Raw genomic sequence first — 71,942 nt, forward strand, 5'->3', positions numbered from 1 at the left:
ATTTATTCATGTATTCAGCTATCGTCAGTAGGACACCTCAGTGAGGCAGATTTTGTGCTAGGTTCTGAGGTTAAGAGATAAACAGGGCGTGATGCCTGGTCTCAAGGGCTCACACACATTCTGAAAACACACGAGGCGAATGTTGAAGATTCAGATTCTCATCCCTGTCTGCACTGAGGTTGAGAAAGTCCCCCGAGGTCAAAGGGAGGCCCCACCTCCAAGCAAGAAGAGTCAATCCTGCTGTTAGGACCCAAATCCTTCTGAGAGAAGAGGGCAGAGGCAGAGGGATGAGACAGATGAGCTTTTCTCCTCAAGAAGCTATCAGAGATCCAAGCACGGACTCCCTGGGGCTCTTGGCTTAGGTGAATGGTTGCTTTAGAAACCTGCAGGACCACAGAGGGAGTGGCAGAGGTGATTGTGAACAGAATGATGGGCTGCAGAGTCCATGGGCTGTGCCGAGGACCAGAGAGCCAGGTTCATGTGAGTGGTACGTGGCTGAAGGCACCGTGTGTATGTCAGGGCCATTCCTCTGCCGTGGTTCCTCCTCACCTGGCAAAGTGAAGAGGGAGAGCTTTCATCTTGCTGGGAAGAGGCAGGACGGGTCCTCACCTCCCTCCGTCCCACGAGGGGGCGGAGGGAAGATGCAGGAGCGCCTCTCTCCATTACATCCAACAGCACAGTTGGTGAGCACGAGGTCCAGAGCTAAACTGCCCGGCTCCCAAGCCAGTCTTTGCCTCTTGCGGACAAGCCATTTATTGTCTTCAGTCTCCTCACATGTAAAGGTGAATTCTAGCCATTCCTCAGAAGCGGGCTGTGAAGATTTAATTAATTAATGTACACAAGCACTCAGTGCCCACACCGTGTAAGCGCTATACAAATATTAATTATTGTTACTCCACGCCACTAGACTATTTTCATTTATTGATTGCCAAGTCCTAAAAATGCTTCAAGATGGTCCCCGAGTCAAGTGGACTTGGAGGTGGAAATTTGGCCCATAAGCTTGAGCACAGGGTTGGAAGGGAAAGTGGAGCTTCCCAGCCTAAGGCAAAGATTGGAATCTCAGCTCTGCCGCAAGCCAGCTCCGTGATTTTGGCAAGAGCTCACTCTCTCTCAGGTCCTTAGTTTTCTCATCTATAAAATGGGCATACTGATAGTGTTCCCCTCTGAGGGTTGTGGTGAGGCTTAATGCAAAGCGTTCCTTTATTTTTCATTTGCTCATTCATTTATTCAATAAACAGATTTTTTTCCCCCACCAAACTAGATGTGTTTATTAAGGTAACAAACTTGTTTCTCAATTTGGGGTGGGTCTAAGGCACACATAATGATCCTTCAGAGCCTCTGAAGAGCAGGACCAGATGAAAGTTGCCACAAGGAGTTGATAGAATTCTCACTTCTTAGTTAGATGCTCCCTGTGTTTCTCACATCCAGCCTTCAAGGACTCAGATTCCCTGGACACCTCACCTCAGCAGCATCTGTGTTCCCTCAGAAACCCCTTCTGGAGAAAAAGCAGCTGTTCCCATGCTGGGGAGGAGGGGGAGAGATGGGCAGGAGTGTGCAGGAAATTGTTGCCCACAGTGGATGATTTCCCCATGTGTGGGTACCACTTGTGCCTGGACGGTGACCAGGACGGCAGGCAGCGAGTGACAGATGAGACTCAGGCTTCGTCATTTACATATGACCCCCACTCCAGATCTGCCTGTCCCCAAGGAGGTCTCAGGGCAAGTTGCCCCCAAAGTTTCCATTCAGAATGATGCATCCCCACTCATTTGGGGAAGCTTTTAAACTTCAGGGTGGACAGCGTGGCCCTTGGGAATGTGCTTTCATGCATTAAGGGTTGATCTTAAACAGCAAATATGCCGCAGTCAGTCATAGAGCGAAATACTAATACAACTTCAAAAGAGCCCAAGAGAAAGGGTATTATTAATAGGAAAAAAAAATGTTAAGTCATATTAAAGAGCCTCAAGTCTGGTGGAAAAAGCCAGGAAATGGGAACAAAATTAGCATTATTATAGATTTTCATGGTAACTTACTCTGGGTTTTTATGGTGGCTTAAAAAGGGAGAAAAGGGGCTTCCCCGGTGGCGCAGTGGTTGAGACTCCGCCTGCCGATGCAGGGGACACGGGTTCGTGCCCCGGTCTGGGAAGATCCCACATGCCGCGAAACGACTAGGCCCGTGAGCCATGGCCGCTGAGCCTGCGCGTCCGGAGCCTGTGCTCCGCAACGGGAGAGACCACAACAGTGAGAGGCCCGCGTACCGGAAAAAAAAAAAAAGGGGGGAGAAAAGAAGGGAAAACCTAGCTGATAACAATTTATACGACCAAATACATGTCCCATCCCAAACGCACCTGCGATAGTGACTGTATTTAAAATGTTTTCCTTTTAATATTTGTTTGTGGCCGTTTATACCTCACAGTGTTATTAGACAAAGCAGCATTTTGTATGGACCAGTAAATAGGAAAGTTCTTTGAGGCCTTTCAGGAAGAGGTGCCATTTAAGGGCCAGGCATTATGATCATTAATTTGCATCTTAATAATCCAAGTCTGCACAAAAGCTCACACTGCAGAGGCATCCTCCGAATCTCTGCGGAGGGTCAGCGCTGTAAATAAAATGTGGTATAGCACAGGGAGATCAGCGTGTTTAGATAGCTAGTGGGAAGCAGCCGCATAGCACAGGGAGATCAGCTCGGTGCAAGGTTCCGCGAAGGGCAAGGCCCTTCCTTTCTGTCTCTGCCATCCTCTTCTAGGGGGTCCCACCTCCCTCTACTCCAGCCCCAGAGCTCAGCTAGACAGCTGCACTCTCATGACTCCCAACACAGGAGCACTGATTCCCAGTGTCCCAAACAATTTTCCTCCATCTGGCTTTGGGGCGCTCACAACTCCACTCTCCTGAAAGCATTATGGGACGTATGTGTGTACATCCATATGGAGTGTGTGCAGATGGACATGCCTTGAACATACAGCTTTGTTCATACATATCGCTCTGCATATGTATATTAACTGGAGCCACCTGGGTTTGGAAGTAAGTGAAGTTTAAACGACTTAAAAATTTTTTTTTATTGTGATAAAAACACATAACATAAAATCTACCATCAGAAGCATTTTTAAGCATACAGTAATGTTAAATGTATTCACATTGTTGTAAAACTGATCTCCAGAACTTTGTGGGGGTGGGGAGGATTTTTAGAACTTAAGACAGTTTTCTAGAGCCAGCTTTAGGTTGGCAGTAAAATTCAGGGGAAGATACAGATATTTCCATAGACCCCTGCCCCCAGACGTACATAGCCTCCCTCATCAACATCCCTCACCAAAGTGGTACATTTGTTACAATCAATGAACCTATACTGACAAACCATGATCACCTAGAGTCTGTAGTTTACATCACTGTTCACTCTTGGTGTTGTACATTCTATGGGTTTGGACGAATGTATGATGACGTGTGTCAGTCAGTAGGGTATCGTGCAGAGTATTTTCACTACCCCCCAAATCCTCTGCCTATTCATCCCTCCCCAACCTCCCCAGAATTTTTTCATCTTGTAAAACTGAAGCTCTGTACCCATTAAACAATAACTTCTCATTTCCTCTCCCCCCAGGCCCTGGTAACCACTACTCTACTTTCTGTTGTTATAAATCTGACTACTATAGGTAACTCATACAGGTGGATTCATAGAGTATTTGTCTTTTGGTAAATGCCTTTTATAAGAAGGTTGGATTTGAGAATTTCTATTAGGAGACGGTCATGATGTCACTGGAGACATAGCTGATACTTCTGTGTGGCTCCGTGAGGTCCAGCAGACCCTCCAGTAAAGCGCTCATCTCCCAGTGACAAAGCTCGCTCCTCTTCCCGTTGTCACCCACTGGCTCTTTGCTCTGGAGCGGATGGCAAGTGGGTGACAGCTGGGAAAGGAATGAAGACCACTTCTGTCACACCTGGTGGGGACTTCATCGGAGCTGAGGCTGACAGGCATCCCTCGCTGCAACTTCCTGTCCACTGCCTGGATTAGCAAGGAGCTGCCCCAGGTTTTTGTCTGCCCTGGAAGCCCCATGTGGGCCAGGATAACTCCTTCCAGCCTGAGAGACAATAAGACCAACTTCCCCTGGTGGAAAGAAAAGGAGGAGAGTGCCATTCCTAGGTTACATTTGAAGGAGGCTTTTTTTTTTTTTTTTGTGGTACGCGGGCCTTCCACCGCTGTGGCCTCTCCCATTGCAGAGCACAGGCTCCGGATGCGCAGGCTCAGCGGCCATGGCTCACGGGCCCAGCCGCTCCGCGGCATGTGGGATTTTCCCGGACCGGGGCACGAACCCGTGTCCCCTGCATCGGCAGGCGGACTCTCAACCATTGCGCCACCAGGGAAGCCCTGAAGGAGGCTTTTTGAAGAAACAAAGATAAAATTCTTCTAGGGACTTTGGTTGGATGACACCTGCCCTCCTCCCCAAAAGAGAGGAAAACAACCTTTGCTTTAATCTTCACCCGAGAAGGTGGAAGGAAGCTTAACGCATATATTAGACTCTAGAGGTGGTTCTGAAAAAAAAATGGACACCATCGTTAGAATAGTAAGAGGCCAAACTATAAATCTCAAGGTTTTCATGTATCTTCTACCAAATTAATTGGATCTGTGCTGAGTCATTTCTCCTGGTGCTGAGGTAGAAGCAAAAGTGGTTCTTAGGAGATGACGCAAAACCTAGTTAACCCAACCTGACCCCATAACAAGGATTTCTCTGAACTTGCCCTGGGCCTGATGACCCAAACACACCCTCTTGGTGACCTTCTATTAACATATGTAAAGACTTTCAAAATGACTTCTAAAGCTGTCCTGTTTTGTTTAAAGGCTGCTGACAGGCTTCTGACTCCATCCTCCAGCCTGAACTTGTGAATTTGCTATAGGACCATCCTGTGAGGACTGAACCAGGTCTAGGCGACTTCATGCTCTCAGTGCAAATTATTTTAGTGATCAGTTACCTCAATTCTCCCCAGCACACATCCCACTCCCACACCTTCCCCCTGCTACTCCAGACCTTCACCTCCTCCTTCTGGCTCACAGAACATGGTGCTGGATGGGCAGCCAACAAGGGTAACTGTTTAAAATGGAAAATCAAGAGCTTGAAGTTGGGTGAGAAGACTGAGGTCAGCCACCTCTGTAGAAAGTCATGGCCCTCTGCCGGTTTCCAGACCTGAGCCACTTCTCAGACCCAGAACCCGCTGCCTGGAGAAAAAGTCTTGTAAGGATGGATCCTGCAGCAGCTGAGCCAGTGTCATCCTTCCTCAAGGGTCAATGTCCATCAATTCAGGTAACCGGGGGCAGGGGGATACCCAGAGATTCCAAGGGCTTTTGGTAAGGTCACTCTTAACACTGAAACTCAGAGGCGAAAAGCAACACTGTTAGTATACACATACGGGGTCAGGTGATAAATGGAGTCCTGGGGCAAGCCTGTTTCACAGTGAGACTTTGGGTCCATGAAACTACCCACTGGTAGTTTCTCTGGTTTCCAAATGTATAATGTGAATAGGTACATTCGGCAACTGACAGAGCCATCACCTTGGTTTCTTGTCTGTAAACACCAAGTGGAAGCTCCTAAAATTTCAGCATCTTCCCAGCCCTGCCAAGACATGATAGTACAAATATTTTATACAGATTTTTATAAATATGAATCTCTCTCTATATCTATCTGGTCCTTTGAGGAAGGGGTATGGAGAGATCAGTGCCACCTTCAAAGACTTAAAAGGATGCAGGGGTCCTGGTCCCCATCAGATTCCCATTTAATTTACCAGTCTGGCCCCTGCAAAAATCAGCTGGATCATGGTGGGTGGAAAGACACTAGCACAAATTTAATCAAGTAATAGCCCCAGTTTCAGCTAATGTGCCATATATGGTATCTTTACTAGAGCAAATTAATACAGCTTTGGCATCATGGTATGTGGCTATTAAGATGGTGAATGTGTTTTTCCCCACACCCATCAAGAAGGAGGATCAGAGCTTCCCTGGTGGCACAGTGGTTGAGAGTCCACCTGCCGATGCAGGGGACACGGGTTTGTGTCTCGGTCCGGGAGGATCCCACATGCCGTGGAGCGGCTGGGCCCCTGAGCCATGGCCACTGGGCCTGCGCATCCGGAGCCTGTGCTCCGTAACGGGAGAGGCCACAACAGTGAGAGGCCTGCATACCGCAAAAAAAAAAAAAATTAGCAAAGAAAAGAAGCTCTCATTTGGTTCAACTTGGAGCAAAGGATGTAAGCCTGAGGCTACTTGCAGCCATCTTGACATTATGAGGAGTAAACCTGTTTGAGAATGAAGCCAACCCAGAGGAAAACAGAACTTGAAAGAGGAAGGCCAGAAAAAGACCAGATTCTGGTGATCCATAGAGCACCTGGATCCAGCTGTGCCTGAAACCATCCCTGACATTTTTGTTTATTGAGACAACACTTGTGTGTGTGTGTGTGTGTGTGTAACTCAGTCTGAGTTGAGTTTTCTCTGCTGCAACTGAAGAGTTCCATATAACACCGTCCACAGTCAGACACAGACTGAGAGGCCCTTCTTAAGGCACGTTAGGCACCTATCTTAGGGAAGGATTCACTTTGGGATTATGGGAGTGACCAGTGCTGCCTGTCTTCAGGCAGGAAGGCCGTGCCCAGCTCCCCGGTGGTCCCTGAGTGCAGAGGCCCGAGGGGGAGGCTCCAGTGCTTGCACTCTGGGCTGTCTCACAGAGTCACAGTTGTGCATCTGATTTGGAGGAGTATTTTTAGCAGCAAGTAGGGTGGTCTGCAGATAAACAAACACCTGGAACAAATCCTGAAAAGGAGAGCATCTGTGTGCGGCCACTGTGAAACTAGGTCAGCCTCGGGAACAACTGCTTTTTTTTTTGAACTCCAGCATTCATTTATTTAAAAAATATATTTACATTTTCTGCCTGTGTTACTTCTTGTGGGGTAACTTGAGGTGGATAATTTTGCTTTTCACTGTTGGTTGAAGAATTCCTTTAAGTTGCTCTAAACTACCTCTCTCGAACTTTAAGGGGGTGCTTATCATATTCTGGGGTTTGGTGTTCACTTTTCCTACGTGAGTCATAGTGTTTTGTGGTTTTTTAAACATCTCTATTGGAGTATAATTGCTTTACAATGGTGTGTTAGTTTCTTCTTTATAACAAAGTGAATCAGCTGTACATATACATATATCCCCATATCTCTTCCCTCTTGTGTCTCCCTCCCTCCACCCTCCCTATCCCACCCCTCTAGGTGGACAACAAAACACCCAGCCCATCTCCCTGTGCTATGCGGCTGCTTCCTACTAGCTCTCTGTTTTACGTTTGGTAGTGTAAGCTGTGACAAAGTGAGAGAGTGGCATGGACATATGTACACAACTGCTTTTGACAGTTTGCTCCCGGAGGTGACCCGTAGGTGCCGGCTGCCTTTCCCACCAATCCGCCGTCTGCGGTTTGAGACGACCGGGCCTGGGAGAAACCTGGGATGTCATTGGCTCCATGCTCCCCACTTCCACGAGGGTATAACCCCACCCCAATCCAGAACCCAGAGGCCTGAAAATCCCCTGAATTCCACAAAGGGAAGCCCCACTGCTTTGTCTCGCAGCAATTCCAGGAGACGTGGTCTTGTCGAGTTGCAAACGTGTGATCACCTTGGAGCCAGGCAGACCTGACATCTACTCCCAGCTCCTCTGTGGCAACAGAAACTGCTGGAATTTCTGTGTCTTCCGGGCTGACTTATGCCAAGGATTTAATGATTTATTTCCCCAGCTCTTAGAAGTGCTCCCGCAGTGGGACTTCCCTTTTTCCTCCTTGCTGGATTCTGAGCTTCTTAAGTATCCATGTGGTGAGGGTAGGTGGGCGAGCGTGTCCCAGTCACCTCTCCACCTCCACACCAATGCCTGCACACGGTAGGTGCTCAGTAAACGTCTGCTGAACAAGCGTAGGACTGAATCGCGTCTTTCCGTTTGCACTGCCTGGCCTCAGCTGGGGCAATTCTGGTGGGCTCCAGGCACCCTGATTCTGAGGGTCTCTATTTCAACCGTCCACTCAAAGTCGGCGTGAAGCATCTCTGAATCTCCATTTGTGTTTGCTTCACTGAGGCCTGCATGGGGTCGAGGTTGAGGCCTCAGAACAGATACATCAAGAACCTCAGTCTGCAGGGCCTATGGATGTGACTCTGATCATACCACTTCCCTGTTTGGAACCTTCTGGTAGCTTTCCCTGGCATTCAGAAAAAGCCCAAACTCCTCACGTGATCACCAGAGCCATCGTGAACTTACCTCATCTTGCAGACAGTGTGGTCCCCGCGCTCCAGCAGCGCTGTTCCTCAAACACACACAGAGTTTGCTCTGCTCCCGCCATTTCCTCAGTCTGGAATATTCCCTCCCTGGCTTCGTGTGAGGCTGGCTCCTTCCCTCATTCAGGGCTCAGCTCAGCTGCTGTCAGAGAGCCCCCCCCCATCCTCCCTGCCCAAGGGGACCCTCCTTCCATCTCTGCCTCACCTGCCTCAACAGCGCAACCTCTGAAATTATCTTGTTCCCTTGTGTGTGCTCCTTGTTTGTCTCTCTTTCCCAAATGTGAATGTTTGTCCATTTTGTTCAAATCTTAGGCCCAGTGCTTAGAATAGTGCTGGCATCCAATCAAGCTTAATCATAGCTGCTGAATGAATGAATGAACCAATAGGAAGGTGACAGGAGGAAGCCCTTCAGACTTGGCACCGGTGTGGGCAGCCCGCTGGAAGGGCCCTGGCTTCCAGGGCTGGGGTGGGGACAGCGGGACCCAGCAGCAGGGGTCGGGTCTGACAGGGCTCCTGACGGATGACTGGACACAGCTTCGAGTGGAGCCTCCACAGCTGGGGAGAGAAGAGTCTGCGACGTAGGCATAGGAAGGACGTGGCTGGTTTTGCCTGCCCAGCCTCCATCCTCTCACTTTCCAGCAAATGATTCCTTGAGGAGCCAGCTCTCCTTCACTCCCAATCTATGTGGCCTCGAGAACCTTCCTTCTCCCCTCCCCCGCTCTATCCAGGTGACCATCGGACCCAGAACTGGCCATTCGGCTCATTCCACTCCCTGGCCACAGCGACTGGTTCAAGGACGGCCAAGCAAAGCCCACTCTGGGGCTTTTTCTGCGGCAACTGAATAAGAGGCAAGCAGAGGAGAGCAGAACCAGGAGAGGCCGAGTGGGGAGGGAAGGGATGTGGCAGCAGTCACTTGAGTTCTCTCTGTTTAGCTGTGTCTACCTTGGATTTTTCAGTTGCATGAGTCAATAAATTACCTTTTTCCTTAAGTCAGTTTAGTTCTTTTGAAGAGTACCTTGTACTCAAAGGGATCCTGCTCATATATCTGGGCCCCGCAGAGTCATCCCACGGCCCACTTGGCAAGAAAAGCAATGCGGGAGCAATGCAGTCCTGGCTGAGGCAGCCTGCAGTTGCCCCCTGTGCTTGGGCACGGTTTAGCCCTGGAAGTGCATCTGTGTGGGTAGAGGTGACTGGCTGGAGGGTAGAAGTGTAATCTAATAGGCGGCAGGGGAAGGTGGACATGAGAGGAGAGGTATCACCAGGACAGTTACCCACACGGAGCCATCCTCTAGCCCATGCAGGTTCCATGCCCTGGTCCAAAGGACGTCACCAGAAGCATCGTCAAGTGCTCTGTGCAGTTCATGCCGGCTGGGAGCCAAGGGGGGATCTGGAAGTGATGCTTGACTGAGGGGGACATCTGGCAGTGTCCATGGAGCACCCCAGAGCACAGTGACTGTACTTCCCAGTTTCTCCTTTCCAAGCTTGAGTCAACCCAGAGCACTGGTTAGAAAAGGCTCATCCCTAATGAGGCAAACGCTAGGCCAGACACTCAGGATCTGTGGGGGAAACATCAGTGGTTCCTGCTTGCCCGGTACCCATTATTCCCTTCTCCTTTAGGGACCCGCCCCCGACTCTGTCTTGCTTTCATGGCGCCAGAGGTGGACACTTGACTTAATCCTGGGATATAGTTATTGGGTCAGGGATGGGAACGGGCCCATGCCAGACCAATGAGATCCCTCTGCAGGCCTTTGTTGAAACTGTTGGGAAAGAGGCTTCTTTTTTTTTTTTTTTTTGCCATTGAGGATACCAAGCTGGCAGGATGGTGATCTTTGCTATCTTGTGGGGAGAGCCTGCCTGAGAATGACAATGATACTAAGCATAGACAAAAGCAGAGTTTTCCTTTATAGGCAACATATTGATTCCTAACTTGTTTCTTTCTTAACTTTGTTCCCACAACCGAGAAGACTCCCTGTGGTTTCAAAATCAGGGTTGACGGGTAAGTCATGCCGTTATTTCCTTCCTGAAACCAGAGTGCAATGGTAAGTGAATGAGGAGCTGCAGGAGGTGGGGGCCGAGTTCTTCTTGTGACCCAGCAGCCCTTCCAGTGAAGAGGACCTCACTGGGGAACCCACCCAGCTCTCTCTAAACACATTCAGCTCCATGTTCCAAACTGAATCCCATGTCCAATGCATTAGTGTTTCTTCCAGAAAACTGAATTCACATCAAAAATCTTGCTTCTAAGCACAAAGGCTTAAAACGTTTCTTTGATGCTTCAGGGATTCTTACAGAACAATAAATGGAAAATAACTAAGGAGTTATTTGTATACAATATAAAATACTTATTTCTACAAATAATTTATGAAAAATAACTAAGGAAGAAGTTAGAAAAAGAAATTTCTCTTGAAATTCACATCATTTCACAAAGATTCACAAAGATTCAGGAGGACATCTGGGCTCTAGGAAGATTTAGCATAACATCTGAGACTCCCTGAAAGCCTGCCTCTCCAGTATCCAATCCTGGATCCACCAACTTGGGGCAATTCCTCTTTTCAGTTTTGCTTTTGGGGGATGAGTGGGGAGGTGGGAAAAGAGATACAGTTCCATTCCTGATATGGCCACAAGAGGGAGCTCCCAATGATTGGCTGTACCTGAAAGGAAATTATAGTCCAGTCCACGGAAACTGACAAAGAAAACTTGATTTAAAAGGTGTCTTCTGATAAACCTCAGTGTCTTCTTGCTAACATGCCAAGAACAATCGCTGAACACTTTTAGTCTGTTCAGTGCATCCTCCTGGGATCTGAGAAGCATTGTCCTATTAAATCTAGGTCATTTGATTTTGGGCATCAGTTTATCTTAGGAGTTGCCCCTACATTTTACAAGGTGAATTCTGGAGCAACAAGATTAAATATTCAGAAAGGGTAAAGTTACCACTGAGCCCTTGGCCTGGTAAATTGACAATCGTGCCAGAATAACTATTTACCATTCTAAACCTCTGATCCTCATTTCACAATTGTTTATGAAGAATGCCACCATCACCTCCCTTCCCCACACTTGCCCGGGTCTTGTCAACTCATATTCGAATTGATTTTCTCTCTCTCTCTCTCTCTCTCTCTTTATTATTATTATCATTTTGCCAGGGACTTTGGATCATTATAAGATTGCTGGTAATGACAGACTATAATTAAGCTTAAGACAGATTTTCCTTTTAGGAAAGAGGAGAATCAGCTCTAGCTGAGACTCCAGACGGCTGGGGCTATAATTTGCGGTGCTGTCACAAAGGGGTCCTTCTCGGCAACGGCGCACACAATGATGAGCAAGGAGCTGCAGTTGGGGGGTGCGTGCCTTTCCCCCCACTCTCTCTGGAGCGAGCAGAATGGGCGCCTACGTAGCTGAGTATCGTTTGAGACTGATTACAGGCCAGAGCCTGCTATTGTACCTCATCAGTTGTCATTGTCGGGGCTGCAATTGCGCTGGGATATTTCTCTGTTGCCTGCTCCAAGCTCGTTTCTAGGACAGTAGAGAAACTGTGTGGTGAGCCTGAGGCCAGGGTGAGGAGGATTGTTCTGGTTGTCGCCCAAGGAAGGGCTTGGCAGATCACTGGAAATGAAAGATGGACTGACTTCAGCCATCATGCCTGTAGCCTTGGTCTTGGTATGGCTCCCAGGCGTATGGATTATCTCTCACAAAGACAGTTGAAGTCGTGGCTTTGCCCTCATCAGCTGTGTGTACTTAAGAAAGCAACTTAACTTCTCTGGCCTTAGTTTTCTCATCTGTACAATGGGATAAACAATATTTACTCTCCTATTCCCAAAGCAGATTTGAGGACCAATGGAAAGAAATTTGAAGAACCTACAGATAGCTAGATGTAGACAGATAGAGATGGAGATAGATAGATACACACACGTATAATTTGTACAGTAAATATAGCAACTACCCATATATATTATTATGAGCATTGTGTGTGCATGTGTGTGTAGTTTCTAGGTAATAGGGATCAGGTTATAGAGGGTTTTATATGCCGGGAGATGAAGTCCAGACTTGACTACCTAATAATAATAATGATAATGATAAACTTGCATTGGGTGCTTACTATGAGTCAGGCACTGCTCTGAGCACTTTTCATGCATTAATTAATTAATCCATCCATGCAGTAGGTCTCAGTCAGAGAACTCTCAGCACTTGGGCAGGACACTTCTTCATCCTCTTTGGGACCGTCCTGGGCATTGTGTGAATGTCAAGATTCTTGCAGGACCCTCAGTTTCTCAGCCCACCCAGCGCAGCGAGTGCATTTTCAGTCATATGACATTCCAACCCCCTGCACTTCTTAAAATATCCAGCTGAGTGCCTGTCTGCTACAGTGTAGGCATGTACCGTCCAGTATGGAAGCTCCCAGCCACATGTGACTATGGGGCTGTTGAAATGAAGCTAGTTTGAATTGAGATGTGCCGTGAGTATAAAATAATACGCATTGGATTTTGAAGACTTGGCATGGAAAAAACCCTGAAGCATCTCACGAATGTTTTGTAATATTGGTTACATGATGAAATAATAATACCTTGGAAATATTGTATTAAATAAGATACATGAATTCAATTTCACCTGATTCTTTTTTACTTTTAAAAATGTGGCTATGAGATAATGTTAAAGTAGCCCATAACTTGCATTTGCAGTTTGTGTTATATTTTTACTGGGCATTGCCAATATGGACTGGGATGTTGTAGAGGGTTTTGGAGCCACAATGGTGCCCAGAGCTGCTGAGGCACACTGCTGGGCCAGCCCAGCAAATATCTGTATTCTGTTTCCTCTGTGCCAACAATATCCTAATTGAGTTTGGAATGGCCTTGTGTTAAAAATACTCTTTTCCTTAGCTTCCCATGTAACCTAGTTCTTGCCCAAAAGGTACAAATGGAAGTCTACTGGATGGGGCATCTGGGAAAGCTATCATTAACCTGAGAAAAGGGGGATTTGGCTGACACGTGACTTTTGACCATTGCTCTTCACCCCTTTTCCAGCCTGGAATGCAGACACAATGTCTAGAGGTAAGGCAGCCTTCTTGGAACCATGAGGTTCACAGTCACACTCTAAGAATGGTGGGAGGAGGAAAGAGACTGGTTCCCTGTGCAGCATCACCAGCCCAGCACTCACTACCCCTGGACTCTTCGTGATGTAAGCAGAACAGACACCTCTTTTGGTTAGGCCCCTGAAGCTGGGTTTCTGTTACATGAGCTGAACGCGAGACTAACCAATTATCATCTTTACCTTTTGGAGTCAATACAGGGGATATTTATCCCATTTTCAGTTTTTCCCAAACATTGGAGCATCCTCGGTATGTCTGGGGAAATTCTGACATTAAGACTTGGGCTTCCCCACAGCAGAACTCAGAAAACAAAAATGCTCGGGCCCCTCCCAGCATGAGACTCTGGCGATCAAACTGATGTAAGGGAGGCTTCAATTCAGAGAAACTGGAGAAGGGGATCTATGGGTTATGCCCCAGTAGCCTTTTAGTAAGCTCCTTTTTGGCTTAGTCATCCCAAGTCAGCACCTACGACCTGCGACCTAGAGGCCCAATATACGCAGCTGTGACTTGGTGAAAGCCCTGCTCCTCCAAAGTCTCTATTAAACTCCAATTCCTCAAGAAAGGACACAAGAGCCCTGGACTCCTCAGCAGGAATGGCTGATCTGAGATCAGGCACTTCCTTTGGACTTCTGTGACACAGACAAAATGCAAGACAGTTCTTAGTGTCTCCACCCATCTCATTCCCAGAGGCTACCACGATGCTGGGCTTTTTGAGTTGAAGTTACTGATGTGGAAACTAAGGCAAAAACCAGACCTTTGTAGGGAAACCTAACAAGTGAGGAGTTGCTCAAACCTCAGCCTTCTGACTCCAAATGAAGTGTACTTTTCAGCTCAGCCCTCTGCCTTCAACCTAAGGAAATGTATATAGAGTTAGACAGCATGGATTCAAATTGTTGCAGCAACACTTAAACCGCTGTGTGACTGTAGGCAGGACACGTAACCTCTCTGAACTTTGGTTTCCTCTTCTACAGAACCATCTTCTGGATCGTGCAAGCTGTGGTCACACAGGGCCCACTCTGCTTAGAAGGGTCCCCACTTTGTTTCCTGTTTTGTTATCACCATCTTGAAATTCTTAAATTTTTGAACAAGGAGCCCAGCCTTTTCATTTTGCACTGGGCCTTGCAAATGATGTAGGTAGTCCTGCTACTTTATAAAATGTGAATGATATGTACCTCAAAAGTTTGCCATGAGAATTAAATGAGAAAACAGCTCTTATGTGCTTAGCCTGGTGCCTGGAAATAGCATCATCTCAGCAAATGATAACTGCCCCATGTCGATGCAGGTTAATTTTCATGTGGCATCTTCTCTGGCAGGATAAGTCCCCACTCGCTTGCTAACCTCCGTATAGTCAGGGCCCATCTGGGGACAACTATGACACCCACTGCAGCATCAAGGAAGTGGGAAACCTTAGGCAACTCAAAATTCCCAGAGGTGAGATTTTATTTCAGTTCTTTCCCAATGTAAGGGCACATTGAACTTCTATGAGTTTGAGGCTGCAGATGGAATTTCCTAGAGAACTCCACGATGAGAAACCCAGGCCATGTAATTAGCCGGAAACGCCACAGGCTCATAGTCACCTTCCTCTTCTGAACGCCGACATCCATCTGCGCGGGAAAGAACTGAGGTTTAGGGATCAGACCCCTCCTGAATGCTCCTTAAAACTCTCTGGGGGCTTCCCTGGTGGCACAGTGGGTGAGAGTCCGCCTGCCGATGCAGGGGACACGGGTTCGTGCCCCGGTCCGGGAAGATCCCACATGCCGCAGAGCAGCTGGGCCCGTGAGCCATGGCCGCTGAGCCTGCGCGTCCGGAGCCTGTGCTCCGCAATGGGAGAGGCCACAACATTGAGAGGCCTGCGTACCACAAAAAACAAAACAAAAGCTCTCTGGACCTTGCCTCTTGTTTCAGCTGCTTCTGCAGTGACCAGTTCCAGGCAGACCCTGACCAGCTTTGCCCAGGGGGCAACAGGAAACATCGCGTGGAATCCTCCTTGGGAGGACATATATATCTTGATGCCATCGTACGGGGCACCCCCAGAGGCTGCCCAACCCAGAAGTGGGCAACAGTGAATGCCTGCAAGGCAACGCTTGGCCAATGGGGAGTGACAGCTGATGGATAAGTACTTCCATCCCCTCAGCAGGCAGCTCTGAAATTCAGGTCACACGGCCACTTAGATGTCCCTGGTAGGATCGGATAGCAGCCCCCAGAGCACCGGCCAACCTGTCTCTTCCTTCTCCCGAGGGTCACAATGCCCTTGCAACCAAAGCTTTTGTCTCAGGCCCTGCTTTCTGGGGACCCAGGCTGAGACGATCCCCATGGCTCTCCTGAAATGAAATTCATTCATAATAACCTACCTCCACACGTATTTCTTTTAAAAAATCAATATGGAGTTCTAACTGGATTTCAATGGAGAAATAAAAGGAAGTAATAAAAAAATACACCTTTCAATTCGTACATGTTCAGACCAAACGCTACTAGAAGACCAGATGAGCAGGCTGAATACCAGCACCTTCTTGTGGAGTCACCTTGAATGTGACCTGGTGGGAAGAACCTGGAAGGAGGATCGGGGACCTGGCTTTAGGAGTCAGCTCTGCCGTTAACCTCCTGTGTCATTTGAGTCCTTTTCTCCGGGCATCCGTCTCCTCAAGGATAAAGTGTGGCATTGAACTCTGTGCTCATTAAGGACCAGTTCTGCTCTATTTCTATATGGTTTTCTGATCTTCTGACCTTTTCTGAACATTTGTTTTCTTGCCTGGCCTTCCTCCAGCTGTTAGATCAGCCATTGAGAGTTGAAATAATAAAGTTTGCACTGAGCATCCATACCTGCCAGGCTTTGACAGATGAGACAAAGTTTGCCATTATGAAATTTACATTTTGGGAGGAGCTAGGGGTGGGGGTGGGTGAATAGACAGCAAGAAAACAACTAAACATCGAGTGTGCCAGATAGTAAAGGGTTAAGGAACGTGGAGGTTAGGAGGCAAGGGAGGTTTGCCAAATCGATAAATTCCTTATAATACTCATCCCAGAATCGTCTATGAGGGGCAGGTTCTCATTTGGAATGCCCGCTGTTCTAGTCACTAGTGCTACATAGAGAAAGGCCCCAAATTGTAGTGGCTTAAAACAATAATTATTTCATCATCTCACATTGTTTCTGTTGTCTAGGAATTTGGGAAGTGCACAGCCAGGTGGTTTGGGCTCGGAGTCTCTCCTGCAGTGCAGTCAGATGGGGGCTGGAGCAGCTGGGAGCCTCCTGGACATCTGTCTCTCTTCACGGAAGCTTCGAGTTTCTCCAGAAGGTCTGTCTACGTGAGGTAGTTTGAGCTTCCTCACGGCATGGAGGCCGCAGTGCGATCAGACCCCTCATATGGTGGCACAGAGTTCCAGGTGAGCATCCCAGCAAACCAGACGGACATTGTAACACCTTTTAGGGTGCACATGGTGGACATCCCCTAGGGAGGCCCCCATGATTGTTGTGCCCTAATGTCTACACCCTGTGTAATCCCCAGGCCTTGAAGTAGCAGGAATTGTGCCCTGATTCTAAGAATGTGGCCAAGGCAACAGACTGTCGCCCCCATGATTAGGTTACGTTATATGAGAAAAGTGTAAGGATTCTTCAGATGCAATTAAGGTTACTAATCAGTTGACTCTGAGTTAATAAAAAAGGAGATGATCCTGACTGGGCCTGACCTAATCACATGTACCCTCTAAAAGAAGGCCTAGACCTTTCCAGAAGTGAGGGACTCCGAGAAGCAGAGACTGTCTCTGTCCATTGCTTGCTGTTATGGGCTGAACTGTGTTCTCTCTAAATTCATATGTTGAAGTCCTAACCCACCCCACCATATCTCTGAATGTGACTGTTTGGAGATAGGGCCTTCAAAGAGGTGATTAAGTTAAAATGAGACCACGAGAGTGGTCCCTAATCCAACCCAACTGGTGTCTTTATAAGAAAAGGAAGTTAGGACACACAAAGAGACACCCAGGATGCACACACACAGAGAAAGGACCATGTGAGGACCCAGCGCGAAGGCAACTACCCGCAAGCCAAAGAGAGGGAAACCTCAGAAGAATCCAAACTTGCCAACACCTTGATCTCAGACTTCCAGCCTCCAGAACTGTGAGGAAATAAATTTGCGTTCTTTAAGCCACCTGATGCTGTGGTGTTTCGTTATGGCAGCCCCAGCAAGCTAGGACCTTGCCTTGAACAAGTCAGCTGCCACGAATTGGACAGTCACAAGGACATAAATTCTGCCAGAATGCCAAGGGAGCTGGAAAGTGGCTCCTTCCCTAGTTGAGCTTCCAGACAAGAGCACAGTCCAGCCAAATGCCTTGATTTCATCCTTGGGAGACCCTGAGCAGAGAAGCCAGCTAAGCTGTGCCTGGACTTTTGACCCACAGGGAGTGTGCAATCATAATGAGTGTTGCGGTTAGCTGCTGTATTTGTGGTAATTGACTACACAGCATAGACACTGAACCCATCTTTTCTGATCCGGCCTTGGAAGTCACAGCATCATTTCTGCTGCACTTCACTGGGGACAAGTGAGCCATAAGCCCACCCAGATTCAAACACTGAAATGGGAGTTATTGCTGGGACCAAATTTGGAAAATACAGCCTGTAGCACCTGTATAATTAAACTTTAATTTGTGGCTCGTGGTTGAAACGGTAGCCTGTTCTTTATCTACATCATCCTAGTTTACACTGCATGCTTTCTCCAAGAGGTCTTCACATGGGCCTCTACTGAGGCCTGTTTGAGTCCCTCTGGAGGATGTTTGTCTGTTCCTTTGAGGACACCCCCCAACTTACATAATACCAGCATGGCTTGTAAAATAGGCTTTTCCAAACATACCACCCACATTTTATGACTCTTCAGTCAGACATTTTCTCATGGTGCCTTGATAGAAACATTGATTTATTTTCATAGATTTTCCTTCATCCCACCTTTGCTGTTTCCAGTGGCTGATTCCATCTGTCAAGGCTGGGAAAGCATGAATGTGGTGAGTGATGGGAAGCGTGTGTCTCAACACCCTGTCAAGTGGTCCCTGACATAGGTTCTCGGGGGGTGGGAGGCGGTATCTGCTGTGAGAAGCCCCCAGTCTGGGCTTGCACAGTACCTGAGGGCGTAACAAAAAGCCTGGCTCAGGTGGCCCCAGCTAGGAAGGCCCCTGGAGACCTCTAGGCCAACCAGACATCTGGGCTCTGTTCCCTTCTACAACATCCCCATCTAGTGGGTCTGCTGGAGTGCTTCTCCAGTGGGGATAATAATAAACCCCAGTTGTCCCAAGGAAGGAAAAGAACAGGTTCTATCTGGAAGAAAGAGGCCATTCATCAGCTTGAGTCTCTAAGCTCCCTTCCTTGACCTCCTTGGCAAGTCAACAGTCTTCACGGCCAGGCACTGTCAAAAGGCACTGTCTAAATTCCTCTAGTTTGATTACATGTTAGAGCTTGGCTGACTAGAACAGAGAGTTTTACCTTAAGACAGAGGAGAAAGAAGCCATGGTATGAGGCAGAGAAGATGGGCAGTCCATTTCTTCTACTTTGGGAGATTATGGAAAAGGGGAAAGATGCAGGGGAAGCCAAGGACCAGTCAAGGTCCTGGCTGTGCAGGATGTGTTGCAAAGGTCAAGGTGAGGGCCAACAACTCAGCAGAGCCAGTGACCCACTTCTCTACACGTCCCAGTGGTGGCTGCAGGGTCTAAGAGAAGCTCACCTAGTGGCTTCTTCCAATATGGCGCGAGGGGAGGGATGGTGACCCTGACGGAGAAGCTTCTGGCCCCGTGGACTCTCAACGTCTATGCACCTTGGGGAGCAGAGTTGCAGAGGCTGAGGGGGCTGGCAGGGAGGCCTGCGAGGGGGACAAAGAAGCCATTGATCTTTTATTATGATCACAATTTTGTAGATGAGGGAATCTGTGCAATGTCACTCAGAGAGAAGAGATGGGATCAGTCAGACCTTAGTGGTCCCAGGGCCAGAGACCGGACCAGGGCAGGGCAGAGGCCAGAAAATTCTACATGTACGTGAGGACCACTCCCTACCCCAATCCCACTGCCTTGAGGACCTTGAAAGCTCTCCTGAAGGAGAAGTCGAGAGGGTGGAAATCTGTAAAACTGTGTGTTTGACTCACCACAGCCTGAATGATCTAATGAGACTATTTAAATTGTTGGATTAGACTGAGTTTACTAGATTGGCCTGCACTTAGTTTACTCATTACCCTTGGGGTGGGATCCATTAAAAATATATTAAGTCAATTAGAGGAAAAATACAGAAGCTTAATTTTTTGCATGTTTAACTGCAGTGCAAGTCAACTTACAACTTAACATCAACACTAGCCTGGCTTATCAAAGGCACTATTTGGTCTAAACTTGCGATTCAGACAGTTCTGGGTTGGAATTGCAGCTGAGCTACTACTCACTAGCTATTTGACTTTGAACAACTTATTTAACCCTGGAGGGCTTTAGTTTCTTCACATGTAAAATGATGATCACGAGTGTATGTTCTTTAGATCAGAGGCCAGCAAACATTTTCTATAAAGGTCCAGAGAGTAAATATTTTAGGCTTTGCTGGTCATGGAATCTCTGTCACAACTATTCAGCTCTGTGGTTGAAGCACAAAAGCAGCCACAGGTGATACATAAATGGTGAGCATGGCTGTGTTCTAATAAAACTTTATTTACAAAATCAGACAGAGCTGATCAGGGGAGTCCTTGCCGTGGTGAGGACTGGGGACAAGGATGACGTCTCCAGCTTTTCATGTTCCCCACGCAGCACTCTTTGCGTTCCTCGATCCAATACTACACACACAGGCTTTACTTAGAATGGAGTCAAACACATGTGGACCAGCAGTCAGCACTTACAAAGCTACAGCCTTTTTTTGTATTTGTGAAATAAAGCGTGAATGTAGGACAGTGGATGAGAGTATACTCTTTGATGCCAGATTTTCCTGGGTTCAAAGCCAGGCTCTTCCACCTGCTGGCTGTGTGACTCCAGACAAGTTCCTTAACCTCTCTGTGATGCTATTGCTCCATCTATGAAAAGGGTATAATGATTGGAACTGTCTTGCAGGACTTGTGAGGACTAAGTGAGAAAATAGGTATAAAGCTCTTAAAAGAGCACCCAGCACTGGGCAAGTGCAATGTAAGGGATAGATGTAATTAGCATTTTCTGTGTGATTTTAAGGCAAAAGACATGAGCTCTTTGGGCCTCAGATTCCTCTTAGTATTGACCCTGCACATTGGTTTTGAAGATGAGATGCAAAAATTTACATATGACGTAAACTATCCAGACATACAAACTAAAATGACAGGGGGGATCCTTCTCCCCAGCTGCAGGAAGCTGAGCATCTTGAAGAGAGTGCAGTGCAGTGGTTAAAAGTGTGGGTTCTGGATTAGGGTTGCCAGATTTAGCAAATAAAAGTACAGGACAGGGCTTCCCTGGTGGCGCATTTGTTGGGAGTCCACCTGCCGATGCGGGGGACATAGGTTCGTGCCCCGGTCCGGGAAGATCCCACATGCCGCGGAGCGGCTGGGCCCGTGAGCCATGGCCACTGAGCCTGCGCGTCCAGAGCCTGTGCTCTGCAACAGGAGAGGCCACAACAGTGAGAGGCCCACATACAGCAAAAAAAAAAGTACAGTACACTGTACCTGTGAAATTTGAATTTCAGAAAAACAAAGAAGAATTTTTTAGCATAAGTATATCCCATGCAATATTTGGGATATCCTTATGCTTAAAAACACTGTTGCTATCTGAAAGTCAAATCTAACTGGGCAGCCTGAATTTTTAACCCTAGTCTGGAGGTGAACTATGTAATTGTGTTCTCAACCCAGGTCTTAATCGCTGAAGAAACGTGAACAAGTCACCTGACTTTGCCACTCTGTAACAGTGTGACCCAGAGAAGCCCTCAAACTATTTGTGACTCCATTCTCTTGTCTGTGAAGTGAGGATACGAGAGTGTCTGCTTCACAGGCTCGTGACATACTGGGTGCTGGGGAAACAGTGGTGACCCACAGACACAGCCCGTGGAATGAGAGCTTCCTCCTGCCATGGCCTCCTTCCCCACCCACGACTTTAATGGTTATAGAAGTTCCACGCCTTTCATTTCCTAACAGCCATTGAGCTTTTGTTTGAATTCACTTATTTTTCCTTTACAAATGTCCACTTATCCCTTCCTCTGGGCCATCACGACTATAAATCATTGTCTGTGATTCCATGCTTAGAAAGAGCCAGGGCTAGAACCTACTCATTGGAGGGTTTTACTGGGTTATTTATTGTGACAGAAAATGCAAATGCATTGGCAGTAAACATCAGGGCAAAAAGCTACCTCAGCAGTACGCACAGAACGTAAATGCAGATGGAAACGGTGGGGAAAGATTGTCATTTTTAGTAAGTAGAGCAGATACTCCACTTTGCTGAAAATATGGAATGCCAGAAAATTCTCCTGAATTTCTATGTTACTGAAAGACAATTAAAGTTGCCCTGCTTCTTCTTTCAGGACCCTGGAATGACATTATATTTCACTATATTTGGTGCTATGCAATGTGAAAAGCTGATAAAATAGCAAATAAAACTTAGAAAGGGATTATGGGGAGAACAGAGCTTTACTGAGTCTTATCTACTCCCATCACCTGCAGGGAGGATCCTCCCTCAGTGCTGGCAAATTTCCCTTTTCTTCTGGTCTATCTTATACCAAAAGATCTTTTCCAAATGGTTAAGAATATGTTCCCCTGGTCTCTGTGGACGACTTGCAGAGTTAAGAAACAGGGAGCTGAGCTCCCCAGATCCACTCAAGGATCAAGAAACATTGCCTTATCCTGAGCTGTCGATGGTGGCAGGGAAAAGGCTGCTTTCCTTCTCCTGAGGTTGCCCTCCACGTGGAGGAAGCCCAGGACCATTTATTCCTGGCACCAGCGTGTTGGCTTTCTCTCTCCACCCTGGAAACGGGGGTGAGATGTCTGAATGCAATTGGTGACTTAGGATGAGAAATTGGACGTGCTAAACCCAGTCACACCCTCTCCCTCCTGGTCTGCCTGCAGAGAGCAAGCGTGTCCCTTGCTCCTCCAAACTGTAAGTCTGTGGCCAGGTATGGCAGTCTGTTTCGGGGTTCAGTGTTAAGAAGCCCACTTGCCCGCAGATAAGTCACAGTCTCTGAAGTGACCCTTATCAGCTATAGAGGTGCTATTCTGGCATTTTCGTATTTCTCAATGGGAACAGCTTTCAGACAGAGAACAGGGGCTTGTGTCTTAGTCTGTTCAGGCTGCTAGGACAGAATACCATAGACCGGGTGGCTTAAACCACATTTATTTCTTGCAGTTCTGGAGGAGGGAAGTCTACGATCAAGGTGCTGACAGATTTGTGTCTGGTGAGGACCCGCTTCCTGGCTTGCAGACGGCTGTCTTCTTGTTATATCCTCATGTGGCAGAGGGAGAGATCCCGTGTCTCCTCCTCTTTTATAAGGGCACTAATGCCATTTTTGTTGTTGTTGTTTTGTTGGTTTTCTTTTTGCGGTATGCGGGCCTCTCACTGTTGTGGCCTCTCCCGTTGTGGAGCACAGGCTCCGGACGCGCAGGCCCAGCGGCCATGGCTCACGGACCCAGCCGCTCCGTGGCACGTGGGATCTTCCCGGACCGGGGCACGAACCCGTGTCCCCTGCATCGGCAGGCGGACTCTCAGCCACTGCGCCACCATGGAAGCCCACTAATGCCATTCTTAAGGGCTCCGCCCTCATGAGCTAATCACCCCCCAAAAGCCCCACCTCCAAATATCATCCCATTGGGGATTAGGCTTCAACATATGAATTTTAGGGGAAAACGTTCAGTCCATAGCAGCTGATGACAGGCTTACCTCAAAGCCCAAGAGCTGACAAAAATATCTCTGAGGTATCCTGGATGGTCTTCAGAGCATCGCTATCTTTCTCTAGGTCAGCCACAACCCACAAGCCTCACTGTCACTAAGAATTCTTCTTGGGAGTGGTTAAGGAAGTTAAGACAATTGCATTCCTCCTCCACACTCAATTCCCAGTCAAGATTCTGATCATATGTCTTCAGGTAACCTCTCCTGATTTTTCTAGGTAAACTGAATATTTTCTCCTTTTAATTTTAATAAAGCTGTTTACTCAGGAGGCATATACCAACCTAGGAATGAACTATTTGTGGAAATGGCACCTGTCCCTTAAACAATGTGTGTGTGTGTGTGTGTGTGTGTGTCTGACGTGGCATGGCGTGTGGTGGAGTGTGGTATAGCGTGGTGTGTGTGCATGTAGTGTGTGTGTGTGTGATGTGGTATGTATGTGTGGGGCTGTGTGGCGTGTGTATATGTTGACTATTAAACTTCCTCAAATTAATGGATTCACTTGGCAACAATCTCATTCCTATAAGCCAATAAAAACATTATATAGTTATCCATTACTGCACAACAAATTACTCCCAAACTCAGCAGCTTAAAATAATAACACTTATTATCTCAGTTTCTGTGAGTCAGAAATGCAGGAGTGGCTCAGGGGCACAGGGCCTCTCATGAGGCTGGAGTCAAGATGTTGGCCGGGTCTGCAGTCATCTGAAGTCTTGACTGAGGTCGACAGATCCACCTCCAAGGTGGTTCACTCACATGGTGCTACTGTTGGCGGGAAGCCGCAGTTCCTCCCCCATGGGCCTCTCAACAGGCTCCTTAAGTGTCCTCGCAACATGGCAGCTGGCTTCCCAGAGGGAGCGGTCCAAGAACAAGAAGGAAGCCACAGTGCCTTTTAAGACCTATTCTCAGAAGCTACACACTGACACTTCCACTACATTCTGTTCCTTAGAAGTGAGTCACCAACTACAACTTGCACTCAGAGAGTGAAATCAGGCTCCAGCTCCTGGGAGGGGGGAGGGAAATCAAAGAATTCGTACACATATTTTAAAACCACCATGAGTAACACGGTGCAGAAAGAGAGAAGCAAAGTAAGAAGAATCTTAAAATTTTCGGAATTTACTACGGCAGCAATAAAATATATTAATGTTTGAGCATTCGTGCTTCTTTCCCTCTCCTGTTGTCCCAGAAGAACTGAGGTGAAGAAATGGGAAAGAGGGCCAGGCAGCAGATGACAAAGTGATGGAGGGGAGGTTTTGGGAACAGTGGAGACTCAGGACTGGGGCTGCTTCTGGGGGTAAGCTGTTGGAGAGTGAAGGGCTTGAGGGAGGCTGGATTTAGGAAGCAGTGTGTAGAAGGTTATGAACAGGCTTTCCTCTCCTTTCAGGGACACAAGTAGAGATCAGAATCACTCGTGTTAACTCTTTGGTTTGGGGCTGTTTCATTAAGTGCTACACTGTGGTGAGACTGGATCACATGGGCCTCATTATTTACTCGGGTTACATTCACACTTCCTGAGAATTTTCACCATGAACGTAAAATGGCAAGGAAATACTATTTTTAAAGCTTCTTAAATGCTTCTGCCTCTTACTAAAGACTTTTGTATTCTTGGTATCTAGCACAGCACTGTTCACATAGTGGGTACTCAATATTATGAGAAAAGAATCAAGTGAAAAAGTTCATTTGGATTTTCACATAATTGATGAACCAAGATGCTATAATCCAAAGGAACAGAGGAACAAGGTAAACTTGAAATGAAAATATTTTGGAGTTGCAATGTGTCAGAATTCTTAGGTGGGTCAGCAAAAACAAAGGCAGGAGATTAGGAGCGAATCACCCCAGGGGTGAGCAGAGTTGCGCTTGGGGCCAGGCAAAATGTCAAGACTGCTATTTTTTCCCGAGGCCACAACCTTACTTTCAGATGCTCTTCAGGCCTACTGCCCTTGAGAGCAAATAGGGAGACGACAGAGCTCACTGGGCTGCCGACACAACCTGGAATCTCACAGCCCTACTGCTGGAGATGCTGACTGGGGCTCTGGATCATTTCTGGGGATGCTGGATGCGGGGAGGTGGAGTCTGGAGGGCGCGGCCGGTTTCTAGTAGACTTTCTGGAGCAGAACCTGGAGATATATGCAGGAGAATGTTCTCCAGGGCTCACACGTAATTTCGGAAAGGCCTGGGGATTCTGGCGTGGTTCCTCCATTACTGTGGACCTCTCTGCCTGTGTTGTTTCGGTTTGTTGTCTGGGTGAAGGAGAATCTCAGGTTTACCAACAGGCTGCCTGGAGCAGAGGCCAAGAGGTGGGCTTCGCCAAAGGCCTTCAGTCTCAGCTCTGCTACCAATTTGTTGGAAGAAGTCATTTGTGCCAATTAGACACGGTTAGTAAAGGGCTGTAGTGTCTAGGAGATAGGTAGAGAAGCCAATTGCAAGAATAGGTGATCAATGCAAGTAACACATTACTTATGCCTCCAGTTCTTTTTAGACAGTTAGTCCCCCTCAATCAGCTCTCTGAGAAACAGAGAAAATAAGTGCGCTTGCCTTGCTAATGGGCACATGGTCAGGACCGGGCAACTTGCACAGAGCATTTTAGCTCCAAGATGAAATGCGCTGAGAGACTGAGATGAATGAGCTTCTGACTTGCAGGTGCGGAAAAATTCAGTTCTTTCCTGCACGTCTCCAGTAACACAAAACAATCATGAAAAGGAATGAGGCCCTTCTCCCCTCTATCCTGGTCAAGGGTTCTTGCCCTGGCATGAAGTGACCTTCTCTCCTACAAATTTATTATCTGTATTTATAGCTCATGTTCCACTGGAATGCACTGGTCAAGGTTGTTCATGACTAGTATCTACTCTGATCAGCAAGGCATCCATTCTATTTGGCTGGTGCCTGTTTTGGACACAGTCTAAGGTGATCTGTCTCCAGGAGTCATGCTCTTTATAATTCCCTCCCTATGAGTGAGGGTGGGACCTGTTTCAAATCAGTAACAGGGCAAAGGTGATGGAATGTCATGCCCAAGATTCCTGATGACCATGAAGAAACCAACAGTTCATGTTGTGAAGACAGCTATGGTGAAGGTCAGTGGCATGGAGCCATGAGGGGCCTCAAGGAGCTGGAAGTGTCCCCCCAACCACAGCCAGCAAGAAATGGGCCCTCAGTCCTATAATCACAAGGAAATGAATGAGCTTGAAATCAGATCTTTTCCTAGCTGAGCCTCCAAATGAGAATGTGGTCTGGCTGACACCTGATTGTAGCCTCGTGACGCCCTGAGCAGAGGACCTGGGCAGGCCAGGACTCCTGACCCACGGGGACTGGAAGCTGATGGATGTGCCTCTGTTTAAGCCGCTACATGTGTGGTCATTTATTAAACTAATTCAGGGCACACGCCATACCAAGAGTTAAATATCTGGTTGTCACCCTTACTTGTCCCATTCATTGCACGGTTAGTCACACACTGTTTTGCAGAATATTCCTTAAACCTCATATTATAACTATAGCTTCGTGCAATTATGACTTTTCCTCTTCGCTGGATTGTAAATCCAATGAGGGCAAGAACTCTGGTCTTGTATTTTTTAAAAAGCCCCACAGCATATCAAAGTACCCGACACACAGTAGGGACACAGTCATACGTGACTTGAGGTTCTGACCCTTCATTTGTTCAACTAAACCAAGTGGGTCTTAGATTAAAGGCAGGTGGCCGACTTTGACTGCATGACTACTGGGTACCAGGTTAGACCTCAGACATGCAGAGAACAAATCAGAAGTCCTGACCTGAAGTTGATCATGGCTCAACCCAGCCAATGGGATCTTATAATCTCATCTCCTTCTCACCAGCAGAATCAGAAAATACCCAAAGATCCCTAGAGTTCTTTGTCAATCTGTCAAGATTGCGATTCTGCTGATCTGGCCAAGGTATAACCGTAAAAGTTCTTCAGTGACTTTTTAGTTTGCAAGTAGAAGCAAGAGGCACCTGCCATGCCCATCTCCCATGTAAACGGGGAGGAAGCCACCAAGAGAAATGGGCACGCGCTGCCCTTCCTCAGTAGCCCATTGTGGGCAGCCCTTCAACTCCACGACTCAAGTGGCTCTATCCAGATTCAAGCAGACCAGAAATCAAAGCCATATTAGGCACAGGTTACTTTTTATTCACAGGCTTACAGGATATATTGAATTAAGAGGCAAGTCATTCGTTAAGTCTATTTACCAACAAGAGCTAAATATATGTTCAGCCTTAAAATTCATCCATGGTAGCTTGCATTGTATTGTAGATTGCAAAATCTGCTTTCATATACATGTAAACTATTCTTATTTGGCCTAAGTTATGCATTTAAAATACATAGAAATGGTACCAAATGGCATATTGGCCAGTTTGTCACAGGTCTTATACATTCCTGATAGTCAAAGAGATTGATAGGGAATGCATAGTTTCCTACTAGAAAAAAGGCAGATTCTGACACAAGCAATGGAATGATGTCGGGATAGGAGCGCCTCAGTGTAGATCTCAGTAGCTTTACAATATACTTCTTATTTTAAATTGCATTACACTTGGTTCTCTTCATTAACAATTGGGATGCTGTTAAATTTGCCTCGTCTTTCCACACTCTACCAGCTCGGCTGAGGCAAAGGAAACCATTATTACTTTTTCTTTACTTCCACTTTATTTCTACTTTCCCAAGAGAGTTTCCTCCACAGCCATCTGCCCTGCTTTTCTGCCCATTCCACTATCCCCCAAGTCTGGGCCACCTTGCTCACTGCATCAACTTCTAGATTATAGCATTCCACTCCAGAATGCTGTTTAACAGATTCTTTGACTACGGCCTAATTAAAGAAGTCTCTTCCAAAACCACGAGCGAAGGCCTGATACCTCTGCAGAAGAATCAGGAAGCTGCCTAAGGACATTTTCTTTAGATGGCATGCAAATAGACTCCCCTCCTGCAGACCTTCATCTCTCTTTCATTATACCCAGGTCGGAGAAATTTCCATCGTGAGTGTTCCTGGCAGCCAAACCTCCAGCATCCCACGCTGATTTCTTGCCTAAAAATACACAGCCTCTCACTCCATGGGGAAGAAAAATGCAACACTGCCATTTCCAGCACGCTCCCCAAAGGCTGATTACGGCCCGGGAGCAATTCATTATCACTCGTGCATTGGAGGTTTTAGTTTCTCCCTCATGGAACTCTTCTTGTTTATCTTGTGGACATTGTGACAAGAACCAGATGTGTCTCAACTTTAACATCCCTCCCATAGCTATCTGGGGAAGGGGTTGGGGGGAAGCTCTCATGCTAGCTAAAAACCCTCCTTAGAACAGAAAATTATCTATAACTTCTGGCAGACTTTTAAGAGGGTCTTGCTTGTAAGAGCAGTTCTGTACTGTTTAATTGTTAAATGGACCGGTTGATGGAATGGTGTCTGTTCAGCACGATTTTCCCTCTGTCTATGCACATTTTGTTGCATTTTTTATTTTATCTCAAAGTGCCGCTACATTCAAAATTGGGATAAAAAGTCTTTACTGGGAGGGCATGGCAGTGTCACAGAAAGAATATATACAAAGCCTGCTGTTCAGAGGGAAAGCTCTGGCTCTGCCACTCACAACTGGATAACCTTGAGCGATTGACTTAAGGTTTTCTGTGTCTATTTCCTTCTCTCTGAAATTAGAATAATATCTGCCCTCCAATATGCCTTCAAAAACTGAAGAGCTATTTATGAACAACTGAGATGAACACAAATGTACATTGTAAAATATGAAGTTTTGCCAAAATGCAGGGTGGTCTTATTATCCATTGCCTGAGAACACAGTGATACTCACACCTAAGGCTTATTTTTAGTGTTCGTGAGAGATGTATTCCTGACCCCGTGGAGTCTGGGGACAAGTCCTCAACTTAAGGCTGTGTGGCTTGGCCACATGGCCATGTGGAGGGACTCCATCTGGGAGCCTAGACGCTGAGATTATAAAGAAGAAACAAACTGAGAAGATGTGGGTAATGGGAAGGAATGGAGATGCAAAGGCAGACTCTCCTAAGGCCAGCTCCACAGGGGATGGGCCCACATGTCTCTCTGCTTTGGGTTTCTGTTGCTGCTCTTTGGGGTTTTTTTGTTTGTTTGTCTTCCATTATTACTGGAAGAAAGCTTCTTGCAGAAATTCTTTCTTGGGGTTCTTGGGACGGAGCAGTAAAATGAATGAAGCAAAGCTTCCACAGCCTCCCGTCAAGAACATCTATGCTGTTTCGGTAAGTTGGCCAGAACAAATACCTCCTCCCTTAGCACGGCGACTGTACATTGCAGCCTCCGATGTTGTCTGCAATTTTTAAAAAAGAAAAACTGATGGTAGCCGAGTGGGTTTCCCACCCTCTCATCCCCACACCCCTCCCCATCCCCAGTTGCTTTAGATCTTCCTTTCACTCTCCTGTATCTCATCTGGACTTAGCAAGTCCCCCCACTCCCAGTCCCGCCCCCTTTGCTCCCTGGTTTTCCAGATTCCAGGCCATGGTTCCCAGCATGGTGAGTGCAGAGGGCGGCCCCTAACTCCGCCCTCAGAGGTAAAGGCTGGGAAGGTGGTCACTGCTCCATGGAGACAGCACTGAGAAAAGATGCTCCTGCCGTCTCCTCTACATTTCAACCCGGCACGAGTGCTAGGACAATCTAAATGTCTCTTACACTCCTTGCCAAGTGTGCATTTTTCCACCCAGGCTTGTTGCCTGAGGGGCTCCATGCGCCAGAAAGCATAGCTTGCCCGTCTTGACAGTCAGAGGAAAGGCAGATCAGCCTCTGATGTGAGGATCTGGGTATTTCTAGTCAATTCAAATAAACCAGGAAGGCAAAAGAACATGGAAGAAAGAGTGATTTGTGCTTACAAATGAAAACAAACCACTTTTTTCCTTGTTTGCTCCACGGTTAGTAGGAAAGTTTCAAGCAGCAGCGCTACTATGTGTGGGTGAATTAGTTCGGCTGGAAGCCCTGAGCCTGCGGTCCCACAATGTTCCCAAGAGCGCTGCTGTGACATGACCACATCGTTCTCTAAGTGCTGTTTATTGCCTCCATCTGCACTGCTCAAAGTCTGGAAACAACAAACACATCCACATTTGTGACAAAACATCTACCTACTCATGACTTGGCAAACAATCATTAAAAAACAGCAATACAGGGCTTCCCTCGTGGCGTAGTGGATAAGGATCTGCCTGCCAATGCAGGGGACACAGGTTCAAGCCCTGGTCCGGGAAGATCCCACATGCCATGGAGCAACTAAGCCCGTGCGCCACAACTATTGAGCCTGCGCTCTAGAGTCCACGAGCTACAACTACTGCAGCCCGTGCACCTAGAGCCCGTGCTCCACAACAAGAGAAGCCACCGCAGTGAGAAGCCCGTGCACCACAACGAAGAGTAGCCCCCGCTCCCCGCAACTAGAGAAAGCCTGTGCGCAGCAACGAAGACCCAACACAGCCAAAGATAAACAAAACAAAACAAACAAACAAAAAACAGCAATACAATACAAGGTGACTGTGCTACTTTCACAGCCACAAGAAAACTTGTTGGGTTTCTCTTTGAGAGCCACTCTTGAAATCACTCATTTCATATTCTCTGAAGAGAACCAGCTAACCAGGCAGACTATCTACCTGGAAACTTCCACAAAACCAGACCCCATGAGCTTCCTAAATGGGCCACACCAGAGAGGCCATCTTGTCCCCTGCGTGTGGACCGGGGTTCAGTATGTCTGGCTCCAAATCTGGTCCCTCTGGATCAACCTGAGACCCTTCCCACCCCCAGCCCCAGCCTGTACCAGATGAGCCCCTGCCAGCACGTCACCCTGTGTAAGGGCATGGGTTTCCTCTGCAAACGTGCTGGGAGAGGAAGGGGCATTGCCATCACGAATACCCGGGTTTCTGCAATTTGGTGCCACAGCACCTTCAGAAGGACTGGAGTGGCAGCAGCAATATAAGCAAGTCGACAAAGCAGGACTGTGACGTGAGTAGGCGGGTAGGCAGATGGGCAGGTAGGTAGGCTGGTATTCAGTTACTTGAAATATTAAGTTGCCCAGAGGACAAAGACATGCATCCATCACAGAATCATCCTCTAGGCAAGAAACACAAGAGAAGGAAAAGACCTACAATAACGAACCCAAAACAATTAAGAAAATGGGAATAGGAACATACATATCGATAATTACCTTAAATGTAAATGGACTAAATGCTCCCACCAAAAGACACAGACTGGTTGAATAGATACAAAAACAAGACCCATATATTTGCTGTCTACAAGAGACCCACTTCAGACCTAGAGACACATACAGACTGAAAGTGAGGGGATGGTAAAAGATATTCCATGCAAATGGAAACCAAAAGAAAGCTGGAGTAGCAATTCTCATATCAGACAAAATAGACTTTAAAATAAAGGCTATTAGAAGAGACAAAGAAGGACACTACATAATGATCAAGGGATCAATCCAAGAAGATGTAACAATTGTAAATATTTATGCATCCAACATAGGAGCACCTCAATACATAAGGCAAACACTAACAGCCATAAAAGGGGAAATCGACAGTAACACAATCATAGTGGGGGACTTTAACACCCCACTTTCACCAATGGACAGATAATCAAAAATGAAAATAAATAAGGATACACAAGCTTTAAATGATACATTAAACAAGATGGACTTAACTGGTATTTATAGGACATTCCATCCATCACAGAATCATCTCTAGGTTTCAAAGAACATCAAGACTTGTATAAAAAAGCCCTCTCTGACTCCACAAAGACTTACTTCAAAAATTCTACCAAATGCTCAACAGATGAAAATACCTGTTCTATTGCTCTAAAGGACAGAATAGAAAGCACCATTCAGTCTTTGGCCTGTCTGCTGGTTACCCACAAACTCGAAGGATGGGTCCAGAGAAGCAGATGAGCCATGGACAGCATCAAACAAGCACAATTGCTCTGGCCACCATGCGGGTCATCTCTGAACCCCAAGAAGAGGGGGAAACTTCGTCTCACTCCTGGGTCCACAGCCTGTGATGGACCAATACATGTGTCAGCGGAATATTTTTTCTGTAGCAGAGGAAGCAATGTTAAACGTTATTTTGTTAACACACCCGTGATGAACATCCATCTATATGAGCCAATGAAACAGTCAAGGCTCTGCTATTAGGGGGGATTCAGGAAACAGGGAAGGCTCAAAATAGCATTGCTGAGTGTTATCAGATTTTTAAACTAATCTTCAGCAAATCTTTTCAGCTGACTTTGGCTTTAAGAGTTCTTACCCACTAGATTGCTAAAATGGAATGAGAAGGGCCCATAGTGTGTTTGGTCTTTTTTTGTTTTTATTTCGTTAGAAGAGCTGTCCCATCTTATCCGATTTTCTCCTTCCTCATTAAAAAGAAAAAAAGGCGCATTGTTTCCCTAGATGGTGAGACTTAACGTTGGACTCTTTTCTCAGTAATTACAGGCTTTCAGATGTGCTTTTAAGTGGGAGAATGGACATGTCATGCAGTTAGCCAATAAATGCAATCCCTGATTAAAATATGAGTTCTAAAAGTTTGAAAACTTCTATTTCCCCAGTGCATTTGTAATTTCAGACCTGTGAACCTGGATTCTTTTTTCCCCCTTGGTCCTCTCCTGTGACAGCTAAAGCTACGCGTCTTTTACATTCACCAATCACACCTTCACAAACTTAAGTCAACAACTATGTGTTCAAAAATCTTTGTTTTCCCTTTGAAACTGGATGCAAAAAAGAAATCTCTCCTGTCAGTGGAGACGGCTGTGAAGGAACGAGGCGCCTGCACATAAATCTCCTTAAATTTTTTGAAGAGCTGCTTCTCTTTATCCCACTGGTATATCTGGGAGAACGTATAGTCACTCCCCAGGGCCAGGTAGTGATTCTCTTTAAAAGAAAAGGGCTGCAGGGTCATGGCCCCCCGGGATGGGAGAGCCTGGATCTCCACAAACTGCTTACTATTCCACCTCATGACCCTAGAGTCCCCGATGAAGCGGGTGAGGGAAAGGTAGAGGGCGTTCTGCATCCTGAAGCTCTTCACGGCCAGCACATCCTCCATGTTGGGGATGTCGCTGTACGGGACAAACTTCTTAGAGCTTTTATTCCACTGGAGGATGATGGGGACCTGGGAGCGGCTGGAGAGGATCAGGTGTGATTTGCCGTCTATTTCAACAAACTCGGCATCCGTGTCCCTGAACCACTCGTGCAGAGACTGGTACGAGTAGAATCCTTTGCTGTTCCATTTATACACGGTCGACAGACCAGCTTTGGAGCTGTCTGCGATGACAAAGAACGTCTCGTCCTCGATCTGAAACAGCTCGATGTCGTTGGGCTTGGAAATGCGAGAGACTTCTATGTCCTGGAATTTGACAAACTTGGTCCAGCTCTCGTCGTATCTGTAAATGTGGGAGCCACCGAAGAGCTGGGCCACCACCACAAAGACCTGGTCGTCGATGAGGATGGCCTTACAGCCCACGATGGACTGACCTGCGCTCCAGAAGAGGGGAGATGGGGTTAGGGCAGCCACCGTGAGAAACACTCGTCCAGAGTCAGAGAAAGACAAATATTATATGATACCACTTATATGTGGAATCGAAAAAGAAAACAAGTGAACTTATTTATAAAACAGAAACAGACTCACAGACATAGAAAGTAAACTTATGGTTACCAAAGGGGAAAGGGGGTGGATAAATCGGGAGTATGAGGTTAACAGATACACACTACTATATGTAAAACAGATAAACAACAAGGACCTACTGCATGGCACAGGGAACTATATCCAATACCTTATAATAATCTATAATGGAAAATAATCTGAAATATATATATATACACACACACACATATATATATATAAAACGGAATCACTTTGCTGTACGCCTGAAACTAACACAATATTGTAAATCAACTATAGTTCATTTTTTTTTAAAAAAGAAATAACAAAGAACAATGAACAGAGTAAATATTTATTTATGTAAATCTAAACTATATATAACAAAAATTTCTTTAGGTAAATTAACTGTATTGAATAATAATATATTAAACAGTCAGAATTTTTTTGCGTTTAATCAAGAGAATGAAAAGGATAAATCTTTATGTAAATCTAATTGGTACAAAACAATAATAAAATCTTTAGGTTAAAAAAAAAAAAATGCCCGTCCACAGTGAAACTGGAAGCCTTATGAACTGCTGGTGAGAAATATAACATGTTCAGCCACTGTGGAAAACAGTATGGCGATTCATCAGAAAATTTAACAAAGAATTACCGTACGATCCAGCAATTCCACTTCTGGGTCTGTACCCAGAGAACTGAAAGCAGGCTTTTGAAGAGATATGTGTACGCCGTGTTCACAGCAGCATTATTCACAATAGCCAAAAGGTGGAAACAACCCAAGTGTCCACTGATGGATGAATGGATAAACAAAATGTGGTTTATACACACAATGGATTATTGTTACACCTTAAAAAGGAAGGAAATTCCAACACATGCTGTGTCATGGATGAATGTTGAAGACATTATGCTAAGTGATATAAGCAGTCACAAAAAGACACATAGTGTATGATTCCACTCATATGAGGTACCTAGAGGTGTCAGATTCATAGAGATAGAAAGTAGAAGGGTGGTTGCCAGGGTCTGAGAGGAGGGGAGAATGGGGAATTACAGTTTAATGGGTACCGAGTTTCAGTTTTTCAAGATGAAGAGCTCTGGGGATTGATGCATTTATTGAACCACAAATAAACACAGTTAAGACGGTAAATGTTATGTTATGTATATTTCCCCACAATTAAAACAAATAGTTTTAAAAGTACCTCCATCGAAATAGGTAAGTGTTGGTCACCTACGCCTCTGGCGTCTTTAGAGGCAGGTGTATAATTCAGGAAATTCACTAAGACACCAAGCGAATTGTCTGCATGCTATTCCCGACTCCATAGGAGAGAATGAGGCATTTAAACGGGTTTCTTCTCTTGGGGGGTAAAAAGCTAGGAGTCAGGACTTAGAGGCAGGAAAAAAAAATGTGATGAGAGCTCTTGAGGACGTTTGACCTTTTCTGATTTCTGAAGCTGAGCGGAGGCAGAGCAGACCGGTGTTAAACCTTGTGACTCTAGACCACACGGCCCAGCACCTCATAAGCTTTCTGACCCTGTGGCAGTTCCCTCAACTCCCTGTGCTCAGGCTTCTCCCCTACCAGATGAGACTAAGAATGCTGCCAGCCCTGACCTTACACAGCCGCTGTAAAGACTACCTGAGAAATTTCACGGTCAGGGTTTTTAGTACAGAGCTTGCACACACAGGAAGTGATCAATAACTAGTCGCTCTCATTATTGGATCATTGAGGCAATTGAGATCACGAGCCATGATCTGAATGATCTAGCTCAGGCGGCACCAAACCAGAACTTTGCAGGAAAAGGGTAACATTTTCAGTCGTTGACTCACTCCCCTGTCTGGGTCACCTCCCATCACCTTCTCCCTATCTGCACCCAGATCCCCCACCCACACCGTTCCAGCCAGACAGCAATAAGCTCACCCACATCTCAAAGAGTATTGGCCCGTCATCTAGGTCATTCAATTAAAAGTTATTTCTTTCCCCTAATTTTCTAGGCAGTTTGGACCAAAGTGAATTTGGTCTGTAAATTACAAGGATAATTACCCAATTTCTGTCCTCAGTATTAACATTGGGGGCAGACGGTTGGTGGATTTTCGGGTGGTATTTACTTTTCTCTTCCACTGCTTTGACTTCCCTGCAAGAACCTGGTCCCTTTCCTTTGTTTAAAACTAATTATTACATTTTTTCTGAGTATAAAGGTTTTTAATGTTCATCAAAGCAAATTCTGAAAATAATAATAGGTAACACATAAAGGCGCTATACTAAGCACTTTACATGCTTATTATATACTTAGCATACACTTAATTTTGTACCCCGCTTTATAAAGGCACAGAGAAGTTAAGTAACTTATACAAGGTCACACAGCTACAATGTGATGGAGGCTGGAATCCAAATCCAGGTAGTCTGGCTCCAGTCTACACTCCACCACCAATGTACCAAAAAGTACAAAGAAGAAAATCAAAATCACTTGAACTGCAAATGCTGAAATAACATTTAATATCTTGATATATTTCTTTAATTGCCAATCTCTGCACATATCCACATGTGCCTTTTAAAAATAGATCTGGGCTTATAGTATACATAGATTTTTTTATAACCTGCTTTTTTCCCTTGACCACTATGTTGTGAACATTTTCCCATGTTATTGCGTCTTCTACAACTTGATTTTTTAACACTACATGGTATTCCATTGCATGGAGGCACCATATTTTATTTAATCCCCGACTGCTGGACATTGCACTTATTTCCAGTTTTTCATTATTGTAAGTAATAGGCTTCCCTGTAGAGAAATCTGTGTTTGAAAACCATCTGGCAGTGTTCTTAAATGGAGAGATTGTGGGGTAGACATCGTGCACATTGTAAAGGCTTCTGGGTTTAAACTACCAAACTGCTCCTCAGAAACTGCACTGACTCCCCCCTGACAGCACTAACTGAGGTACATGCTCCCCCTGAGTCCCTGGCTACGTAGGTCCCTTCTACCCAGAAGCATCCTACAGCTCTACTGGTCTCAGCTGAGGGGCCGTGTGAGAAAGAAAGAATTCCTTTCTTGGAGATGCTCCATAAAGCATCCTCTTTCCTGGTGTAGCCTGTGGAGTTGTAGCTTATGGAGTTGTCAGCAGCAGCAGAAATCCTCGTGTGTGTGTGTGTGTGTGTGTGTGTGTGTGTGTGTGTGTGTGTGTGAATATGTGTTTTAGTCTAGGAGGAGAGATGCTGCAACATACTTAATGGGCAGAAATCAAAAGGCAAACAAAATTAACCAAAAGCAGGAGAGGTGAGAAGAGATGTAGAGAGAAAAAAGGAGCAAAACTTGGCGGTGGCGGGGGGCGGCTCATGACCCTGGGTCTCCCTCTCTCGCCAGAGGATGGGTGTCCCTTTTGCACAATGCCCAGCAGGGCCACAGAGGGGGAAGCATGTGTCCCGCCCATTCCTCGGAGCCCCAGACTTGCCGGCCATGGATGGAGAAAATCCTGCCCAGCTCTTGCTGACTCTGGGATCACCCTGTGATCAAACGAGATGATAAATGAGGCATGCACAGCCCCATGAGGAGAGAACGGTCCACGTTTACCTTGGTCTTGTTCGAGGCAAGTGGTTCTGGGGCTGTGCCCTTGCTCATCCATTTGTCATCTGCCCAGCTCGTGTGAGCTGCAGGGCTTTCCTTCACACCAGGCTGAATTCCAGCAAGCCACACTCTTTCCTCCACAGAGCGAGCAAGGCCCCTACTTCTGTAACCACCCTCTTTCCCAGCCTCCCTCAGGCCATGCTCTGCTGGTCCTGGCACTCCTATGCTTTTGAAAGTTGTGGAGACAATTTTATTGAAGTCAAAGAATTAGGGTCTATGGGAGAAGGAGGGCTGCTCCTATTTTTTTTTTCACTATAAAATAGAGACAATAAGTACACATTATGAGGTTGTGTAGCTGACGAAAGAAACAGCTTATAAATCACTGAGTATGTAAATGTGAGTTGCCTTCCTCTAAGTGAAAAATTATGTGACGAGATTTGTGTTTAATGGAAATTCATGTAATAAGGGAGCAGAGAAGGCAGACTTCATTCCAATCCGTTCATCAAGAAATGCTTCCTGTAGGAGGCTGCATTTGAGCCTGGAAACCCAGGTGAAGGGAGAAACAAAAGAGAGGTGGTTGAATTGTAAGATGTGATCAGAAATCAGTGTGACAGGAATTTGGCAATAGGTATTCGGAAATGTGTGTTGGGACCCTGATGTATGAAATCTGTGTGCTTTCATGAATTAAGAAGAGTGAAAGATCCAAACCTGGTGGATTTCCCTAGCGGTGGTAGCAAGGCATAATAATCAAATATCTATTTTTTTATCCGCAACTGATATCCCAACACTTGGTGAGAACTTACTATATGCCAGGCCCCATGCTAAGTGTTATATAAGCTACCCAGTTAAATTCCCATGGGCCCAATACTATGATGATACCATTTTACAGATGGAATTCCCACTTTACAGATGAAAGGGGCTCATGGAAATTAAAACTTGGCCAAGGTCACCGGCTAGAAAGATCTAGAGACAGATTTATGAAAAACTAGTGTGACATTGGAGTTCATAAACTTAACGAACACAATTTTGTGGCTTGGCTGTGAAGAGGATCCCAGTGGGCTGCATGTCCAGCTGCCCACCTCTCAGAAGATTCAGACTTCAACACTCAGAGGCCAAGGGATCCCTGGAAACCAGTAAGCTCCAGCCCTGGCTCTGGCCACACCCACTCTGCTCTCACTGACCACTTCCTACCCGCAGCTCTGCGGCCTCCGCTGGGTCCAGGCCATTAGCACTTGCCTGAATCCTTGCAATAGCCTCTCAACTGCTTGCTCTGATTCCACTTTGGTCCCCTCCCCACACACGGACTACTCTCAGCCCAGCAGCTGGACACAACCCAGCATTCTGTAGCAGGCACCTGCATCTTCTATGCAGCCTGGCTGACCTCTGCACAAAGGTAAAAGCCCAAGTCCTTCGTAGGACCTGCAAGGCCCCCATGATCAGCCCTCTTACCTCTCTGACTTCGTCTCCTACAACTGCCCCCGGATCATTCTGTCCAAGCCAAACCAGCCACCTGCCCGTTCATCCAACAGGAAAAATACCCTCCTGCCTCTGGACTGCTGCACTCACTCTTCCCTGTCTGGAATGTTCTCCCTGCTGTTCCCACTCTCCATGTGCATCAAGCCCTCATGTCCCACAAGTTTTATTCAAACACCTTCTTAACGAGGCCTCTACCAGACACTCTACCTAAAATTTCAGTCCTCTCATGCCAACACTTCAAATCTTTCCTCCCTGCCACCTTTTCCCTTCTTAGCACGCTGTCATCTAATGTGTTGTACGTATTACAATTATTTGTCTTATTTTATTGTCTCTCTCCCTCCCGTTATAACACAGACTCCTTGAGGGTGGAGGTTTTCTTGTGACTTGTTTACTGCTATGGCCCCAGCACCTAGACTGGGCCTAGCTCAGAGAAGCACTCAAGAAATCTTTGGGAACAAGTGAAAACAATGAATGAATGACTTGATGAACCTAGGGGTGTGACCAGCTGCTGCATGTAGGAAGGGCAGGTGGAGGGCAATGCTGTCGCCTCCTACCAAGGTCAACCTGGGAGAAGGAAAGGGTGGCATGCAGCAGTGACAGGTCCCGGGCTCTGCCTTGGAAGTAACAGTGGAGTGATTCAACGTGCCTGAGCCTACATCTCTTCTTTCGGAAAGGTAAGGAGGAAGCCAGCATTAAGAACTGCCTGCTTGGGACTTCCCTGGTGGTGCAGTGGTTAAGAATCTGCTTGCCAATGCAGGGGACACAGGTTCAAGCCCTGGTCCGGGAAGATCCCACATGCCACAGAGCCATTAAACCCATGTGCCACAACTACCGAGCCTGTGCTCTAGAGCCCGTGCTCCGCAACAAGAGAAGCCACCGCAATGAGAAGCCCACGCACGGCAACGAAGAGCAGCCCCAGCTCTCCGCAACTAGAGGAAGCCCACGCGCAGCAATGAAGACTGAACGCAGCCTAAAATAAATAAATTAAAAAAAAAAGAGAGAGAGAAAGAGGAAACACTTTAAAAAAAAAAAAGAACTGCCTTCTCTGTGCCTGGCACTCATCCAGTTCTCACAACATCCATGGAAGGTACATCTCCTGCCCATTTCACCCATGAGAAAACAGAGGCTCAAAGGCCACAGCTACTTCCTAGCACATGGCAGAGTCAGGAGTAGAATCCATGTTCATAGGTTTTCAAAACCTGAGCTCTTTATAGTTCATATGCCTCCTCTCTCTTGAAGAGAGGTCGCTTGTCCTCTACCTACAGGCAGGGAACCCGCAATAACACCTCAGACAGCTGTCGTGAGCCCCAAGGAGACTAACCCGAACCTGGCTCTCTGCAAGCCCACAGCCAGCACGGGCAACAAGCACCGGCCTCAGAACTGCCTGCACGAGAACACGGCTTCACTCCGCTCCCACCTCCTCGTGTGAGAGGGAGGAGAGAAGGCAGAGGGGCCTGCTCATTCAGCCCTCACCGACCTTCCAGGTCAGAGAAAAGATGGAAGCAAAAAACCATGCGGGTGGCGAGTTCCTCTCTCACCTCGTTTCCTCTAACACGGACCAGCTTTAGGGTCCTGAGGCCTGGGCTCCCTCCACAGGTTCACCTGCACTGCTCTGTGCTGAGTCTGCACTTGGAGCGAGCGGGGCTGCTCCCAGGAATGTGGGCTCAGCACTGGGAGGCCAGATGGCACGTCGGAGCGTCAGGATCTACGTCTCACAGACCTCTCCGGGCTGCTCCCCGAGGGTGAACGATGCTCTCCCTGCATCCCTGCACCTGCTGCAAGGCCAGAACCTCCGTATCTGCAAATGCTACCTGGATACGCTTCTCTCTGCCCCAGCAAGACGCTGCTCGAACCAGAGAAGGAATCACTGAAGGAAACCCTCACGTGGGGCAAGAGTCAGGCCACGTGGTGCTGTCTGTAAAGTCAGTATTAGTATCAGATTGCACTTTGATAAATGAGACATCTTTGAAAGATTGTTTTGACTTTATCCACTGATTTAAAAAGCAAGTAGACAGTCCATTTTTAGTAGCGCTAAGACACTGGGATTCAATGATGGTCCCAAATGAAGCTCTAAGTCTTATCCCAAAGGCTTGAATTAGGAAGCCATTTATGCTTATTTTGTACGTACTTATTAAAAGGAAGTAGTGATCACCAGAACTTCGCAAGGGGGCAATAGAAACAGCTGTAGTGTGTGTGGGTTCATGAGCGTGTGCATATGTGTACGTGAGCACGTGTGTGTGTGCGTGTGTGTGTGCATTAGCCTATTAGTTAAGAGCTTACAAAAGTCAAAGGATTCGGGCTTCCCTGGTGGCGCAGTGGTTGAGAGTCCGCCTGCCGATGCAGGGGACGCGGGTTCGTGCCCCGGTCCGGGAAGATCCCACATGCCGCGGAGCGGCTGGGCCCGTGAGCCATGGCCACTGAGCCTGCGCGTCCAGAGCCTGTGCTCCGCAACGGGAGAGGCCACGACAGTGAGAGGCCCGCGTACCGAAAAAAAAAAAAGTTAAAGTATTCATTTAGCTGCTAAAACGCTCATGCAGTCTGAGGCTGTCATAACTGCTTAAAATCAAGGGATTCTGGGAGTGACTTCTCACCATTTCAGGAAAATGCTTCCCGCCACAGGCCCCCGTCACCCTCTCCCTTTACAAAAGGATCACCAACAATAAATAGAATCACCACCTAAGGTTTCTGCTCTCACCAATAACTGACCATGTCCAGAAAAAGTTGGAGCGAAGAGGGTGGGCTGGAATGTGTTCCCAAATCAAACCAAGCCAGAGAGCCAAGCTCCCTCTCGGGCTAACAGAGAACATTTCTTCTCTCCCGGGCTTTAGGCCACGCTGAAATGAGGTCAGTACATCCAGTCAAAGCCGTAACACACCTGTAATATTGTCATAGCTCCGGAAATTCATTTCGATGTGGTCCCACTCCAGCACCATGCAGTTCTCCATGCTGGGCTGAGCGATGGCCACGTACACATCATTCTTGGAGTTGAACGTATCCACTGAAACCGACTGGTAGGGCAGAGTCTGATGAACAACAAAATCTGGGAAGGGGTGTTTAAAAAAAAGTCTCCATGAGCTCTCCTGTGGGCATTATGGACCGCCATTCCCCTTCTATCCTTTCTCTCATCAGTTCCAAAGAGGACTGGGGAGCGGGGAGGGCAGGAGAGAAGCAACACACATCATGGCATGTTTCACTCTGGATGAGTCCAGAGAGTTCTGGCTTGTACAGAAATAGCAGACTGAACGCACAGCTTCTAATACAGCTTCCCTGAGATAAATAGCTCACAAGTCTGGCTAGAGGATCTCCAAGTTTTAAACAAATTTGGTGAGACCTGGCTTTCAGAAAGACAGGACAGAAAGGATACTGCAGGGCAACATTCCTGAAACTATGGTGAAATTTACTCTATGAAGAAGGGCTGCTGTGGTCAGATTCCTTTGGGGAATGCTGTTCTTTTTAGCTCTCTCAGAAGAGTCCAGGTAGTAAAGAAAACTAAAAGTAAATTCCCCAAAGGGCACACTGCAGTTTTGGAAACCCAACCAAACTCTTTGACGGGTTCTTGGAGGTTTCTAAAGCTCACCGTGCGGGGAAGTTAACCTAGGTGTGTTTACTGGTTACTGGACTGGTAGCAGTGCTAAGTACGGCTGTGCCTGGGATCTGGGTACTGCTCTGCAGCCCAGGGAGCAGTTACAGGAGATCTATTAGACTTTCCAGCAATATAGATGCCATCCTATTTAAGCACGCATTCTGCTCTTACACTTAGTGGCAAGTCAATACCCATCATCTGTGTCGCTCCCTGAGCTACAATGACTCACTCTGTGAAATCTTGGTACGGAATGTACAGTCTTACCAAGAAACAGGGTTAGCATGCCCTCGGATGCAAGAACGGTTAGTGTCTGCAGTAGCTAGAGAAACAATGAAGAAGGAAGTTTTTTAAAAAAAACAAAATACTAATAAAGTTTAGGTTATTTCTTTGGCCAGAGATCTTTCAGGGTGCACTGCTTCTTAGCAGGCTAAAAGTGCCCAGGGTAAATTGAGGGTGGACATCTGGCTTAGAAAAGTAGTTCCTATGAGAAAATCCTGGCTTTGCCCACCTCTTCCCCCACCCAATCCTTATCCATGCCCACTGAAGTCCCATCTCCCCTTGCAAAGCTGCCCTGACCAGTCCAATCAGGGACCCTTCCTAACTTGCTGGACTCATAATCAGGCAATGTTGTTTACATATTATTATTTACTAGGATTTAGTCTCCAACATAGAGACATCAGGGTCAGATTTAAAGAAATGGGAGAGATCTCAGAGCCACAAGCTGAAGCTCAGAGAGCGTGTGTGCCCGGCCATGGACACACAGCCAGCGTGGTGTGTCTCCTGAACCAAGGGCTTCCTAAGGAAGGTCCTACACTTCTCAGAGCTCCAATGACACAAGCCCACAGCAGCCACTCAAGAAATAATTGACTCAGAAGCCTCATGAAAGATGTCAACTGAGGGCTTCCTGGTGGCGCAGTGGTTGAGAGTCCGCCTGCCGATGCAGAGGACACGGGTTCGTGCCCCGGTCCGGGAAGATCCCACATGCCACGGAGCAGCTGGGCCCGTGAGCCATGGCTGCTGAGCCTGTGCATCCAGAACCTGTGCTCTGCAACGGGAGAGGCCACAACAATGAGAAAGGCATTAAAAGGGCAGGTACCAGGTAGTGAGTAAGGAGGGCCAGTGCAAAAGGACTAGAGGCAGGTAAGGGGACAGAGCAGCGGAGCGAGTGTTAAGGTGGGAAGCGTGGAGCCGGGGCCGGAAGAGCAGGTGCCCGTCAGCGGGCAGAAGGTAAAGCTGAGGAGTAAGGGCGGCGTGAGGCACTGGAAAGAGCGCTGTGCTTGGAGTCAGACCACCTGAAACCACTCCCTGTGTTTGAATCCCTGGGCTGCGTGTGCACCTCCCCTTACAAGGCCTCGGTTTACTCATCTGCAGTATGGGGGCTATGATCCAAGCTCGATGGCAGGAACAGACTAGGTAATGTGGTGGACACGCCGACCTCAGGCTCAGCACACAGTAGGCGACCGATAAATATGGAATTGAGATCCAAGCAAGGACAGTCCCCCTCCACTGTCCTGGTCACCACTGGGCCATCTCTTGGGGACAGTGTTCATTTTAACGGCATCTAAGATAAAATGCTGGAGCGCTGACTCTGCCTTTTCGCTGAGTGACCTTAGGGAAGTTACTCAACCTCTCTCTGCCTCAGTTTCTTAGTCGTCTGTTGAATCCATACTCACGTAGAACAGTGCTTTGCACAAGGTGCGTGCTCAATACATGCTACCTTTTGGAGGGGCCCCTCTCGTTCTCAGTGGACAGGAGCTGCTGAGTAAATGCTTGCTGGCTTGGCGAATGTGGGAGGGCTGGCCTCGCCCCTGACTGTGGTGGGAGAGGGCGGGGCTGAATGAAGGACCCTTGCAGGTACAGGGAGAAGAGGGAGAAGCAAAGAGGAGGCTGCCTCTGCACCCGACAGCAAGAGGTGGCCGAGGGACAGTGGGGACAGTCGGCAGGAGTGGAGGAGGTACCCCCCCCTTCTGGAACATTCGGAAGAGCTGGGGCAGGTGAGACAGACTGGTTTCTACCCCGCCTGCACTTGCAGCTCCAGGAGCTCGGGCAAGAGCCTCAGGTTCCCCAGGAGTAAAATGAGGGCAACGTCTATTTCACAAGGTTGCTGTAGAGGCCGAATAGGAGACTGAGGATTAAGTGTTAGCACCCAGCCTCGGCTGCGGTGATCCCTCAGGAGTTCTACATGCGTAACAGTGACAGCGTGAAGCTGCCTGCGTGAAGACTTAGGGCAGAGTCACCATGGATCCTAGTTCCCCCTCCCCTATCAAGTCCCCCAAAATACCAGCGTTGCTTGGTCAAAGACTAAAACCTGAAAAACCCCTGGTTCATTCCTGTGGGCCCCGGTGGCCCCAGTGTAGAAGTCGGAAAACTCTGCAAGAGGCTTCCGTGTTCACAGGCTGGTAAATGGGAAAAGGGAAATGGAAGCAGTCACGGTCTGCTTTCTTTCCTGGAGGTAGAAGAGGACTCAGAGAATACAGCTGCGTTCTTCTAATTACCACCGAGACGTCTATAACCTCCTCCAGCATCTCCGGTTGCCTCGCCTCATCCAAGTCTGCCCAAGGTTCCCAACACTCCTGGTGCTTTATAACCCCCTCTGCTTGCGTTCAGAGCTTCCTGACTACACTCTGAATTCTCAAGCACTTGTGAGCTTAAAAATGCAGGCCGTTTAAAGTGCAGACCCAAAAGTTTCAGTTTTTTATTTTAAAAAAATTCCAGAATTTTAATTTTATTTTTAAAAGAAATATAGAGAGCATTTTACAAATCTAGCCTTTCATGGTCCTATTTTCATTGATTTCCCCCAAACATTGGTTTCATAATATTTTCTATATACTGGCTATCTGGCACAGCACAGACTGTTAAATCATTCGAGTTATAAATCTAATTCTTAATAGGACACTCCTTCTCCCCCTTCGCTGCTTCTGTCCAAAAAAAAGGAGGAGAAGAGAAAGAAGGAAGAAGGGAAGAAACCGGTGAAACAATATGATTGATGAATGTGTGTTTGTGTGAATGGGGGAGAGGACTCGGGGAATTTAAACATCTTCCCCATCACCATCGGAAGTTATTTCTCACAAACGACAAAAGCACATTCATTGTGGAAAGATCTCAAACAATCCACACGCTGAATTTACTGGTGTTAAAGTATTAATGGCCTTCTCTGCAAAAAGCACTTCCACTTCCATTCACATTGGATTAAGTTCATGATGTCAGTGGGACTCTTACAATTTAGGCCTTGTTCCCACTGGAATCAACAGACTTTTACATACCTATTTATAGCACTTGCAGAAAATAAATTATACATGATGCTGATCCTATTGGGAGAGAAACTGCACATTAATGCATTATTTCTCTCTGCATTTTCATCAGCCCTGAAATAGGGAAACTAACGGGACAATTAGGATGCAAAATTCACTCCCTCTTAAGGAATTTAGTGAATTATCCACCTAACATGGGGAATTCTGAGTAGGTAACAGGGGTTTTTGAGGTGGTTAAAAATAGACTTGAAGCAGAGGGTTATGGAGGGACTGATTAAAGCTGAAACCGGCCAGGGGTGGCTTTGTGGTGTTAATTACACCCCTGTGCTGAGGAACAGGATGGTAATGTACCCTCCTCTCCCTGGGAAGAACAAGGTGAGACATCTACCGGAAAAATTTACTCCTTTGCTAAAACCCCGAGCTAAGAGGAAAACAGTGCACTCAGAAAATGTGCTTCTTCCCCAAACTCGAGTGAGGATGTGGTAATGGTACCATGAGTCTTAGACTTGGCTTTCCAACTTCCATCCATCCTCACCTATCTCCTCCCTGGCCTTAAAAAGAGCACCAGCGTGTGAGGCTTGATCTGAGCCAGAAGATAGGGACCCCCAAAACTCATACTTTATCGACCTAGTTCTTACAAGTCAGGGACTATATTTGGGGGGAGGGGGTCACAACTTGGTGGCACGATTTTTTCGTGATGGAAGACACCGTGGGTGAGAGCTCATCTGTTCATGAGCCTTAAAGGGATAAAACAAGAGCAAAGACAGAATCATCTTCTCCCTGTTTCCAGGTGGGGGGGGGGGCTGACTTCCTAAATTTTAGCAAAAAGCTTGTTAGCAAAGATAAATATGTATAACAGAATGCCCCCAAATGTGTTAAGGGGCTCATGCTGCCCCAGAGATTCTGGGTTTAGGACAAACTCCTAGTTTCCAAGGCCCTCTATAGTCCAAGCCATTTCTCTCTGAGATTGGCAACGTCACACACTAGGGCCGGGAGTGAAGAGAACAATGGAAAAGCTGCTCACTTCAGCATGGGGTTTAGAGCACTCTCCAGAAAAATGAGAAGAGGCAGAGAGGCGCCCCAGCGAGCTGGGGTTTCACATTTCATATGGCATGGCCTTGAATGCCACCTTTTGGTGCAAAGGTCACTGACCGTGATGTCTGATAGATTGCACTGCTCTACAATACAATAAATAACCCCCCAGTGGCCTCAGCTGGCTAAAGGGCACCTGCCAATTACACAGCTGAATAAGTCCCTGTTCAGTGATGAAAGACAAGGGCATTTCCGTAAGACTTCAGGTTTCCTCTCAGAAAAGAACAGAACTTGTCAGGTCCCTTATTTACAAAGATATCAAGAAATAATTTTTACTTTTGAGTTTGTTTGTTTATTAGATCAGGGGGTAGCAGTAGGACTAACCTAAATGTGATATTTTGTTCTTAGAGTTTTTTTGTCTTTTGAGTTTCCATAACTATTTACTGAGTTCTCTTTTCTGCTACTCCTACTGACATGACTTGAGGCTTTGTAGATACCAACTCTCAGCCTAAGTGTTTATTTTTATAAGTCCGGTAAGCAGGTTTCATACTGTGGATTGATCCACTCTCCTTTAAAATCTGGCTTTTAGAAGCTATAGAAACTCGATCTAAGCCTTTCATATGGAGATATTCTTGGGCTCTCTACAAGATATGACAGTTGAGGCAGTTAGATTTTAGCTTTATCTTATAACCTGAAAATGTATAAACTGAAACTCTGAGGCAGACTCTGGAAAACAAAATCAAACTTTCTTGACATTTTTTTCCTCAATGTGAATTTTTCCTTTTGATAACTACTTGTTAACTTATATTCCTACTTTGCCATTGACTAAGATGCCTAGCTATCTCATTTTACATGGAACTACAAAAGCAATTTATAAATTTTAAAGTCTGGTGTTTATTAGTTAAATGTCCTATAAATTTCATAGAATTCAATCAAGAGAACAGTGACTTAGGTCTCTCTGTACTGTCTTTATATGAAACCTAGACTGCTTTGAAAATGTTCTCATGCCAAACTCACCTTTGAGCTTAAAAAAAAAAAAATCTTTAGATAAATTTGAATTTTGTAGAGAATCAAAAAGAATCAAAAGTAAAGCCAGTGCAGTTAACAAAAATCCTTCCAAACTGTTGAGATATTTTCCTTGCCACATCAAATCATTTCTTTGAGAATGCTTAAATTTCCCCTAAAATAATTTTGATAGAAAACTTTTACCCCCATGTTTCCCCACTCCCTGTTGACAGTCTAAAAGAAAAACAAAGGGTTATTCTAAATATCAGACTTGGATGATAGAGGTTCTGAATACCTGTAGTTGTGCATTCGTAGTCAAAGCTGGTCACGTCATTCAGCTTCTTTTCCTGATATTCTGGTGGACCGATACACAGGACATCAGAAACAGTGGAATTTGTCATCTTCAACCACAGATACAACCACTTGGCTTTGCAGTCACATTCAAACTTATTGCCCCTTAAATCTCTAAAAAACAAAACAAACACAGACACAGAGAAACAGACATGTCGGAAATATTTTGGCCCTAACATGAAACTCCAGAAATCCTGATATCCTGACATATTTAATAACTCCCCCAAATGGAATTTTTTTTTAATTTTGTATTTAATACATCCGATGTCTTTTACGTACCACTGACTTTATTTAACACTCTTCAGTGCCCATGATTTTAACCGTATAGCACGCAGAGAGTGCTCAGAGTTGACACAGCACCGTTTTTCCAAATCCTCTTGAAACTGTCACCACACCATGGTGGAAATGGGGGAGGGGTGACAGAAGAACACCACCCAGCAGAGGTTCTCACAAGCAAAAACATGACATTACAGGAAGATAGTTTTGACAAACACAATTGAAACTTTAAGATCTTGTTAAACTTTGCCCAGCAAGGAGTGACAAGCACTAGAAGACAATGCAGATGGGTACGTTACTGCTCTCTGGGAGAAAGGAAGCCGCCCAGCCTAATGCTACTAAGTATATGGCAAAGCTAACACAATACAAACTATATGCTGTTTCCCAGTATTCGCTACTTTGTCATAGATTTTTAGGTACAACACACAAAAAATGCAGTATAGGGGGAGAGGGGATTTCAAGACAAGCACACATAAACTTAATTTTCATTACTTACAGTTCAATCAGAGAGTCTAAATCACTGAAGACATCCCTTGGGAGTGCTTTTATGTGATTATTGGCCAAAGAACTAGAACAAAAAAGTCACATTTTAATGTGGTTATTATCTTCATGTCCTATCCCTCTGAAGTCCCTTAAATAAAGCAAGTGATTTAAAACAGAGTTCTAAACCTCTTTAGCAAAAGGTAGTTCAATTTCTGGCTTTGGTCATTGATACTGAGATAAAGAAATGAGTTTAGTTAAACAAAGATAACATTATAGATGCTGGAGCATACAATGTCCGTTTTTTTGTTTTGTTTTTAAAACAAGCATTTATTAAGCTCTTGATACACGTTAATAATCCTCAGATGGCATCTCACGTTTCTCAGAATAAAAGTCAAAGTCCCTTTGATGGCACCCAAGGCCCTCCATTGTCTAGTTACCTCCATTCCCACTTACCTGTGGGACTGAATCTCTGATGATTCAGATCACCCACACTGGTTCCTTTGCTATTGCTCACACAGGCTAGTCACACTCCCAGCTCAAGTTCTCTGAACTCGGTGTTCATCTGCCTGACGCCCTCACCCTAGGTGTGGTTCATCCATCACCTCCTTTAGGTCTGTCCTCCACTTTCACCACCTTCCCTGATCTCTACACAACTCCTTTCCGTGCCCTGTTGATCTCCACTGCACTACTGTCACTTAGCATACAATATATATTAATTATCTATCTATTTGTTTACTGACTCTGTATTCTCCCTATACATAAGCAACATGAGGACAGAGATTTTTGTCTGTCCACATCTGTATTCCTTGCATCTAGAACAGTGCCTGGCACATAGTGGGTACTCAGTAAAGTCTTTCTGAATGGATGATTTAAGCACTAAAATGAGAATGATAAAAAGATAGATGTACAGTCTTATCCTAAGAAGTTCCCTCATGGGGCATCTAAGTGAACTTTATTACTTGTGACTATTAAAAAATAGTATTTACTTTATGTAAATATTCTTTTACATAAAGAATCTCAGCTCTAACACTAATGATAATAGAAAATCTCAGTGAACCACAATGTTTAGGGAATGACTGGTTGTGATCAATTTCATTTTCTCATTAATTAAGGTTGACCAGAAACCATATTTTGTATTTTTGCTCTTAGTGTTGGAGATCTTTCTAAAATGTCCTAATCTACCCCCCATCTCCAGGAAGCAGACTTGAACAAACATCATCAACGCTTTCTCTGATGATTCAGGATTATGCAGTGCCCTGTCATCATCCTGCTGAAGGTGAATGTACGTGGTGCTGGGCTGCTGACGTAGAAAGATGATAGGTGTTGAAATGACGTACATCAAGTCTGATTTCTCCCAGGCAGCATGCCCTAATGTGAGTCAGCCAAAAAACCGATGCTTACTTTTGTTTTCTTTTATACATTTGAGTATACAAACAGCAAAACATAGAAATGATAATCCACATGTAGGTAATTCAGCACCAACCTCTTTAAAAATATATATGAAATGAATCTTTTGTAGCATCATAATGACCCATCCCAGAAGTAGGAACGAAAGGGTCCTCCTCCTTAGAGTCAACTAGGGTAGAAAGTTTGTGCCCATTTTAAATCTAAACATTCTTGCTGAGTGAGAGCAACGGAATACAGGGAGACCTATAGTTTCTAAATTATGTCTTTTCCCATCCAGTTAACCACGAATGGATTAAAATACAATTTCATGTATTATTTTACCTTCCTTTCCTAAATGATTTATTGGTACAATTTTAAACATGTTGGAAAACAGGCTGAACAGATTGAAATCGTAACTACAGACTGTAGATTATAGACTACAGACTGTCATCAGACTGAACATTCTCTAGAAGTAGTTTCTTGAAATTTAAAAAGGAGACAGTTTTGATTTTTTTTTTTCTGGCTGCTAGTCACTTTTTCTGGAAAGTAAAGTACAATATTTTTAGCTAATTAAAGGTTACTAGTTTAGCGAAACATTTTTAGTGAATTGAAATGCATTGGATTGAAGTGATAAGCATATACGGAATGGTCAAGGCCAAAAGAAAAAAAGCTGTATGTTTAGTAACTGTTCCAAGTGTTCACTTTAGATTTCAGAAAGCTGAATTATTTAGATGGACTGTCCACCCCTACCCCGCCCAGACTCCGTGCATAACATCTCACTTTCCACTTCATTTTGTGTACAAGTTCATGGCACTTCATTTCTAAAACTACTTAACAGCAACTGGTCCCTTGGGCTTTGTGGGACGGCTGGAAAACAAATGTCCTAGATTTTAGTTACAGATTGGCACTGCTCCTTCAATGCTTTGAAACCTGATCTATGTTTCTTTACCTATGGATGTGAGTCTGCAGGTGTTGGAAAAGTTCATAAAGGTACAAAGCAGACACTTAAGCAACTTCCAGATAGTCACTTCCTTAAGCACAGGAGTGAACTTTAGAGAGCTGATGTGTTCTCCTTGCTTAGAAGTTTACCAAAAAAGGGGGATGGGGTGGCTGGGAGGATCAGTTCATTCCTTCAACAGTGTATTAAATGTTTTTATGACTACGTACTTCTCCAGCCCAGAGGAGTCAACTTTAAAAGTCCTAAGACTTGCCCTGCAGTAGAGCACATATGGAAAACCCAGCTTAGTAACTCATTGGTCAGTCGGTGAATCAGAAAGAATGTCCTGCTGGCTTAGCCCTGTGTGAGACCCTGGGGGAAGAGCAGAACTAATGGAAGATCAGCAGGGGCCCTGCCCTCAGGGAGCTTTCAACACAGCTGGGGAGATGAAACTAACATCCATGAAAGGGCACCAACCAATATGGCCAGTGTCTACAGCAAAGTGCGGGTTGTGTGGAATCAGCTAGGAGGGCTGCAAGAGGTGTGGAGGGGAGATCAGGAATGGCTCCAAGGAAAAGACAGAACTTAATCTGGACTGTGAAGGAAAAGGTGGATTCCAGGAGATCATGGGCAGAAGAAACCATATCCTGGGCAAGGGAAAGGATGTAAGGGAAAGGCCCAGTAATGGGGTGAATTGGGTGTGCAGAGGGGTGCCCTGAGAGCCCAGTGTTGTGGGCACATTCAGGGAAAGGAGCTGGAGAGCTGAGGGGAGGCGGGCCCCATAGGCTTGACTGTGGGATGGGAACACACGCTGGATGGGCTTACATCTCCTCTAATGCATCAGATGCGCTCTGGACCCAAACAAAGGACTCCTTTGTTCCCTGTGTGTGTGCCCCCTGCATGTCACACAGACAAGGAGGTGCCTCTGGCACACATATGGGTGATACACAGCATATGGCTGTACGTGCAAATGTGCGAGCACACACACACAGTTATGTGCACACATGAATAGAAGTCCATGTACCCAAGGGCCCACATGCACAAAGATATGCAAATACATATGCACAATACCCGCATATTTACATCTGTTTTCAGGCCAAGGACCCATAGCCAACTGGTCGGATGAAAGTTGACATCTGGGTGAACTCAACCAGTCACACGGGCTTTACTTTAGGCGTATAATCTGCCCAGAGCCTTTGCTCAAAAACAAAGCCCTTCATTCCTGACTTCTGGGAACTGGATTTGTCTTGCCACAGCTGTTCTTCTCCAGACCCCCACAGTTGTCTTCCTAGCGCACCCTGTCTAGCCACCCAAACTGCCAAGGCTACTCAGCAGCCCCTGGAAAAAACTGAGGCTTCTTCATTAGCGGAGGGAGGGAATGATGCTGTTGTTGTGAACGATGACGATGATGATGATAACAACGCCAACCAGACCTTGAACATTTACCGTGGATAATGGGCCGGATGATTTGCAAGCAAGCACTAACCCACTACGTGCGGCAATCTTATGAGGTCTGTATAATCATCCCCATTTTTAAGGATGAGAAAAGTGAGGCTCGAAAAAGGCTAAGCAATACTAACAAATGGTGGCCTTGAGATTTGCACTCGAGTCTATTGTGACTCAAAGCCCATTGTCTTCGCCCCTACAAGAACGTGGGGATTTGGCATCTAGGTTGAATCTGAAAAAACAATCAAGACTTTTATAGCAAGGACAGAAAACATGGAGGAATGATGCCAATAAGAGTCTGATGTTGTCCAGGATCGGCTGTGCTGCTCCAGATGTTGAGAGACTCCCATTTCCACTCCCTCATCTCCTTACTCTACAAGCTGTAACTTAGGCAGGACTTCTGATCGGTAGCATTCCAGAATCAAGTGCTTCCTGAGCCTACTGACAGACACCTTTGCCTCTATCAGGGTCTGATGTGAATGATTATCTCCTTAGATGTATCGGTTTCGGTTACACACCCTGGAGGTATTGCCACCCTGCCTAATACCCCTACTCAAAGCCCTCTAACTTCCCCAATTGTCTTTTTACCACAGATAAGCTGACTATGGAGATGGGATATGTTATCCTATGTTATCCTACTCAAACACAAAGTTTCTAGCGTGCAAATGGTTAATAAATTGCTCCTGCCAAGACAATGACGATGTCCACATTTTCATAAGCACAGGCACTATTCTTCCAGTTTTCTAAATTTGCTAAGTGTGTGTGCTTGCTTTATTTGATATGCCAATTCAAATCAATTTAATTTTTTCCTCCAGAAAGCTATTAAAGAACCCAGAGAGCTTAGCTTAAACCACAGATTAATCCAACATAAAAAAAAGAAAAGCTATTTGCATCCAAATTAAAGGAACCACAAAAATGTCTCTATTCTACGTCATCCTAATGTTGATCCTCCATTCAACAAACATTCTTCAATGAGTCAGGTAAGCCTCAGTTCCCAAATCTGTACAATGGGGACTCACAGATTATGGTGAAATATAAAGAGAGAAGGCTTAGTGAGCACTCAGCCCAGGGCCTGGCACAGAGTAGGTATATGATACATGTTCCATTCCTTCCCACCTCGTCCATCACTCCCAGCTCAGAGCGCTCCTGTCACATGCAGTCATGTGGACCGTAACGGCAATTCGGGAGGACGGAGAAGATAAGAAAGCCAAGTGTGTGAGTGATCACAATGGGCTGGTGTCTGATCGACAATACGGAAACCGCTCGGGCAATCTGGCAATGAGTTTCCCTCAGAAGCTATCACAATATGTAGAAAACAGTCAAGAAAGAGAGAGGCACTGGGAAGTGACCCTCACTCTACACATTAAATAGGGCTTACAACACTTTTCACAGGACTTACAGGTGAGTCAGGTCACGAAGGCCACGGAAGGCGTTTCTTGAAATGGTTTCTATTTTGTTCCCTTCAATGAACCTAAGGAGAACAGCCATATAATTAAACTGAATTTTCTCTGCTTAGTATCTCGAAAAAACGATACTGGGATGCTTTCAGAATGAAATCTAGAAGCATTTATAAATTTCAGAAATTCATCTCCAAAGGCTCGGTCAGCTATACCAGATTCCAAGTGGGAGCTGGGTGTGTGTGCAAGAGTGCCTCCACACAAGTGTGCTTTTTGCACTCCTTCCAGAAGCAGCCTGGGAGTCTTCAAAGTCAGGATTGGCAGCATGGGTAAAAACATCTTGGGGGGAAAAGGAGGAGAAAGCCCTACACAAAGGCAAGATATTCTCAAATTCCACAAGACTGGAACGCTTCCAGACATCTTCCCCCCTCCAACCTTCTTACATTTCACAGTGCCTGGCTATAATACTTCTGTTAACATCATTGCCCCTTGAGGGGAGCCCATTGTTTTACCTCTTCATATTAAAGTCTTTGCCCAGGGAGAATTCCATTAAGCTTGGCTTCCGGCAAGCTTGAGTTCATCATGTCCTACACAGTGTCATCTCTGAACAAGTGGGTGACAAGGCAAGGATATTCTCAAGATCTCTAGGCTACTTGGAAATAGAAAGTATAAGGAAGTTGAGCATGGGCCACACTTCTTTCTCTGTGCTAAGATGTCTTAGGGCTTGCACACAGGACCTTGCAGTAATAACTCCAGCTATGCTTTAAAATGGGGAATACATGAAGTGAATGCACTAGGACTATTCCCTAGGGCCACAGAGAACTAAATTTTCGTTTACGGCATCGCATTTCTTCAAATGTAAGAAAGTCTCTGATGAGATGGTCCAAGGGAGACTTTGCAACATGATGTTTTTCATTAGTGAAACAGTTCTTGATTCGTACACTCAGAATGATCTGGTGCCTGGTTTTTTTTTTTTTAAATCAGGGGTCTATTCAGTAATAGACTTCAGTATAAGCTGAGAAGCGAACTTCCTCCTCAGTAACCTTGACAGGAAGATGTACTGCTTGAAAGAGAGAATGGATGGTTCTTTGTTCACCACCTCCATTGGCTGTTGATGTACTCTGATAGAACCTAGTTGGCCTAGCACTTCAGCGTGACCACTCTTCCCAGGTTACCCAGACTATCAAGTATTATGAGAGTACCCATATTATATATCCTCTGAAGAAACAATTTCTCCAGAGACATCTTTCCTGAGGACAGGAAATCAGCAGAGAGCTTTCTTAAACCCAGGATGTATTTAGAATTCCAACATCTACCTGTTAACCTCAGATAAGAAAGCAGAGACATGGATTTAAAAAATCCCCCTGAATGCTAGGTAAGGAAATCCCATCTGATAGCAGGATTAATATTATTACAAAGTGACAGAAGACAAGGGTGGAAGAACTCAAGGGGAAAAAAAGACTACCTGAAAGTGTGAAGAGGCAGAAATCAGAGCCAGGCATTGCTGGGGTGGGGGGGGGAATGCACAACTGAAAAGGGAAAAATAACCTTTATTTTAAAGGAGAAAAAAAAAATTAGACCCTCAGCTGCAGCTCACAGGAGACACTGCAAACGGGATATAGGACAGGTAAACTAAAAACGTGAAGCTGTATCCCCAAATAGGGTGACTTTCTTAAAAGTATGTAACCCTCAGAATCCTTCAGCTTCATTTCTGGCTGATCAGCAAATCCATGTCTAGCTTTGAGAGGTAAAAATATCCAATATAATTTCCAATTGTGCTTATGACATGACAAATTAAATGTCAGCAGAGAATGAATGAATATCTTTCCTTGTTTCCTTTCCCCCTCTTTGTCTCCAACCTCCTCCTGTCTCAGCATGTTTATACACAAGTAAACTATAAAAGGTCAGCGCTGAAAACAGAATGGGGTTTTCTGAATTTTCTCCACCCTTAAGCTCTCTAAGAGATGCTGTTCCAGCTTGGAAAGCAATACAGCCATTCCACTGACATACCAAACGCTCAGCAAATACACAAAGCACAAAACTTACAGGTATTCAAGATGAAAAAGTCCAGCAAAAGCATCATCCCGGATGACTGTGAATGAGTTAGAATTCAGCAATCTGAAAATAAGAGACATTAGGTTTCAATGCAGAAGTGTAAAATTTGAGTCACGGAGTGAAGCCATTTCTGTTTCTTTTGTTATGTTCTGATCTGTGGGCAAACACGGGCTCTTCTCAGTGTAAAACTGGCCCATTCGGTGTGCGACCTGACTCAGACACTGATGGACAATGGCAAGTGGATTCTCTTTGGCCAGATTTTCTGGTCACCCCCATTATTTCACCTTTCTTCCCTACGGGTCTCAGTAAATATGACCTGAGAGCTCCTATTTCCATAATAACATTTAGAGGTTAAAAATGGAGGCTCTCTTTTAAAGTGAGGTGTTTGGGAAATGGTACGTTTAGGTGAAATTCAGGTCATAATTCAATGTAATCCTGTCCCCAGTTGCTGGATATGGGCGACGGCATCTACAGTAAAGTCCTTGACAGGAATAAAGATGCAGATGTAGAGAATGGACTTGAGGACACGGGGAGGGGAAAGGGTAAGCTGGGAAGAAGTGAGAGAGAGGCATGGACATATATACACTACCAAATGTGAAACAGATAGCTAGTGGGAAGCAGCCACATAGCACAGGGAGATCAGCTCGGTACTTTGTGTCCACCTAGAGGGGTGGGATAGGGAGGGTGGGAGGGAGACGCAAGAAGGAGGGGATATGGGGATGTATGTATACATATAGCTGATTCATTTTGTTATAAAGCAAAAACTAACACAACAATGTAAAGCAATTATACTCCAATAAAGATGTTAAAATAAATAAATAAATAAAGTCCTTGAGCAAAACATGTGCTGAAAGAAGGAAAGGACACTGCGCGCTGGGGACTCAGCTCAGTAGGGACACAACAGGGCAAGTAAACACTAAGAGCCAGCCACAGTTTACTTGTGGAGCTTGGGTAGCTTGGGAAGGACTGATACCCAAGAGACAGAAACGGCTCTTCCCAGGACCGCACCTCCAGGAGAGCCATCTCCAGAGAGGACTTCCCATACTCACAGCAGCTGCAGGGAAGGCAGATGAGAAAACATTCGGTCCTTGATTTCCGAGAACGTTCCATTTACCAGGCTCCTACGGGCAAGAGAGGAACAAAACAAGGACTAGGTTGCTTTGAGGAAGTGCCGGGCAAGATGGACGAGAGGCCTTATCCTCTACCTGTGCTTTAAACTCCTCCACTCAGGAAGGAGGCTTCAAATGGTTGGCCAGGGTCTTCTCAGGGGTACGAACAAGATGAGTCCAGCCATTTTCCAATGAACTGGATCAACAGGAAAACTGGACTGAATAATAGAAACCGTTACTATCAGTCTAGCTCCTTGCATAGACATCATCTCAGCCGGTTTATATCAATAACCCCTCACTTCCTTTTCTTAACTACAGGAGGCCCTAGCTGAAGACGGTTAATTCCTTCACCTCTGCCCATGATTCTGTTTGTGTAGACACAGCATTAGTGTTGGCCGACGAAACTCAAGGGTAGGATTAAGCGTTCCCCTTGGGAGCACATCTCTGAAAGTCGCTCAGAGCACTTCTGATTAAATGCACCGTGAAAGCCTTGGGAAACAACCCAGAGACACCTGAACTTGAATGTGTGGTGGGAGGCCATGCCATCTGCCAGAGTTAACGGCCAATCAGAACAAGGAACCTGACTATTTTAGCCACCAGGGCCCCTATCCTTTTTGGCCGCAGTAGGACCTCAATACATCATTTCAGAATTATTTCAGTTAATATGCAGGTCCGTTAAGCAGCTGCTGGTCTAAGGGATTTAACCAGGGGAATTCTCATTTCTGGAATGCTCCATGTCACCCGACTTAGCAATATTAGGCGTCCAACGGGCCCTCTGTTTCTGCTCAGCCAGACTCTTCTGACTGCCTATAAATGCAAACAGGAAGCCCTTCACTCCTGGGTCCAGGCTCCAGCGCCTTGCCTGGGGTGGAGACACGGAAGTGGAGCGCAAGAGCAAGTGAGAGCAACCCCCGCTCCCCCATGGGAATCCCTGCCTCTACGACGGACTGGGCATCACCCAGCACCTCGGCCTGGATGTGGGAGTCATTTCAGCAGGAAACATTTCCCGGCAGTGAAGATATTGCCCAGTAGCCCCTTCCCCAGCCATTATGAGAGCTGGCCATGTGGTTTGAGTGGCTGTGTGAGGCCAGGCTGAAAGCCCCTGAGCAGGTGGACCAATAATGGGAAGCCCTTTCCTGTCCTTTCCTCCAGCACTGAACAAGCAGCCAGCACAACGCGCGGTGAGGAGGGGGGCAAGAAGCCCTAATGAGCTCAGGGAAAGGAGTCCGGCTGACTCCCAGCACTTGCCCTCTGGGCTGGATGCCCACATTCCCCAATGCGCCGCCAGGTCCTCTGTGCTTCCCTCTTCCGGGCCACATGCGGTGGCATCTCCACTTCTAGAGGTGACATGCCTTCTCCCAGGTACTGCCCCACCTGCAGTGTGGACAGGTCCAGAGGAGGGCATCGTGTAAACCACAGCCCCAGACCTCAGGAGGGACAGTGAGGCCTCATCCCTCTGCAAGCGCTCCAGTCATGCTCGGCTGCATACACAAGCCCCCCACACAACCTTCCCACCCCCAATACACATCCTCTCAAACTTTAATGCGCCCCAGAATCACCTGGGGAGGCCAAACGCAGACTCCAAGGCTCCTCTCTCAGACCCTGCATCATTCGGTGCGGGCCCCAGAATCTGCATTGGCACAAGCCCCCCCAGGTGGATCTGATGCAGGTGGCCCGCGGGCCAGACTTTGAGAAACACTGGCCCAGGGACTTGTCTGGCTTCCCAGACTCTGGATCTCGGGCTCCCCTCATCCTCCCCCGGGGCCCGAGACTCCAACCCACGTCCCACCGCGCGCCCCAACCCAAACGCAAAGGAAGGGGCTGGGAAGTGGGGTCAGGGTCGCGCTGTCCCGGCGCCAGAGGCAACTCCCGGGCGGCGGCGGGCGCCGGGTGGGGCAGGACGGGGCAGGGGCTGCCGGGGTCCCACTCACTCACAGGGAGCTGATGTCGCCCGGCACGATCCTGGGCACCCAGGAGGAGCCCACGCAGATGATGGACTCCTTGGTACAGCTGCAAGTGTCAAAAAAAGCGGTTGGGGATCAGAAGCTGGCAGTCCCTCCACCGGCTCGAAATAATTTGGGGGAGACACTGGGCTCCTTTTAGCCGGGCCAAAACGTGAGGGGCTGGCGGCGGAAAGAATAGAGCCTGGGGAACTGGCTTGATGACTGGGAAGGAAGACTTTGTCCCGGGTCTTTGAAGAGTACGGAATTTTGAGCAGTCTTTATTAATGTTTAAAAGACGTGAATGCTGCCATTGAGTTCAGCGGGCATGGCTTTGCTTGTCTTTTGGGGTGCGCGATGGGGCTGGCTCCCTGCCCACAGCGCCCTGGGCTCACTGAAGCCAGCCCCCTTTCCCTCCTGAAGGCATGCAGGCAAGCAAAGCTGCTACGGCAGTGCGCGCCCGGCTGCTCTGGGGCCTGCCGCCTGCTTGCCGCAGAGCTCAAACGCCCGTACCAGTTCTCCCTCCCTCGGCGGCTCACTAGGCACAGCACTCACCCCAGTTAAAGGACAGGGGGCAATTGTTAATAGAGCTCAATGGCGTGATACATTCTGGGCTCTGTACATTTAACCTTCTAACCCTTTGAGGCAGGTCCTAATCTACGGATTAGGAAACTGAGGCACCGAAATCATCAGTAACTGGCCGGTGATCAAGGAGGAAATGGCTGGGGAGAGATGGGGATGAGAGCCTGGGCTGGGGATTGGTAACCAGGCCCTACTGGGTCCCTCTTCTCTCCGCACCTTTGGTGCAGGGAGCTTGAATCTTACCACAAGGTAGTGTGAACTGGAGAAATCAAAGAAAATGGCCAAAGCAGAATCAAAATTGCTAAAAACCAGGGCTGCTCAGAGTGGGGAATCAAGGTCCCATCATCAGGCTACTAACCAAGGAAACCCATTTCGTATGTTAACCTATACCCTGAAAAGGCAGTGACCGATGCAAAAGGTTATTATTACTGTAGGAATCACCAATACTAGACTCCTTCAGCAGTCATTTGGAGCACGTATGGCTGGCCACTGGTTGGAGGGGGCAGGGGAACAAAGGGACAGGTCCTATCCTCAGGGAGCTTGAAGTCTAGCTGGGCAGATAGCCCTGAAGAAGTAACTCCACGTGGCTACATGGGGGTCACACATTGACCAAAAGGGGTTCAGGAATCGAAAGTCAGTTTGTTGCAGGTAACTTCATGGAGGGAGTTGACATTCGTTACAGGTCACCATTTAGCCAGCACCTAGCATCCATGGGAGCCAGTGTACATTTATCATCACACAATTCACATCTGCCCTGAGAAATGGGTCTTCCCATCTTATAGATGGGAAAACTGAGCTCAGAGATGTTTTTTCTCTTGCCCAGGGTCACACAGGACACAGCCAGGAGAATTCTACTCCAGAGCTGGCTGCTGTGCGTAGCCCTCACTGCTGTGTGGACATGCATTGCCCACATGCCTTACTCAGCAAGGCCCAGTGCTGGCACTGAGGATGCAGACCACGGTCTGGAGAGGGTGATAGGCACACGAACCCACAATCATGGGTGTGTGTCCTGCACATCCTGAAAGATGTCTGCCTTAAGTGAGATGGGCTACTGCTTTATGGAGAGGAGGGTGCGGGGATTCTCAAACACAGTGCCTTCCTGCTGACCCAGGAAAAGGTTCTCAGCTGTGTTGAAGAGGAGCAAGGAGAAAAGGGTGGGGAAGGTAAACTCTCTGTCCCCAGAGCTAGACAGCTGTGGGTTTGCAACCCAGACTGCCACTTACTAGTTGTGTTAATTGTGGGCAAGTTATGACCTCTCAATGCCTCAGTTTCCTCACCTGTAAAATGGGATAGTTGTATGCACCTTTGGGAGCTAAATGTGATCAAGACTATAAAGGATCCAATGCCACACAAGAGGTACTAGGTATTTGTTCAGAGATCTGTGTGATATTGTGGGCAGGGCAATTCTCAGATAAACCCTGGGACTGGAGGGAACGGGTGGTGGGTGGGGTGTGAGAGGCAGTGAAAGGGGATGAATTTTCCTAACCTTTGTGCCTCCATTTTAATCAAGGACAAGGGCACAGTCTAGCACAGTGGTTCTCAAGCAGAGGTGACACTTGACAATGTCTGGGGACAGTTTTGGTTATCACAGTGGGGTGGGTGATACTGGCATCTAATAAGTAGAGGCCAGAGATGCTGTTAAACATCCTGCAATGCACAACAAAGCATGATCCAGCCCAAAATACCACCAGTGCCAAAGTGGAGAGATCCTAATCTAGTATCCTAGAAAGACCCTTGGCACGAAGAATTCCAGAGGTGCAGATTCTAGGCCTGGCTCCATCACTCATAAGCAAACCTTCTTGGTCATGTCACTCCTGTCTCCAGCCTATATTTTATCATCTATAAAATGGGTATAATGAGACCTTCCTCTTTCTTCCCTAAATAAATGTGACATATCATTATTACTTCTATCCTTACCCTCCCCAAGCTAGGTCTAGCTCCAACCCATTCCCTCCAACCTGAAAAACTAGAAAGTTCCTGATAGGAAGGGTGCAGAGAGAAGACTTGGGTGGTATAGCTGGCACGGTTGGTATTTGTTTCGGTTCCGTTAGAGACACTAAGTGAATGCTTGTAAATTATAAGGTGCAGTTTATAAATTAAGATATAAAAATGGAAATGCAGATTACTTTGGTTTGATTCCAAGATCTTCAGTGGTTAAAAAAAAAAAAACTTAATAGACAATCAGAGAGACACAATCTGTTTCCAGGAAATAGCAAGTTTTTCAAAATGTAAAAATCCTTGTTCAGATGTACAGTTACTCAAGCTGTATCTCCATGGCAGGAGCACACATTCCTATGGGAGATGAAATGGCACAGGCTGGAGTAGCATGTGTAGGCAGCTCAAAGCGTTGTTCATTCATTCACCTCTCATTCAACCACCTGTCATTAAGTCAGTATTGATTCAGAGCCTACTAGGTGCTGGGTTGGATTTAGGCATGAAGTTGAAGGAAAAGTCAAAAATGCCTCCTCCCAGGTTTTGACTGGAGCCAGTGGGTAGATGGAGGCACCATCCCTTTAGATGAGAAAGCCTAGGAGAGGAGAAGGTTTGGCTGGGAGACAGGTATCAGCGGTTTGGTATTGGAAGTGTTGACTCCGAAATGCCCATGAGCCATCCACATGCCAATGCTGAGTTGGCAGCTAGAGGACCAGTGGAAATGGTAAGGAGGATATGGGGGGTGGTGGGTAGGAAATCTTCAAGATGAAACCTTGATTCTCCCTCAGTAAGTCCTCAATGTAATGTTGGTTGATTGAATGAATGAATGAGGGGATGAATGAATGATATTTTGTACATAAGAACATTAAAGACATTCAAGAGAAAATATCTCTCAGGTGCAATCAGCAAGGAATCACAGAAATCTTGCAGAAAACTGCAAATCTAAGAATACTGCAGTTTGGGGATCTATTTTTAAACCAAGCATAATCTTCAAATTCTAAACCAAACTGTAAATCTTGTAAGAATCTCAGAGACCTCATCATGTTTCTTATCCCCCTCCCCCATTTTTCAACTAACCCCCACCGCGCCACCCTCCCCTCTCTCACCTTGCTGGTGTTCTCACTAGAGCTCTAAGCTTTGGAAAGCATTCACTAACATCTAACTGGCTCTGATGCTTGCTGTAACAACCGAAGAAAACTTATTCATCCAAACCTCAAAGACTTGGTTTGAATGGCTACAAATTGGATTCTCTGGGGAAAAAAACCCAAAAAACACAAAACAGAGTCTTGTCTCTCTCTTGTTTTTTAATCAAAGAGTTTGCCAATCCCTCTTTGACCACATCACCCTAATAAGCCACTCTTGTGGTTGGCTGCTGGTCAAATGTAGATGCCGTTTCTGGCTTCCCATCATTTCCTTGCTTCATAAACTCAGTGGGTGTCACAAGTCTGGAATTCATTCTGAATCTGCCCCAGACTGGCCTCTTGAATTCAGTCATGTTCTTGAAGAGCTGCCTGTGGATATTTCATGCAGTTTCCTGAATCAGCTGAAAGGCCCTCAAGATGTTGGCCATACCACCAGTGGGACGGACACCTGTGGGAAATTTGTTGCCCAGCGTGAGCCACCCCTTCTCATGACAACAGGACACAATTTTGCTTTGGAGGGAATCATTCCTTCCCAACATTCAATCCATGTGGCTCACTTGATGAATACTTCCATTTCCCATGGCACATGGCTCTAGACTAGAGCAGTCCGGAACATTCCACTCTCCCAGCCACAGTGACTGGTTCTGAGGTGAATACCTCATCCAACTGGAGCAATCAGGGCTAACAAAACTGCTTGACAGGACCTATGCTTGACATATTGGAAAGCAGTCTCACTCTTCCACTGGCCGAAGAGTTGGGGTGGTGTGAGCCTGGAAACCCACACAGGTTCCTGAGAAGGTGTCCCCCCCCACACCCAGGAGAGGAATCCTGATGGTATCATTTGGGTCTCAGATCAAGTCACCCATTAAATTCTGCAGTTTTCTGAGATAATAACTTCCCTTTTTTGTTTAACTAGCCGGAGTATGGGTTTCGGTTTATTGCAACAATATGAATCCTGCCTCGTCCATCCAGACATCACTAGTTCATTCAGACGTCATTAGTGAATGCAGACATCAGAGACAATACATAGCACCTTCAAGATGAAACTGAGAAGCAGGTAAAACTCAGTAAGTGTCCCCAGCTTTGCCTCTCAAAGCTCTTTCCCCTCTTTCCCCAATTTTGTGATGTCCTTTCCCTCCCCTTTGTCAGGGAAATTTTGAAATTCTATACTGTTTTTGTCATTTTTCTTCTTCTCTTGGTCAATACTGCCAGAATTTCGTCTATTTTATTAGTTTTCTCAAGGAATCAAGTTATGCCTTTGTTGATCTTTTTCTATTTGATCTTTGCTCTCTATGTCATTACTATATTTTAATCTTCATCATCTGTTTTCTACTACTTATTCTGAAATTTCGCACCTTTTTAAAAAGAGTTAATCAGAGTAACGTTAGTTTACAAGTCACTTTATTTTACGAGAGTCACTTGTGATGGTTAATTTTATGTGTCAACTTGACTGGACCATGGGTTGCCCAGCTCGCTGGTAAAACATGATTTCTGGGTGTGTCTGTGAGGGGATTTCAGGAAGAAGTAAGCTTTTGAATTGGTAGACTGAGGAAAAAAGATCACCCTCACCAGCCTCACACGTGCAAGCAGACGTCATCCAATCCACTGAGGTCCTGAATAGGACAAAAAGGCAATCAACGGTGCATTTGCTATCACTGCTTGAGCTAAGACATCTGTCTTCTCCTGCCCTCAGACATTGGTGCTCCTGTATCTCAGGTTGGAGGAGTCAAACCAGGACTTACAGCATCACGTCCGTGCCCTACCCATCCACCCCTCCCCAGTTCTCAGGCTTTTGGATTAAACTAAAGTACACTGTCAGTGTTTCTGGGTCTCCAGTCTACAGACAGCAGATCATGGAACTTCTCAGCCTCCCTAACTGCAACCAGCCAATTCCTATAATAAATCTCCTCATCTATATCTTATTGGTTCTGTTTTTCTGGAGAACCTTGATGAATACATCACTTTATTTATATTTATATCAGAAGGCCTTTAACTATGTTCCTAGTTCTAGGAGAACGTCCCCGATCTTCGAGTTGGGTTGAGTTGATTAGAAGTACATCTGTGAGTCCCAGACACTGGGTCTGTGAGTAAAGTCAATCTCCTAAGACAAGGACGGTTTTCTGTATAACCAACTTTCACAGTCTCAAATTTACAAGTCAATATAATAATTTTATGGGAAATCGCTTCACTCTTCTTGGCAAACAGACTTAGAAATTCTACTTTAGGAGAACAAGTTACAAAATGAGTACAGATTTAACTTCAATGTATAATAATGGGTCTTTAAATATCGTCTAAGCTCTTCTCTAATCCATAAACCATGGCTAATTCAAAGCTTTGCATTCTCTAAGGATATATAGCCTCTTAAGTTTCTTGCTGTTGAAGCCTGTGGCCTCTGGTCTCAACTTAATTTTAAATAAGACTAAATTAAAGACATTTGGGGCTTATTTTTTCTTTCATTCAATAGCATCTGAGTTATTCTGTGATCTTATGCCCTCTGCTCAAACCGCCCCAGCCCACGTCAAAATATATTCTGAGGGAAGTATCTGAAATGCATCCACATTTAATCCCAATGGCTATTAATTCACTGGACTGCCCTTCCCAGGGATGTTTGTGTTTGAACATAGCTTTCAGGAGTAAGCTCAACACCAAGAGAAGAATTTCAGACAGACTCCCTGAAATCAGAAAACGGACTGTCTTCCACTGCTACCTGCAGACCTGGCTATGAGTCTCCCCTCTTCAACCCACCCATGTCTTATAGGAAGAGCTTATCTTCAGAGTCCTCCCTCGACACTTCCTGCCTGAGCTCTTCAGAATCTAGTACTAGGACCCACGGGTGGAGTGGGAGGCATCATGGAATGTGTTGTCAGGGGTCCTGATATGGATCCCAGTTTCACCATTTATCACCACCGAAACCTGGGCAGGTCTCATCTTCAAAGGGCCTTGATTTCCTCTTCAAAATGGGAGAGGACGATGCACATCACCCTGGATTGCTTGAAGGATGAAATCAGTTGAAGAATATGAAAATTCTTCATATTTGAAGTTAGTTAATTACGTGATTAATTACATGGTTAGCTAGTTGGGCTCTACCTGTTCATTGAGAGCCACAAATCACAATAGATAAAGATATAGCTTTAGATATGAATAAAAATTGATATAGATATGGATAGATATAGATTTACATATAAATAGATTCTCCTCAGGGAGCTTAAAATATACCCAAGGAGGGTTTCCCTGGTGGCGCGGTGGTTGAGAGTCCGCCTGCCGATGCAGGGGACACGGGTTCGTGCCCCGGTCCGGGAAGATCCCACATGCTGCGGAGTGGCTGGGCCCGTGAGCCATGGCTGCTGAGCCTGCGCGTCCGGAGCCTGTGCTCCGCAACGGGAGAGGCCACAACAGTGAGAGGCCCGCACACTGCAAAAAAAAAAAAAAAAAGTACCCAAGGAAATAAGACTTTTCTATGTCAAAAAAGCCTGCTGGTACTCAGAAGGGTCTTAGTTCTTCCCCACCACTTTCTTTCCACATCCCAAGAGACAGAATCTGTGCATTTATCTGAAAGCTGGAAAAATTAGTTTAATTGGCCAATAAATATTTAGTGAGAAGAAACTGTGCTAGACTTTGGGAATACAGTGGTGGACAAGACAGATGTGGTCCAACTGTGGATTCCCACTGCCCTCGGCCAGCCCTGCACATGCAGTAAATCGGGGAGGATGTCCTGCGTGCCTGGGTTAGCAGCCCCCAGGCAACTGGGCAGAATCTCAGGAGCCTGGCGAAAGGGCAAGATGGACATGAGCTAGGGTTTCCCTGGTGGCGCAGTGGTTGAGAGTCCGCCTGCCGATGCAGGGGACATGGGTTCGTGCCCCGGTCCAGGAAGATCCCACATGCTGCGGAGCGGCTGGGCCCGTGAGCCATGGCCGCTGAGCCTGCGCGTCCGGAGCCTGTGCTCCACAGCGGGAGAGGCCACAACACTGAGAGGCCCGTGCACTGCAAAAAAAAAAACTTTTCACAGTATTCTAGAAAACAGTAACCCTGGCATTCCTTTCTCCATCTTGTCCCCCCGTTATTTGAAAGCATATCTTCTCCACCCCGCCCCGCCGCCCCATGTACTGTTGATGGGAATATAAATTGGTGCAGTCATTATGGAAAACGGTGTGGAGGTTCCTTGAAAACTTAAAATAGAGCTACCATATGATCCAGCAGTCCCACTATTGGGTATATACCCAAAGGAAAATGAACTCAGGATCTTGAAGGGATATCTGCAATCCCAGGTTCATTGCAGCATTATTCATAATAACCAAGATACGCAAACCATCTAAGTACCCGAAGAGGAAGGCATATCTCTATGTTGGACTATTGTCCAAAAGCAATGTTAAATATTACCGTTCCTCAAGCCCTCAGAGGGTGGGTCTTGATGATTTTTAGGCATACGTGACCTACAAGAATGAAGGCAGAATGAAGGCCCTCTACAAATTTCCCCTTGATGCACATGAGGCCTGGCTTGAGGCAAAAATCCCCAGGAACCAAGAGAGAGTTGCTGAAGGGTGACAAGGGCAGAGAGAGAAAAAGTCATAGTCACCTTTGTAGATCATGAATAATCCTGGAGCCTCCAGACCAAAAAAGGGCCAACTGAGAAAACTACCCCCAGCAACCCTCCACACTCTTCTCCATCCCCGTACAAGCTGAGGCAGTTCCCTGGAGTGTACAATCCAGGCAGTGCTCTTTATTTTTATCTTCTGTCCTCTGAGAGGAATAATAGAATTCATCAATAATGTCTTATTTTTAGACTCGTTTGGGAAATCAGAAAATGTGCCATGAGGATGCATTCTTTCTGATCGATTTCACTATAATATTTTAGACAATGTAATTTTATAGTTGGATTTTCCCATAAAAACCAAAGATCCCTTGGCATCCTTTGTGGTATCTGGGCAGGCCACTGGAAAAGGCTTCCAATGGTCAGAGTATGGCCAAAGTTGGTGCTGTCAGATCAGCTCAATATTCTGTATTTCCTCACCTGCCGTAAGTGTGCATCTCTCCTGGAAGATGAGGTCAGTCTTCCTTCCGGCTCTTTCTAGGCTCTTTGGGGACATTGGTCTACAGTGGTGTGCTATTTGGGAACTGGAGGAAGCAGAGGCTGAGCTGAAGTTGAAATTGCAAAAGCTCTATTAGGGAGGAATGCCTATAAAAGAAAACAGGGAGAAGCAGGTCGGGGGAGGAGGGGAGCCATCAGACTGCAATGCAGACCCCACCAAGCTCAGCCGACCTTGCTGCCTGGTAAAGGGGTCCAACTTCCAGCAGAAATGGCCAGCCCTTGTACCTCCACTTTGCTCAGTCATAGTGCAGAGTTTCCCTGAGAGAAGAGTGAGCTCGGCTTGCAAGCTGAGAAGGATCTAGAAGGAACTGGCAGCTGGAGACTGGCAGCTAAGCCCACTCCTGGCCGCTGGAGAGCCAGGCCTTTCACAATGAGACATCTGAGTTGTGATTCTCTGGGTCTGTTATAAATGGTGAAAAAGACATTTGGGCTTTGCCAGTTGACATGAACTGAGAGGAACTTGGTAAAAGCTGTTACAGAAGATCTCTAGGCCTTTCTGAACCCAAGAGAAAATTAGCAGTGATTTCTTCTGAGAAATGTACTGCTTAAGAAGAGCTGATAACTGCTGTTCATTGAATTCCACCCTTTCATATTTCACTGGTTGATTCAATAAGCATCTATTGAGCACTTTCAATATTTATCTATTGAGGTCCTTGAATATGGCAACTGGAGTGAAGGACTGAGGCTACAAAGATTCCTGAGGCTTAAGCCCTGTGCTCAAAGACCTGGCACTTAAGCAGCAGATAAATAACTAAAGAAATGCAAGCGATCATACAATCTCTATTGAAAAGAAAAGCTTTGAGGGCTTGATCAGTTGACAAAAACTGAGAGGAACTCGATAAAAGTTGTTACAGGAGATCTTCAGGTCTTTCTGGACCCAAGACACTATTAGCAGTGATTTCTTCTTCTAAATTCACTGCTTAACAGGAGTTAATAACACAGAGTGCCATAAATGTACAGAAAAAGGAGTCATTTCTTCTAATTTGTAAGCCTTCCCAGGCCTGCTCTCATTGGGCCCTGATGGATGGGTAGGACCTGAGAAGACAGATACAGAGAGAGACATTCTGCATGGAGGAAATAAAAGGAGCAAAGCCATTGATTAATAATGACAGCAAGGATAGTAGCTAACACTTTTCTAATGCCTATTTGTGTTAGGCACTTTGTATAAGTTTATTTTACTTAGGACTTGAAACGTCTCTGCCAAGGAGGTGTTTATATCCCCAACATACAGGAGAAGAGTCTGAGTCTCAGGAAGGTTAAGTAATTTGTCCAAGGTTGCATAGGCAGTAGCTGATTCAAGAGTCTAAGTCGGGTCATCTGACCTGCAAGTCAATTCCCAACCCTACGCTGTCCCCTAACATGGGTAAATTGGAGACCAATGACACCAGTGGCCACCAGGGAGGGCACATAGCCGGATGAGGAGGGAAACAAGGGAGGATTCTAGGGAAGAATAGTGAGTCCAGCCCTGGGTTGTCTGTAGAACGTCCAGGTGGACATGCCGAAGAGCCAGGTGGAAATTTGCATCTGAAATGCAGACAAGAGACTGGCGTTGGGAAAAGGTCTGGGAGAGACATGGGGAGAGGATATTGCTGTGTTAGAAGGTGGAGACCTGTTTATTTACCAAGGGAAGCAGTGGGTCTGAGGTTAGCTAAGTGCCTTGTTTGCAGAGAAAGAGGAGCAGGGTATGTTTTGTTGGGGGTGAGAGTGGGCTAGAGAGACAGGGAGAGAGCAGGAAGAACAGACTCAGAGACAGGAGGAAGGCTCTGCTAGCTATGAGCCCTTCCTCGCCACTGCCCAGTCTTTGGGAAAACTGCCGAAAGCACACATGCTCACAATGAGTGATTTTGTGTGTGTGTGTGTGTGTGTGTGTGTGTGTGTGTGTAAGCCAGCAAACGAGCCTTTCATGTCAGATCCACACTGAGTCCAACAGAGTCTGTCTGCCTGCAGCAGGGGCCCAAGGAAGAGGGACCCTGACAACCCAGGAATTCGTAGAAACCATGGGTGGGGCCCCGGCCTTTCACAGGCTGGAGATTCAAGTCAAATCTGTCAAGTTCTCCACCGAGCAAGGGGGCCATGGCCAAGAGGAAACACGCTGAGGATGGAACTTCAGCCACTGAAGAAGCTGCAGTGGAGACCAAATCCAGTGAAGGGGAAGTCAAAGGGCAGACTAGAGAAAGGCTGGCGTGACACTGAGCGGACAGGGCATGGGGCCTGGCTCTGCCCTGAGGCAATTGTCGGGCGTTGGATAAATCAGCAGAGCACCCCTGGGTCTCCTGTCCTCATATGCGAGCACCAGACCCCAGGACCCCAGAGCTTTTCAACTGATGATGCCTGTGGGCTTTCAGGAAGGTTGGCAGAAGGTAGGAACACCACAAAGAGCTGCATGTCCTGTGTGCAAAGAGGGGAGTTACAGGGAGGCAACTTCCTGTGCTGTCAGGTGTGGAGACGGAGAAGGTTGTGGACTTAGAGTTGCTGTGGGTGCGGTGAGGGGCAGTGCCTCTGGGGAGGGTAAGTGCCCTCCTTCTGTCTGGGAGATTGTGTCCACAGTTCCTTTTTGTAAAAGGTGCTGAGCCTAAGTGTGTTCCATTGGGAAAGTGTCCCTGTACCGAAGCTGTGTCCTGATGTGCGTGTTGGCAAGGCTGCCCACTTGGTGAGGGTGGCACAGTCTGTCCTGGCTGCTGACCCATTTCCCAAAGCCAGGTGACAAAAACCCCACTGCTCAAACTCATGGCTCCAGGGATAATTAGGTTCTGATCAAGCAGTTCTGGGAAATGATGCCTTCCCCTCTCCTGAACGGATGAAAAATTCCCAGGAGGCAGGAGGCATGCGATTTCGTGCGCTGTGTCTCCTTTGTGCCCCTCTGACTTTGACTATCCCAGCTGACTCTCCACAGTCCCCTGGCTTCGCTGTCATTGGGCAACTTCAGACACAAATTCATGAGCCCGGTGTGGGTGGGGCAGACCAAGGGACGCTGGGAAGACCCCCTCCCCGGCTCAGAGGCCACAGAGACTGAGCCCACATGGGCTCCCTTCATTGTCGGTTCTGCTGTGGGAAGAATAATAACCCATCAGTCATCTCCACTCGGCAGAGGCTCACCCCTCACTTCATTCGGATCTTTTCTCAGGTATCTCGTCTTCAGCAAGGCCACCCCTGCCCCCAGCCCGCCAAAAACGGACCCTCCATCACCCTCCGTCAGTTCATGTAGCTTTTTCTTTGTAAGCAGTTCCCATCGCCTGACAGAGTGTATATTCACTGGCTGGTTTATTTGTTTAATACTGTTTTTCTCATTAGAATGTGGCCTCCATGAAGGCAGAGGCCTTGCCTGGCCTGTTCTCTGCTGTCTCTGGAAGGCCTAGAAGAGCCCCCCGGCAGTGAATAGTCTCTTGATAAATACTGGAGAACGGGTGGATGAGGGGACGGCATTGAGGCGATACGTTTCTGGGGGAGCCCAAGGGCAGAGAGCATCTCGTTTGGTTTACCTTTCTAGTCGCATTGCCTGGTGCAGTCTCTGACACATCAAAGACTTTCAAGTATTTGTTGGATGAGTAAGTGAAAGAAGGAAGAAAGGACCAATGTCCATCCCAGCATCCCCGTAGGGTAACTGAGGAAGTGTCTTAACAGCATTGGAATTTGGAACACCTGGAGTGGAACTAATGAACAGGAAACACTGTACAGAGGGAAGTCAGGCACCAAAGATGCTCTAGACCCCTGGAGCCATTTGGACATCTGGTCTAAGATGGGGAGGTTCCTGTCATACAGTGTGAAGGCTGGCTTCTCAAATTCTATGCTCGTGAGAGGAGTGATGCTTTAGCCAAAAGTGACAGGTTCTGTCGCTGACTGGCTCTGGGACTTTCATTGCCTAACTTCTCTGGGCTCCATAAATGGTTATTTGAATGAATGAATGAATGAATGGTAACATGATGCTGTAGGAACTTTCAGTGGAGCACGGAGGTGGAAGGGGATTAGATCGCGTGCAAAATCAGATTGCCTCAAAGATGTGCTTCGAGTACTCACCATCTACATTCCCATTTTTCAAAGTGTAAAGGAAATTTCTTCACAAGTTAAGAAATAGATATGTTTAAAGGCAGCGGGGCTTGGCCTGGAAATCAATATGTGAATCTGCTTCTCTCTCCCCTTCCTTTCTTTCT

The 71,942-nt window shown here is 46.4% G+C and overlaps 1 protein-coding gene across 1 annotated transcript; it reads right to left on the bottom strand.

Annotated features, from left to right (window-relative positions):
• Positions 1–32,469: 32,469 nt before the first annotated feature.
• On the bottom strand, positions 32,470–59,124 carry LGI2 (leucine rich repeat LGI family member 2). The gene is made up of 8 exons (XM_024745558.1): positions 59,048–59,124; positions 57,053–57,124; positions 55,995–56,066; positions 53,951–54,022; positions 48,796–48,867; positions 47,968–48,137; positions 41,677–41,841; positions 32,470–33,647 (listed from the first exon to the last, which is right to left on the bottom strand). Exons 2-8 carry the CDS (start codon positions 57,082–57,084, stop codon positions 32,830–32,832), a joined length of 1,401 nt encoding a protein of 466 aa, XP_024601326.1. The 5' UTR covers positions 57,085–57,124; positions 59,048–59,124; the 3' UTR covers positions 32,470–32,829.
• Positions 59,125–71,942: the final 12,818 nt, after the last annotated feature.

Source organism: Neophocaena asiaeorientalis, unplaced genomic scaffold, assembly GCF_003031525.2.
Source record: "Neophocaena asiaeorientalis asiaeorientalis breed wild unplaced genomic scaffold, Neophocaena_asiaeorientalis_V1.1 scaffold397, whole genome shotgun sequence".
In the NCBI taxonomy this organism is placed as follows: domain Eukaryota; kingdom Metazoa; phylum Chordata; class Mammalia; order Artiodactyla; family Phocoenidae; genus Neophocaena; species Neophocaena asiaeorientalis.

Coding starts and splice junctions, on each gene's coding strand:
- LGI2 (XM_024745558.1), bottom strand. CDS start 57,084: ATGTTTTCTCATCTGCCTTCCCTGCAGCTGCT. Junction 48,868..53,950: donor CTTCGTGACCTGACTCACCT/GTAAGTCCTGTG, acceptor TTTTTGTTCTAG/TTCTTTGGCCAATAATCACA. Junction 33,648..41,676: donor GAGCTATGACAATATTACAG/GTGTGTTACGGC, acceptor TCTGGAGCGCAG/GTCAGTCCATCGTGGGCTGT.